Source organism: Pelophylax lessonae, assembly GCF_965119305.1.
Source record: "Pelophylax lessonae genome assembly, chromosome: 6".
NCBI lineage: Eukaryota > Metazoa > Chordata > Amphibia > Anura > Ranidae > Pelophylax > Pelophylax lessonae.
In genome coordinates this window covers 281145872-281217960 of record NC_138773.1, presented here as the reverse complement: position 1 = coordinate 281217960, position 72089 = coordinate 281145872, and the positions used below count along the sequence as shown (strand labels likewise).

Below are 72089 nucleotides of genomic sequence, written 5' to 3'. Positions count from 1 at the left end.
TCATAGGACGCGACTTGTCATGCGACTTTGAACTTTCGAGTTGCATGAAAAATCGCATCAGTGTGAATCGGGGCATAATGTGTTGGGCTGCCATTAAAAATGTAACACAAAGATATAAATGGGTCATTATTTCTTCACTGCACAGTGGTAACAATGTGTTAATCCATTGCATCTCATGTGTAGCCTATTCAGACTTAAAAGTATAACTAAAGGCAAAACTTTTTTTTTTAGTTTTTGGATAGAGTGGAGATGGACTATACCGCCTGTGTTTTTATTGTTGTCTGTGCCCCCATTAACCACTTAAGCCCCGGAAGATTTTACCCCCTTCCTGACCAGGGGGTATTTTGCGATTCGGCACTGCGTGACTTTAACGGACAATTGCGCGGTCGTGCGACGCTGTATCTAAACGAATTTGGCGTCCTTTTTTCCTCACAAACAGAGCTTTCTTTTGATGGTATTTGATCACCTGTGCGATTTTTTGATCACGCGCTATAAACAAAAAAAGAGCGTAAATTTTGCAAAAATAGCAATATTTTTCACATTTTTTTATATGAAATTCCCCCCCAAAAAAATGTAAAAATCAAAATTTTTTAACATTTTCGGCCAATTTGTTTTATGCTACATATGTTTGGTAGAAAAAAAAAATCGCAAAAAGCGTATTTTGATTGGTTTGCGCAAAAGTTATCACGTTTACTAACTAAGGGAAAGATTTGTCATTTTTGTTGTTTTTTTTTTAACGCGTAATGGCGGTGATCTGCGATTTTTTTTGCGGTACTGCGACATTGCGGCGGACAGATCGGACCCTTGACTGACATTTTTGACACTTTTGGGGTTACCAGTGACATTTCTACAGTAATCAGTGCTATACATATGCACTGTTACTGTAAAAATACACTGGCAGTGAAGGGGTTAACTTTTTTTGAAAGGGAGGGGCTATGTGTGTCCCTAGGGGCGTGCTTTCTACTGTGATTGGCTGTGGCTTCAGATGTATGAAGAGTGATCAATGTATGATCCGTAGAACCGTATGATCATCCTTCATACCCAGGGGAGAATGACAGGCAGCTTGTTTACACAAGCCGCTTGACTTTCTCCCTCTCCCCCACCGATCGCAGAGTGACCGGCGGACATCAGGTCCGCTGGTCACACGCGCGGGGGGGGGGGGTCCGTGACCACGCGGGAGCGCGCCTCCGGCGGCGCGCGCTCGCTCCCTAGACCCTCACAAGCTAGTGACGTAGCCCTACGTCACTTTGCCTATGAGGGACTGACCGCCGACGTAGATAGTCTTGCGGCGGTCGGCAAGTGGTTAAGGAGATACCCCCTCTCTATATGTTCTGTTTAACATTATCATTGAGCCTGGGTTCACACTATTGCGATGTGGGAGCCAGCACGATTCTAGTGCAGGTTCCCGAATCGCATTTCCCCCACAGACAGTTTACACTGCCCTCTGCGAACCGCTGCGGGTGTAAATACAAAGCTATTGACACCCCCAGACCAGTTCGCAGATCGCAGTGCAAACTGTGAATTCAGACAAGAATGTGATCAGATTCTAATGCAGTGAAAAAAAGTTCCCTGCAGCATTTTGGTGTGAATGCAATGCAAGTTCAGCCATACAAATTGTACGGCTGAATTTGCATCGCACAGACATCGCATGTGATCTGCACAGCAGTGCGGTGCAAATTACATACGATGTCTGTGTTCGCAATAGTGTGAACCCAGGCTATAAGTAAAAGGAAATCCCAAATTTTGGGTTGTCCTCATAAAAGTAAAATGGGAAATCTTCCAATGAGGACACTAGTTCTGGTGACCTGGCAGTCCCCAAGGAATTCCTTCAATTTGCAGGAATTTCCTCTCACTTCCTGTTTGGCTATAGGTCAGGAAGTGAAGGGAAATCGCCAAAAGGGGACACAAATGGCTAAAAGAAAACCGTTCCTAAAGCCTGGTACAAACTACGAGTTTATGTCAGTTTAACCCAGCGAGTTAAACGAAAAAAATACTGTCAGCTCCGGTCGGAGCCGCTGTACTAACAATCCGACATTAGTACAACAATCCCCCCCCCCCCCGCTGAGCTGCAGTGGTGTATTTTGGTTTTGTGCTGCCCTAGGCAAGACTAAAATTGGGCGCCCTCCCCCATGTAAATTTCCCCCACTTTTTTAGTGGATGTGTCTTCCTCCAAAATTGAAGGACTACAAGTCCCAGCATGAACCCCTGAGATCTCACAAGAGGGGGGTGAGAGGGGGTGGGTGAGGGAGAGAGAGAGGGGAGTGGGTGAGGGAGGGAGAGAGGGGGGATGAAAGAGGGAGAGAGAGGGGGGTTGGGTGAGGGAGGGAAAGAGAGAGGGGGGTGAGAGAGGGGGGGATGAGAGAGAGAGTGGGGGATGAGAGAGAGGGGGGGATGAGAGAGAGAGTGGGGGATGAGAGAGAGGGGGGGATCGAAGAGAGAGAGAGGGGGATGAGAGAGTGGGGGGGATGAGAGAGTGGGGATGAGCAAGAGAGAGAGGGGGGGTGAGAGAGCGAGAGAGAGTGGGGATGAGAGGGGGGGTGAGAGAGGGAGATGAGAGAGAGAGGGGGGGGGGTGAGAAAGAGAGGGAGGTGAGAGGGAGGGAGAGAGAGTGAGAAAGGGGGGTGAGTGTGTGAGAGAGAGGGGGTTGAGAGGTGGTTCTAGCAACCATTGGCCAATAGAGTCTCAGGTGGTGGGGGGTGGCTTTTTTGCTGCCCCCCTGCAAAGTGCTGCCCTAGGCCTGGGCCTTGTTGGCCTAGGCCAAAATACAGCACTGCTGAGCTGATGTGTAGCGCTATAGTGGTTTTCGAGCATGCTCATATGAAAGCTTAGCTCAGATTGGAGCGGTTGTACCTAACAATCCAGTGTTAGTGCAGCGATCCCCCCTGCTGTGCTATTGTGTTCCTACAGGAGGGACAGCCCCCCCCCCCCCCAGCGGAAATCTCTGGTCAGTGCTCTCAGCCATTGGCTGACCTTTTTTGGTCATTATCCTTCTGGCTGCCATACACACAGGCCAAATGTCAGCTGTTTGTTTTTTTTTGCCCGGTGTTCGGCCTGTGTGTACGGGCTTTACTATATCCAAGGTGAAAAAAAAAAAGTTTTGCCTAAAGTTTTACTTTAAGTTGGCCATAGAGGATTCATTTTTCTTTTTTTCCACAGACAGCTGGCTGCAGCTGCTGATCAACAGAAGTTTTCCAAAATTCCTGTTCAGCAACGTCGATCTAACAATCAAATTCTGCTGAACAGGCAACGGCCACACATGGATCAAAATTCAGCTGCTCCCTACTGAACCGCCCTAATTTTGTCCCATTCATGACCAGCTTTAAGCTGAAACATTCGTACAGAAATTCTCAGTAAAATGGAGGACTTGGCAAATGTTATTTGAAAGTACTTCTAAATGTTTGTTTGCATTTAACCACTTCCCGTCCAGCTTACGCATCAAAGCATTGTGATGGGAAGTGGTTATCATACAGGTGCAACGCATAAAATTAGAATATCCTCAAAAAGTTAATTCCTGTAATTCAATTAAAAAAAGTAAAAAAAATATTTTATATAGATGTATTATACACAGAGTGATAGGTTTCAAGCTTTTCTTTCTTTTAATTTTGATGATTATGGCTTACAGCTAGTGAAAACCCAAAATTCAGTATCTCAGAAAATGTGAATATTACATAAGACCAAAAAAAAGAAAAAAAAAAAGGTGATTTTTAGCGGCTTTCAGCTCACCTGCATTGTTGGGTCTGGTGTCTCGTCTTCCTCTTGACAATATCCCAGTATTGGCAGTGTGGGCAGGTGCCAACTCCTGCTGGAAAATGAAATCAGCATCTTCATACAGCTGGTAAGCAGAGGGAACCATGAAGTGCTCTAGAATTTCCTGGTAGAGGGCTGCACTGACTTTGGACTTGATGCAACACGGTAGACCAACAGTAACAGATGACATGGCTCCCCAAATCATCACGGACTGTGGAAAAGTTTGCTTTTCATTTGGTAATAAAGGTCCCAGAGTCAGGTGGAAGAGTGGAGAGGCACAGAATACAAGTTGCATGAGGTCCAGAGTGAAGTTTTCAGTCAGTGACCAGCTTTATGGAGATGCTGATTTCATTTTCCAGCAAGACATGGCACCTGCCTACACTCCCAACTATACCAATACCTGGTTTAATTTAATGATCATGGTATCACTGTGCTTGATTGGCCAGCAAACTCGCCTGACCTAAACCCCATAGAGAATCTGTGGGGTATTGTCAACAGGAAATTGAAAGACACCAGACCCAACAATGCAGATGAGCTCAAGGCCACTATCAAAGCAACCTGGGCTTCCATACCATCTCAGCAGTGCCACAGGCTGATCACCTCCATGCCATGCTGCATTTATGTAGTAATTTATGCAAAAGGAGCCCCAACCAAGTACTGAGTGCATACTGTAATGTACATACTTTTCAGTAAGCCAACATTTCTGTATTATACATTTTTTTTTGGTCTTATGTAATAATCTTATTTTCTGAGTTACTGAATTTTGGGTTTTCACTAGCTGTAAGCCATGATCATCAAAATTAAAAGAAAGAAATGCTTGTAATATATCACTCTGTGTGTAACACATCTATATAAAAACTGGATTCCTTCTTTCTTAAAGCGGAGTTCCGGGCAGAGAAACGTTTTTTTCCTGAACATACCCCCGGGACAGTCAGGGCTAGCACATTCCACAATGGCTAGCCTCTGATCTGTCCCGGTTCGCACTTACCTTTTAGAAGAAATACTTACTTAGAAATTTTCTTCCACAGCGTTTCCATCTCGGTTGTGGGCAGCTGAAGCCGGCGCGGTCCTCTTCTCTGTCTTCTTCCGCGTCTTCGTGTCCCAGAATGCACTGCACCGGCCCCTCTCGTCACTTCCGGTGCGGCGCCGCATTCCTAAACAGCTTCTGGGCATGCCCAGAAGCTGTTTAGCACATGCCCAGAAGCTGTTTAGCAGGGGAATGCGGCGTCGCCCGGAAATGACGAGCGGGGCCGGTGCGGCGCATTGATTCCTGGGAGCTATGACGTTTAGCTCCCAGGAATCATCGCGAGGCAGGAAGTGACGGGGTGAGCCTCGGCGCTGGAGGAGGAAGCAGTCATAGGTGAGTATTTACGATCTTCAATAAAAAGGTGAGTAAACAAAAAAAAAAAATAACTATCCAATTCCTTTTCAGGTGCGGCATACCTAGCGGAGGGGCACAAAAAAAAAAAAATTTTTTTTGTGCCCGGAACTCCGCTTTAAGTTCATTGACAGGCGCAGTTCCTAATGCATACCAGTAGGGTTATACTGTCCCCCTACAGGAGTAGGACACTAGACAGAAAACAAGTTCTGGCTACACCTATGGGTAGTCCCAGAGGGTACACCCTCTCTCTTCCTGCATAGGATGTTAGTTTTATATCCAAGCAATGTCAGAGAAGTAATACCAACCCAATTCAAAATAGAGGGGCGGGTACTGCATCCATCAATAAACTTAAGAGAAAAGGATTTTACGGTAAGTCAAAAATCCAGTTTTCTCTATCATTCATTGACGGACGCAGTTCCTGATGCATACCATAGTTACATAGTTTGTGAGGTTAAAAAAAAGCATCAGTCCATCCAGTTCAACCTATGATGTGTGTGTGTTTGATGTTAACCGTACATCATATACCCCTGTATGTTGTGGTCTTTAAGGTGCCCATCTAATAGTTTTTTGAAACTATCGATGCTCCCTGCTGATACTACTGCTTGTGGAAGAGAATTCCAAATCCTTACTGCTCTGACAGTAAAGAACCCCCTACGTATTTTAAGAATAAACTGTTTTTCCTCTAGTTTTAGTGAGTGGCCACGTGTCTTATTGTATTCCCTTTCTCTGAAAAGTTTGTTCCTTATGCTAGGGTCACCACCAGTACAGTATTTGTACATTGATATCATATCCCCTCAAAAGGCATCTCTTCTCCAGTAGGGAATTCCCAAAGCAGTGCCATAAAATGAGGGGTGGGAACAGTAGAAAAAAAAACAAGTCCCCAAGGCTTAACATAGCCAACCAGGCAACATAATACTCATCAGACCAACAAGATGAGGTCCACCTGAAACAAACAGTAAACATCCTCAAGAAAGGCCAAAACAGCAGCCTTCAAAACTTTGCAGCCAAAAGAGGCATCCGCACATGCACCTTATAAAATTTGGTAAGTCCCGGTTCACATTAGTGCGATGCGCGAACACTGCGAATCTACTGCGTGTTCCCGCATCACATCCGCAGCACAGGCAGTTCACACTGCCATATGTGATACACTGGGGGTGTCAATTCAAAGTTAATGACACCCTCAGTTCAGATCACATATCGCAGTGCGATCTGACAGTTCACACAGGAATCGGATCGCACTGGTGTGAACCACCATGCGATCCGATTCTGCTGCGGACCAAAAAAAAAAAGGGTCCTGTGCGTGTTCACTGCGATTGCGGTGCGAATTCAGCCATACAAAAGTGTATGGCTGAATTTGCACCGCACAGACATCGCATGTGATTTTAGGAGCAGTGCGCTCCGAATCATATGCGATGTCTGTGAACACATATGTGTGAACTGGCACTAAAGGTGTAAACAGACGACCAGGTTGCCACCTTGCAAACATGAAGCACAGGATGTCTGATGGCGAAAAGCCCAGGAAACACTAAGCGCCCGAGTAGAATGCGTCTTAACAGGGAAAGGTGGAACCTGACCCTTATTTGAATAAGCCTGCACAACTGTCTGCCTGATCCATCTGGGAAGTCGCAGCAGACGCAGGCAGCCCTTTCTTTGGACAATCTGTGAGAACAAAGAGCGAATCCGAATTTCAAAAAGACTCAGTCGCCAAGTACCCCCCAGATTGCCACATCCAGAGTAAGTAGTGCAAACTCCTTAGTTATGTTTTTTGGCTTAGGACACAGAGGAGAACGTGATGTCCTCAAATCATTTAGGTGAAAACTGGAAACTACCTTGGACGGATGAAGGATGGACGGATCCGGAAGAAGTACCACTTTATCCCTGTGAACCACCAGGTAGGAAGAACGACAGGACAATGCCGCCAGTTCGGACACCCTGCAGGCAGAAGTGATAGCCACCAAAAAGGCCACCTTCTGGGATAAGGTAAGCAGGTGAATCTCCTGAATACTTTCGAAGGGAGTTTTCTGGAGAACCGACACCACCAAATTAAGGTCCCAAGGTGACAACAGAAGTCGCACCGGAGGTACCAAGTGTCGCACCCCCAGGATGAAGTTACGCACCAGGGAATGGGTGGCCAATGGCCTTTGGAAGAAAAAACTGCAGAGGCCGAGACCTGATCCTTGATAGTACTCAAGGCCAGCTTTTGATCAACTCCCCGTGGAAGGAAAGCCAAGATCCGAGCCACCGAGTAAGAGCGAGGAGGAGCCCCAAGAGACTCACACCACGCAATATACGACTTCCACGTACGATGATAAATCTTCCTAGAAGTCGCTTTCCTCGCTTTAAGCAGAGTTGGAATCACTGAAGCAGCCAAATCCCTGTCCTTCAGCACCTGGCTTTCAACATCCAAGCTGTCAAAGCCAGCGACTGTAAAGCAGGATGGAAGATTGGCCCTGGAGACAGTAAATCCTCCCCTGAGAGGAAGTCTCCAAGGAGCGTCTGCGACTAGTCTGACCAGGTCAGCGTACCAAGCTCAGCGAGGCCAGTCCGGAGCCACAAGAATGACCAGAAGCAGTCTTGGCAGCAACTTGAGGAGGAGGAAAGGCATACATCAGCTGATACTGACCCCACGGGTCACCAGTGTGTCTGCGGCATCAGCCAGAGGGTCCCGGGAGTGGGCCACAAACCTCTGTACTTTCCTGTTGACCCGAGACGGCAACAGATCTACATCTGGAATGCTCCAACGAAGGCACAACTGCTGGAACACCTCCAGATGGAGGGACCATTCCCCCGCATCCAAGGCTTCTCGACTGAGGTAATCCGCCTGCCAATTTTCCACTCCTGGAATGTGAACAGCGGAGGGAGCTGAAACAATGCATTCCGCACAACGAAGGATGCCCGCCATTTCCAAGGCCGCAAGGACACTTTTGGCGCCCCCTTGGTGATTGACATAAGCCACGGCCATGGCATTGTCCGATTGAATGCGCACTGGCAACCCTGCAGGTACTCGGTCCAGTGGACTAGGCAAGGCCGGATCGCTCTCAGCTCCAGAACACTGATCGGTAACCTGGATTCTTCCAGGGACCAGACTCCTTGATCAGACAGCCCGCCGAGAACTCCCCCCCCCCCCCCCCATCCGGACAGACTTTCATCCGTGGTGATAATTGTCCAAAATTATAGGGAGGAAGATTTCCCTTGCTTGAGCATCGGGGACCGAAGCCACCAGATCAGGGACTCCTTGGCCGTCTGGCTCAGCTGGATCTGAACGTCCAGGGAATTTGGATCCTTGTTCCAATTGAGAAGGATTTCCTTCTGGAGGATCCTCGTGTGAAATTGAGTGAAGGGCACCGCCTGGAAGGACGACACCATCAGTCCCAGAACTCTCATACAAGTCCAAAGGCAACAGCTGAACCGCAGTCTGGAGTTCTTCCTGAGGAAGAAGCACCCTGGCTGAGGATGAGTCCAAAGTCAGGCCCAGGTAATCCAGTCTCATGGAAGGGACCAAAGGCGACTTCTGAAGGTCCAGAATCCACCCAAACTCCTCCAGAGTTCTCATGGTGATTGTCAAATTTGTTTCCAGCACCCTAAGAGACTCCGCACGGAGAAGCAGATCGTCCAGGTAACCCAGGACCGATATCCCCCAACATCGCCAGGATCGGGGCGAACACCTTGTGAAGACCCGAGGATTAGAGGCGAGACCAAAGGACAACGCCTGTAACAATCCTACAGGCTCACCTGAGTCAGAGGACTGCTGGCCGGAGGTAGGAGTGGAGCCCAGTGGCAAAGACCGCAGGCAGTTAGTAGGTGCTGGATACCGGATGGACACCGCGTAGTACTCTGATGAGGACACGGGTTCACCTGAGGTGCGGAAACTAAGTGCTAGCTGGTTTTCACTAGAGCCCCGGATGGTGGGGATAGACTGCGCTGCAAGCTAACACCAGGACGCGGTCCCCAGGATCACCCAGCCAGGCAGAGTGCAGGTTCGGTCCGAAGGGGGAGGAGCAGACAAGGGATAACCAGAGAGAAGTCAGACGAGCCAAAGGTCGGGGCGGGCAGCAGTAAGCGTGGTCAGACAATCCCGATCGGCAACAGAGGTAGCAGTTCAGTAGGTAGGGACAAAGCAGAAGAGTAGTCGGTAGTCAATTCCTGGTCAGCGTTGGATTTGTGGTAGTAGATAAGAGCAGCAGGTGAGGAGTAGCTTGATCAAGGCTCAGGAGCTCAATAATCAGCAAGCTGGAGTGCAAGGGGCTGGACTTGTATAGGGAAGTACCAGGTGTGGGGAATCAAGGGTGATGAGCAAGGCTTGGCAAGACTAAGGTTGAAATAATAGGCTTCAGGGAGGAATGTCCAGAGAGGACGGTAGCCTAGTAAGCAGGGCTACCGCCTGGGATGTGGCTGGTCACAGGTTCGAATCCCGACAACGCCACAAACTGATAGTGATCCTCTCCAGCGGCAAAACTGAGAAAGTGTTGTTGTCCTGCACAGATTGGGATGTGGGACAGTCGCACATTGGAAGGAAAAATCTTACCAGAGGGACTGATTGAAACTCGATCTTGTAACCGGACCATGACCTCTTGAACCCATGTGTCTGGTATCCGGGATCGCCACAGGGCCGGGAACCGGCAAAGACGTCCCCCTGCCCCAGATACGGGTGAGGGAGCAAAGATCGAGGAGGTCTTGTCCACAGGTCTGGAGAAACCGGACTTTTGTTAGCCAAACCAGGGTCGCTTGGACCCGCCCGAGAAAGTCTTGAAGGGCTTCGCCTTTATCGACTGACCCTGAGGAACGAAAAAACCAAAACTTTTTGTGTGCGGAGAAGGAGGGACCCCATCTCCGACGAGGGTCCTTACCCTTGTTAGCCTATGGAAGAAAGTTACTCTTCCCCCTGTGAGACCCTTAATGACGTCATCCAGGGTAGCTCCAAACAGGCAAACTCATTGAAAAGGTAGATCAGTCAAGGTCTTCTTTGAAGTCTGATCTGCAGATCAGCACTTCAGCCAAAGTATAGGCCGAAGGACCACTGCCGAAACCGCCAGTCGGGCCAATATGGGAGCAGTGTCCAGTGCGGCATCGCAAACAATTGCAGCCCCTGCACCAGCTGGTCCAACAGCTCCTGGAAGTCAAAGGGAACCTATTTCCCCTCCAGGTCATGGCGTAGTAACTTAGCCCATTCAGTCAACATGTGCGTGACAAGGGCAACTGTAAACACTGATCTCAGTGCAGACCCCGCCAGGGAGTACATATTGCAGGCCACAGCCTCCACCTTCCTATCCTCCGGCTCCTTAAAGGACAGGGAATCCTCCACTGGGATAACGGTGGCCTTATTCAGTCTTGAGACCGGAGGGTCCACCGTAGGTCGCACAGTCCACTTCTTTATAAGGGACTCCTCAAAAGGATAGCATCTAGAAATCTGCTTAGGCACCCCAGGGGAACGCTTTGGGCGGTCCCATCCTTTGAGCCTGTAGTCAAAAAAAGGAAAAACTTTTGCCACTCTTGATAGCTTGTGAGTGCCAAACGTAACCTGCGCCCTCCATTTTCAGGGTCTCACGCACCGAAAAAACGAGTGCGTCCACCAGCGCCTTATCTTGCGCGGCAGCGGAAGTAGAAAATGTCATCCTCACTGTCAGAGGAGACAGGGGGAGGGGTAGCGGACCTGGCAGGGAGACTCGCGTCTGCGGTGGCTGAGACAGACACAGAACCTGAGGCATCAGATGAGGCAGGGGTAGGCGGAGGGCATTTCTTAGCACCTCGCCCCTTAAAGACCACCTCCACCCGGGACACAAATGCTTCCAGGACCGCCGAAATTGCATCGGTAGACAGCTGGGATCCGGAGGGCCCTGCAGACTCCCCGAGGAGGTCAGGTAGGGGCACATGATCTGTAGGGTCCATGTTGCACCAGGTAAACCCGTCAGCAAAAAGCTAAAAAAGTGACAAAATATTTTTTTTTTTTTTAAAGTACCACTGTGCTGCAGCGCCCCCTCAAGGTCAGGCAATAGCGCTGGAGACCCCCAGCAGAAAGAGAGAGACCCACTGCACCAAGATGCAGCAGAAGGCCCCAGAACGTCTGCAAGTCAGTAGCAAGCTCGATTCGAAAAGGAAATGAGCCGAGATAAAAAACTGCCCAGGGTATAGGAAGGGGCTCCACCCACAGAACAATGCCTCCGGGGACTACCATACAGATTCCTAGCAGAAGAATCCACTGCAAAATGGCAGTGCCGGGTGTACCAAGATGGCCGCCAATCTCCTCAGCACATGTGGCTACAAGAAAATGGCAGCCCCACGCGGCCTGCAGAGCAAACGAGGACCCTCAGGGGGACCCCCCCCCCCAGACTCCACAGCGGGATAGATCAGCAGGTGGGCCCTGGAGGTACAGACCGAGACCCCCCCCGACCCCCCATTCGGCCTGGAAACACGGTCTCAGCCCCAGGGAGTAGGCCCAACAGCCCTCAGCGTGGGAGGGGGCAGGTAACAGAGGGGGTGCGTGACAGAACAGAGGGGAACTTGGGATTGGGAGGGTCTGACAGTCCCAGGGAGGGGCCCACATCCACCCTAAAATCCGCCATGGGGAAGAGGGGGGAACATTTACTCACCATACCAGGAACACAGGCGGGAGCCATCTCCTGACAGAACCCCTCTCAGCCGAGGTGGGGGGGGGGGGCTGTAGGGCAAATAGGACCGCTGCGACTTGGGCCTAGACCCGGCCGTATGCGATCTGGCAAGACATTTAACTTGCAGGGCCAGTCCCCGTCCAGTGGGACTATGTAGCAGCCCACCCAGCACGTAGTTAAGGCCTGCGCGCGCTCGATGGCCGGTTGGGGTGACTAATGGATCTATACATCCAGCCCGTCGCCCAGATCCGGCACAGTTGCTTGTAGATCTCACAGGAAAAAATCCGGAAGAAAAGCTAACTAAAAGAAAATTAACTAGAAAAAAATAAATAAATTTGCCAGGACCAGAGATCCCACCAGGGAACTAGGTCCTTACTCCTGACTAGACAGATTAACCACCTCCCACCCGGGCCATTGTACATATACGGCCGGGTGGGAGTCTCGTCCTTCTGAATGGACGTTCCGGAACGTCCTTCAGAAGGAGCGAGATCGCGCCGCCGCGGGCACGCGCAGCGGCGCGATCCCGATGTGCCTGTGTCCCTCGGACACAGCGCAACAAGATGCGTCAGGAGGGCCCTGTGATTGGCCCTCCTGATCACATGACGGCTGTGTCCAATCACAGCCGTCATGCAATGTAAATACAGCCGTTGTAACGGCTTCGATCTCTTCTCCTCCCTGACAGATCCTGTCAGGGAGGAGAAGAAGAGGATCGATACTGGAGCTGGGGGTGATCAGTGAGTATTTCTAAGTACTCACTGATCACAGGGGGGGTCTGTGCTGGTAATCAGATGATTGATTACCAGTGCAGCCCTGGGGGGAGGGGATGCCACTAGAGCCACCAGGGATGCCCACCCATGACCACCAGGGATGCCCACCATGGCCACCAGGGATGGCAAACAGCCTGCCAGTAGTGCCCTCCTATCAGTGCTGCCCACCAATGCCATATATCAGTGCTGCCCACCAGTGCCCGTTATTGCCATCCACCAGTGCTGCCCACCAGTGCCCATTATTGCCCACCAGTGCTGCCTATCAGTGCCCATCAGTGCCCCCCATCAGTGCCCCCCATCAGTGCCAATCAGTGCCGATCAGTGCCACCTATCAGTGCCCACCAGTGCCTATCAGTGCCGCCGATCAGTGCCCATCAGTGCTGCCTATCAGTGCCCATCAGCGCTGCCTATCAGTGCCCACCAATGCTACATATCAGTGCTATCTATCAGTGCCACATATCAGTGTCCATCAGTGCTGCATATCATTGCTACCTATCAGTGCCCATCAGTGCTGCATATCAGTGCCACCCCATCAGTGCCACCCAATCAGTGTCTCCTCATCAGTGCCTGTCAGTGCGGCATCATCAGTGCAGGAAAAAATGTATCTATTCACAAAATTTTATAACCTTAACAAAAAAACTTTTTTTTTTTTCAAACTTTTCTGTCTTTTTTTATTTGTGCACCAAAAAAGAAAAAAACTGACAGTGATCAAATACCACCAAAAGAAAGCTCTATTTGTGGGGAAAAAAATGACACAAATTTGGTTTAGGTACAATGTTGCATGACCGCGCAATTGTCATTCAAAATGCAACAGCGCTAAAAGATGAAAATTGGTCTGGGAAGGAAGGGGGTTTAAGTGCCCCGTATTGAGGTGGTTAAAACTTACATCCTATGCAGGAAGAGAGAGGATATACCCTCTGGGACTGCCCATAGGCATAGCCAGAACTTTTTTCTGTCTAGTGTTCTACTCCTGTAGGGGGCAGGATATAATCCTACTGATATGCAGAGGACTGCGTCTGTCAATGAACAATAGAAAAAAAATATGTTTCACTTTTTTAATTAAATTACTGAAATTAACTTTTTGAGGATATTCTAATTTTATGAGATGCGCCTGTATATAGCAAATATTAAGTGCACAGTATAGGATTTGTAAAACACATTATATACATTTAATATTTGGCACTGATAATTAGTTGTGTGTATTTACATAGGTCCTAGAGTAATTAATCTTTTTTTCTCAATAATTGGGAAATGGTTAATACCAGGATCACATCACTGTTGCAGTTTTTTTAAGGTCAGTGGTTGGCTGTCAGATGAAAGTGATTGGTAAAGTCAACCGATCACTTTTACAATGCTCAGAAGGACCAACCTGTCCCCAACCATGGTGGTTCCTGGGCTCTCCTGCTCCTCCAGGGTGCCTAGGACTGCGGCAAGTGGTCAGGGCTGCTATCCACAGAGGTGATCGAGAAACATCCATTCCCCCATCCCCTCTCTGAAAAAGGAAGCCAGAAGCGACAAGGTTTTTGTCACTTTGGCCGTTACAGCCACGGAAGCAGCTGATCAAACTGGGTTTGATCAGCTGCTTTGAAGGGCATGGAGACATCAGGGGTCTAAGTAGTCTCCATAAAGAGTACCTGCCACTAATGTCTCCATAAAGAGTACCCGTCACCTGCCCCTAATGTCTCCATAAAGAGTACCCGTCACCTGCCCCTAATGTCTCCATAAAGAGTACCCGTCACCTGCCCCTAATGTCTCCATAAAGAGTACCTGTCACCTGCCCCTAATGTCTCCATAAAGAGTACCCGTCACCTGCCACTAATGTCTCCATAAAGAGTACCCGTCACCTGCCACTAATGTCTCCATAAAGAGTACCTGTCACCTGCCACTAATGTCTCCATAAAGAGTACCCGTCACCTGCCCCTAATGTCTCCATAAAGAGTACCCGTCACCTGCCCCTAATGTCTCCATAAAGAGTACCAGTCACCTGCCACTAATGTCTCCATAAAGAGTACCCGTCACCTGCCCCAAATGTCTCCATAAAGAGTACCTGTCACCTGCCACTAATGTCTCCATAAAGAGTACCTGTCACCTGCCACTAATGTCTCCATAAAGAGTACCAGTCACCTGCCACTAATGTCTCCATAAAGAGTACCCGTCACCTGCCCCTAATGTCTCCATAAAGAGTACCAGTCACCTGCCACTAATGTCTCCATAAAGAGTACCTGTCACCTGCCACTAATGTCTCCATAAAGAGTACCTGTCACCTGCCACTAATGTCTCCATAAAGAGTACCCGTCACCTGCCCCTAATGTCTCCATAAAGAGTACCTGTCACCTGCCCCTAATGTCTCCATAAAGAGTACCAGTCACCTGCCACTAATGTCTCCATAAAGAGTACCCGTCACCTGCCCCTAATGTCTCCATAAAGAGTACCAGTCACCTGCCCAAAGCTATCACAACGAGGCTTGTTAGAAATTAGTTTAAAAAAAAAAAAAAATATTCCATCCGGCTTCTTTGAATTTTCTCATCACTGCAGTTGCAATTTAACATTGATTTGGCCCCACTAATCTTATCATAAAAAAAAAAAAAAACACATCAAACAAACATTCTTAGAATGATTTGAAGCAAAATTCTACTAGTGTATGGCCAAGCTTAAGAGAAGCAGTCCAGGGAAGGCAAAGAGGAAAAGAGGGAAAGAGATTTTTTTTTTGTCGTCGTTCCTTATTCAGACCTGTCCAAATATCAGATATTAGATACTGGGGGCTGTAGTTATTTACATTTTCCCCACATATGGCTGACCGATGAAGGGACATTGACTTCATAAACAGTACATCCTTTATGACACAAAGGGTTATTTTTCAGATGCAAAATATTGCTTAGTGCAGTGCTCACAGGATAGTCGGTCAAGGCCTTAGTATTGTAGGGTAGCCATGGTAACTAAAGACAGAACGCAGCCATCACATTTCTAGAGGTGTTCAGAGAGCAACAAAACTGGCTGGATTACCCTTTGTCCACAACACGGGATACCTCATATCTCCTTCAACAAACCTCACCCAACATGGAGTCCTGAGTGCACTACAGAAATACAGTACTGATCATGAAATTTTAGAACATATTAAAAAAGCATATAAAAACAAGTAATGATTTCAATGGTATAATTCACAGTGTGGTTGATTTACTAAAAGAAAACCTGGCCCTCCCCTCCCCCCCTCCCCTGATTGGCTAGCTGATTTTGATTAACAGCAGCAGGAGCCAATGGCGTCGCTGCTGTGTCTCAGCCAATGGTGCATTTACCATTTATTTCTTGGAGCCTGGAAAGCATTGCACCCGTAATAAGTGGATTGTGGGCGCCATGCAGGACTCCTACAGACTGTCTGTGTATGCTGTCTGCCCGTACATCATACATCGTACTGGCAGGCAGTTTTACAATCACAGGAAGAATCAATAAACTACCACAGTGCACAACAGAGCCATAGTAGTTCACTGAGGGCTACAAGCCACAAGGACTGCTGGTACTTGTAGTTTTCACATTCAGAGAACAATGAATAAATGATGCAGCTGAGCAGGTCAGCCACATTTTTATTTTATTTTTTTAGATTGTCAAACCCAGCGGGGGAGGAGATCCCCTGCTCGCTGTCACAACAGGGAATCAGGGAGGAGCAGGGGCTGGTGCTACAGTAACATGTTACACCCTGAATATGGGTGTAACATGTAACCAAAAGGTGAAAGGTGACCAAGCTGGTCCAAACAAAAAAAACTTTTTCCTTCACTAAGTGCTGCACTGGTTCTAAGCACTGCATGTACTGCATGTGGCATCAGCTCCATATAAAGTACACAGTGCTGGGTTTCAGCAGTATAACAGAGACTTCCCTTCTCAAACCAGGAACAATGCAGAGTGGGTCTGAGCAGCGCTCAGCCATTCATAGACAGCTTTGTATTTTGTTAATGAACACACAAAGCTTCTGCTGATTGGCTGAGGCAGACTGATGAGGTCATGCTCATTTGGACTCAGCCATTCAGGGAATGCTTTGTATTCATTCACAGAATACAAAGCTGCCTATGAATGACTGAATGCCCCTTAGACTGACGCTTGTTTTGTTCCGGGTGTAAAACAGGAGTCTGTCATACAGCCGAAACCCAGCACTGTGCGGAGCTGAAGCCAAATACAATTCATACAGTGCTTAGAGCCAGTGCAGCACCTAGTGAAAGAAATAATTCATTTGGACCAACTTGGTTCAAATTAGCCATTTAGAGCGATAAGAAATGTGGAGATCAGCTTTAAAGTCACAGACTTGGCAAGAATGCAACAGTTTGGACCGGGGTACTGTCAGAACCCCTGATCTACATACTTGGTTTGAGTCAATAACTCAGGACTAGAACCAATGAATAGAATTTGTAGAAAGGTTTTCCTGTAAATGACAGGTTCAACTTAAGTAAAGTTATATAAACCTGGGAAAATTGTTGTTGAAATGAAGGTTCTGGCAACAAAATATCTAATGTAAATCTTTCATTACCCAAAAGTTTCAGCTAAACACTGGCCACTGCTTGTGAATGAGGGTCAAAGCCGGCTTCTATAGAATGCAAAGGCTTCTTCAGGATTCTTTTTTTTTTTTTTTTAAATGCGACAACAAAATTATATAAAAATTACTGAGCATTTTGTAAAACATTTATTTGATCTGAATTCCATAAAACCTTTCACAATGGACATGGTGAAACATTTCAGTGTTTCACAAAGAGAACAGTCACCCGTTACATCATTTACACAGATTATGGTTTCATCTATGGTTCTTCTCATAAATAAAAGTTACATTTAAATATAATTGCACAGTTTTTGTCCAAAATTAAGGCTTTCATCAACACCAGCCAAAAAGATAACCAAATCAGTATAGAGGTAATGACTGGACTGAGAACTTCCACAATGGCTGCTAGTGTTCTCCCAACTTCCTCATGATGGCACTGTCCTGAGGAGCATTCGTGAAAATACTTCCTACTACAACGTGCGTTCCCCACACATTATGGCGAATGACTTTACAGCAGCCGAGGTCCTCCACCCGGAATCCGAGGTGCCGATAGCGTTCATCCGTTTCATATAGACTGTTATTTGTGTATGGACCAAAATACTGTAAAAAACAAAAAAAATAATAAATATTTTTTCATTACATATACACACACAATTAAGTGGCCTGCAGAGTCCTAACCTCAACTCTACTGGATACCAGCATTGCTAACCAACCAAATTGAAATTTACTGACACGACACCCAACATTTGACAAACTGGCAAAGCCAAGTTTTTACTGGCATTTCCAAAAGTTACAGTTTGCATGAAGGTAAAAAACCTTGAGACTTTAGAGCCACTTTAAAGGGAAATTAACAGTTTGGGTCAAAGTTTCTTTAAATTTTTAAACCATTGCCACTTCTATATCGGTTTAGTTTTTCACTTACGTGGCTATAGTGAGCTGCACTGTGCATGGCTGGTAACAACTCCCAGGCTAAGGCGATTCCACCACCATTCTGTCAGTATGCCTAAAGCTCAAATATCTGGTGAAATTCTGAAAAAGTCTCAGGAGGCCAGAAGGACGCAGCACAGCAAGGAACTGTGCAAAGGGCCAGAGAAATCCAATTAAAAGAAAATGACATGGCATGTATGTTACAGGTAAAACGTGTGAAAATGTAATTATGTGTGAATAAAAAAAGAAATCTGTTATTTAAAGCACAGTAAAATATATTTGAAACATCTCTCAAAACTTTTTGTATTTGACAAGTGGACTGCAATGTAATCTGGTTACCGTTATTTTGTCGGCATGTCACTTTCACTTAGGCGTCCTACATGATGGGAAAGAATTCCCATTCAGTGGTGTCTATAGCAGTGCAGACGGAGAATGTTTGGGAGATCCACCGCCAACAGTCCATTCACGAGGTCATGTTTGTATGCCTAAAAGTTATACAACTCAAACACAGCAGCCTCAAGCACCCTAAAGCTGCTTTTTATGAATGTGGATGTGAAGAGGAGTTAAAAGGGTAACTCCATTATATATATATATATATATATATATATATATATATATATATATATATATATATATATATACACACACACACACACACACACACACCCCTATATACATATATGTATGCGATGCATAATAGCACATTATGCATTTACTTTGCAGGGGGAAAAAAAAAAAAAAAGGAAGAGTTTACTTCCTCTTTAAAGTGGATCTAAAAGGCAGAAGGTTTTTTAATCTTAATACATTCTATGCATTAAGATAAAAAGCCTTCTGTGTGCAGAAGCCTCCCTCAGCCCCCCCCCCCCCAAAAAAAAATTGAGGTCTATCTAGACCCAGCAATGTGCACTAGTGTCTCAGCTGCCCGGAACTTCCCTCCTCATTGGCTGAGACAACAGTGCGGAGCCATTGGCTCACGCTGCTGGTAAAGTCAGTCAGCCAGCTAATCAGGAGAGAAAGGGGACAGGGCCAGGCTGCGTCTCCATGTCTGAATGGATACAGGGAGCTGTGGCTCGGCTCGGGTGCCCCCATAGCAAGCTGCCTACTGTGGGGGCACTAAAAAGGAGGGAGGGGCCAGGAGCACTGAAGAGGGACCCAAGAAGAGGAGGATCTGGGCTGCTCTGTGCAAAACCATTAAACAGAGCAGGCAAGAACAACATGTTTGTGTTTTTTTTTGTTAAAGCGGTTGTAAACCCTATTAAAAAAAAAAAAAAAACCTGCAAGACAAAGGCATAATGAGCTAGTATGCATCGCATACTAGCCCATTATGTTTAACTTACCTTAAAACGAAGCCCCGACACGGACCCCCGGACATCGATGCGGGCGCTGCCATGATCCCTCGTCGTCTCTTCCGGGTTCGGCGGCTCCGGCGCGCTGATTGGCCGGAGCCGCGATGACGTCACTCCCGCGCATGCGCGCGGGAGTGATTTTTCCGGCAAGCTCCCGGCAAGTTAATTGAAGGTCCCCCCGGACCTTCAGAGCGCTCGCGCGAGCGGCTGCATGCACTGTAAATATCTTCTAAACCGTGCCGGTTTAGGAGATATTATTTGTACCTACAGGTAAGCCTTATTATAGGCTTACCTGTAGGTAAAAGTGTCAAAAAGCGGGATACAACCGCTTTAAAAAATAATACACACACACACACGGCATATTACAGTCACTTTAGTTGAAGAAGCTGAAGCTGACTGGCTACCATGCAGAGCTGCACCAGATTTTGCACTCTCCAGTTTTAGTAATTCCACTGCACACTTCCTGCCAAAGCTAAAACCTGATAAATCAGTCTAGCACTTCATGAACACACCAGCTCATGCTTGCAATATTAATAAGCAATCTCTATATTCTGTATGGCCTGGCTGGACAAATCCCAAGAGCCAAGGCAGCAATGCACCTAGAAATGCGGTTCCTTCCATAATATAGCAGGCTATTATTAGCCCTATACATTCCTAGTGTAAACATGGTTTAACCTGTATTTTAAATGATGTACGAGTCACTTACTGCCAGTCCTGAAGATGGGTCTATGAAGTCGGCCCAGTAGCCTTCTGACCTGAGGGCATAGCATATTTCCTTGGCACCATTAATGAACTAAAAAAAAAGAGATACAAATAAAATCAGTTATATAACAGCCCCTTCTGGCTAAAGAATTACACACACTACTGCCATCCAAAGTATTTGAGTCAGGATTTTTACAAATTTAAAATGCACCAATTTATCTTTAAACTGTGTCTTAAAGCTGGATCCATGGGTGGGTTGATCAGTGGCTGCAGCGACTGATCGGTGTGTTCCGACAGTGGAGAGCCCTACTGTCAGAATACAGTGTGGGGGGAGATTTCTTCCTGTTTGCGTGGGTGGAAGAATTTGGCTGCTGGCCTAACAAAAGGAAAACAAAAAAAAACAAACAAAAAAAAAAAACACACACACCTATGGCCAATTTTAAGGATAGGTTCACATTTTGGAGCATATTACACATTATACCCATAGCTAAGGTGTAACATGCACCTCACTGCAGTGTACCTGACAATCCTGATCTCCAGTAGTGAGTGGAAACCAATTGCAGAGGTTCTCAATCATGTAATCACTTTGAAGCTTCTGGTGTACATGTGTCTGTCTACTCTGTCTTAGCTGACAATCACACAAAAAAAAAAAAAAAAAAAAAAAAAAAAACTTAAGCCCACAATTGGCACTGCAGCCTGAAGATGGCAGCATGTCATTTTATATATTGTAATTGTCAGATACAGTTACAGTATTAAAACAATTAAAATATTTATATTTACATTTTATGTGCATTTCTTAGCCTGAAAAAAAGCACTTTTATTAAACCATTGCACTAAATACAAGTTTTAAATGTTCTTAAATATATAAAAATGATTTAGGCTCCGTTCACATGTAGGCGTTTTGGGGCGTTTTTCTGCTCTAGGATCAGCTCTCAAAACGCCCAACAAGACAAATCCTATTCATTTCAATGGCCCCTGTTCACATCAGAGCGTTTTGACGCCGTGAGCAAAACACCCAACGCTCAAAAAAGTACATGAGCTTCTTTTTGGGCAGATTACAGGCGTTTTCCATTGGTCTCTATTCAATCTAAAAACTCCTGCACAAAAAACACCTGTAAATCGCGGTAAAAAACGCTACGCTCAGGTGTGAATGTAGCCTTAGGTATTCAAATTGATCAGGTAACCAATGAATGCAGGTGTTGCTAGATATGGGTGTGCATCAATGACCAATGATCAAGACAGAATCCACTAGGTGACCCTTACTGGATGTACACTTACTGTACATCAGTTTTGAATTAACTGGTGATATAAATGCAAAATTTTCACTAAATATTCCTGCAGTGCTCAAGTGACCAAGGATATTTATTCATGCCCAATTTTGCCTCGGAGTACACCGCATCAAGATAACATCCCCATATCTTTTCCTGCGCACAGTGGCAATGTATAGGAGTTGGGAGCTGAACGAACAAGAAATTCAGGAGTTCCCTAAAAGAACCACTGAAATGATAATCACCATTACGATCTGTATTTAAACTGTACTACTGGAAATGCTCCCAGATTGTGGTTTTACTGGCAGTGAACTGAAATAAGAAGCCAGAACAAATATTGTGTTTGATTTATTTCAAACCCGAGCTGCAGATTACTTCCATGAGCTCCTATCACATCAAATTGTGTGATTCAAAGGAGCAGAATCTGGCCACAAAATGCAGAATTCCGTAACAAGCGTGCAAGGTAAACATTTACATGGGTCAGACTATTGATTTTGCAGCAACATTTGGAGATAAAAGAATATTATGTAGAAGTTCTGGCCTGTAGGTGGAAAAGTATTTGACAACATCCAAAAAAACATAAGGTACTTCCACTACAACGGATTCTTCTCCCTGGATTAGCAACTTCTTCCCACCTCCTGGAAACTTTTTTAAACAATTAGTGCTGGAACTCACCCTATATAAAAAGTAACTGCCAATGCACATTAACTGATATTATGCAAGTTTAATGATTCTGATTCTTGATTGTGTTCTTAGACATTAGTTGACCTAGGCCTTTCTCACATGAGCTTCAGTAGGTATGTGAGCTGTGTGCACAGCATGCATTTGTTAAGCTATTGGTAAACTTCAAGCAGCATTAAAAAAAAAAGAAAAAAATAATTGAAGTATGGGGATGCTAAGCATAGATTTTAGTGGGAGGGCTGACTGTCACCTTATACAAGCTGCTAGCATGCTTTCAACAAGCTTCAAGTAGTATTGAGCCCTACTGAAGCTTGCTATCAGCTTGTTTTAAGTGACAATCATCACTCCCAATAAGACCAGTGCTTAACCTTCCAAACTTGGTGCTGAATGGTGCAATAAAGGCTTTAGTTAAGCTGCTCAGAGCTTGCCAAAAGCTTTATAAAAATCTGCTGTACTTACTGCTACCATACAAGGTGAAGCTGTGAGGTACCTCTTCTCTGCAACAGACCACTTCATTGCACTACAAGTTCCAGCTTTCAGAAAGTTTAGTCAGGTATTTCACCAAGATTTAAAGGGAGATCAATAGTCATGCAACAGGGATACTGCAGCTTCCAAATAGGGATCCAGAAAGCTCCAAAGAAGCTATATATATATATATATATATATATATAATATATATATATATATATATATATATAAAAATATATATATATATATATATATATATATATATATATAAAAATATATATATATATATATAAAAATATATATATATATATATATATATAAAAATATATATATATATATATATATATTATATATATATATATATATATATATATATATATATATATATATATATATATATATATATATATATATATATATATAGTAGCGTGGGATCCTCATTAGCATAGTAGGGAACATTTATTGAACAATTAAAATGGCACACTTGCATGTAGGATTCTTGACATTCTGCATAAGGATCAGGTGTGGACACCGCAAAGCTGGTAATGTGCATCGGTAGCTTTTGCTTCCCAAGTTGGCATAGAGAACCCAATTTAACAGTTGTCAAAAAGCCCGGTGTCCTACAGGGCTATCCACTGCCTCGTGGCAACCCCTACGTGATACTGAAAGAAGGGGCGGTAACGCATTTCAAAGGAACAATCCTTTGTCTAAAACCAAAAGGTGGCTTGTTCCTTTGAAACGCGTTACCACTTGCTCTTTTCAGTATCACGTAGGGGTTGCCATGAGGCAAGGAATAGCCCTGTAGGACACCGGGCTTTTTGACAACTGTTAAATTGGGTTCTCTATGCCAACTTGGGAAGCAAAAGCTACCGATGCACATTACCAGCTTTGCGGTGTCCACACCTGATCCTTATGCAGAATGTCAAGAATCCTACATGCAAGTGTGCCATTTTAATTGCTCAATAAATGTTTCTTACTAAGCTAATGAGGATCCCGCTACTATTCTTTTGTCGTTCTTCTCTGCCACAAGATGTCCTCAGCCTTCCAGGTTGAATGACGCCTAGCACTGTTCAACCTGGAAGACTGTGGGCATACTGTGAGTGCAGGGTGTAACTATAATCAGTAACAACTGATAGGAATGAAAAAAAAAAAAAAATACAGAGGGCGCACCAACCTAGCGCATTACCTTAAAAACTGTTTATTGTTAACATGTGTACATCATACTCACAAAAAATAGATGGAACATAGGCACAAATCGAGATAGTAAGTCCACCAAGAGGGTCCACTGGGCGTAGTATTCTAGTACAGACCAAGTTGAGATGTGGAATCTCTAAGTGCCGCTTACGTGTTCCCTTCCTCAGAGCTCAGGTACGCCCCGGAAAACGCGTAAGCGACACTTAGAGGTTCCACATCTCAACTTGGTCTGTACTAGCATACTACGCCCAGTGGACCCTCTTGGTGGACTTACTATCTCAATTTGTGCCTATGTTCCATCTATTATTGTGAGTATGATGTACACGTTTTTTAACAAACAGTTTTTAAAGGTAATGCGTTCCAGTTCTCTTTGTGGTTTCCCCAACCATCCATGAGTGGCAGCACAGCAGGACGACAATACCAGCTAAGGTCGTGTCCAGCGATCCAAGTCGCATGAACAGCCCCTCAAGCGCAGGAGCAATTCTTTTCACAACTGATAGGAATGTCTGGGAAGCAGGATGGGCATGCAAGATTCAACACTACTAAGCGGTGCCAAAATTGACCCTGATCAGAACAATCTGAGAATCGGGAAGAAAAAAATGGCTGCAAGTGTGTGCAAACACCTTTAGGTTCTTGTACTTTATACCCATCAGCAGTCACTGTATGATTTGGTCCTAAATGCATGCAATACCACCATTACACAGTGCTGGGTGTTAGATGTGCATCATCAGCCATGTATGCTTAGCAATAAGCCATCATTTACAGACAGCATAAACATCGACACTTCAGATTTATTTCAACTGGAATGAGTTTGAGATACTTTTCCATAATCCCTCATTACTCATTAAACCTCTTCCGAATGCACAAAGCATCCAACACTGAATGGTTTTCAGCTTGGCTCTGGGAATGCCCTCTCTGGAGGTTAACATCTAATAGGCAGACGCTCTCCGGTGCTAGATTGAAGCTGACAGGGAGGTGATGAGCTGAGAAATCCAACAATTAATGCATAATTAGACCACATTACAAGAGCAATATGCAACAGACCAGAACACGCTTTGGAGACAAGTCTCCTTGAAACAAAAGCAGGTTCATCCGAGAAGTTCAAGTGCAAAAATGTTGTAGCTAGTGCAAAACAGCAGCTCAAGTGCAACAGAAAGAAAATTATTCCACTGGTACTGACCATTATAAGGGGAGGCAACACTTTTATAGAAAAGATTGTTAAAATTGTAATGTAAGGACACAAAGACACAAAAAACATTAAATAGTACATCTCTCCAATACATGCAGAATTTCCTGTTTTACCCCTTTAAAAATGCAACTATAATATATCTATCTATCTGAAATCCAGAGTTCTAACGCTCCCAATGTTGTCAATCAAGTCTGCTGGAATATAGAACGCTGCCTATCTTTTATTCCACTCTGTCCCTCTCCACATGCAAACATTGGGGTTGATATACTAAAACCAGATCTGGTGCAGCTCTTCATAGAAATCATCTTTCAGGTTTTTATGACAAAGCTTAAGGCCCCTTTCACACAGTCTGTCCGTCGGACGGACTCCGTTTATCTCAGCCTGAGCGGGCAGATGACAGCTGTTCTCCGTGCTGTGTGCGGAGACACAGCTGTCAGTTCCCCATACATCTCTATGGGGGAATCGGATGGGAACGGACCGTCGGTCCATTCTCATCCGATGGACGAATGGAAAATAGGGTTTCCATCCATCCAGATTTGACGGATCGGATGGGATGTCAGTGGACATGTCTCCGCTGACATCCGATTCCCCATAGAGATGCATGGGGGGACCGTTCAGATCCACCAAAAAAACTGACAGGCGGATCTGAACGGACTGCCTGTGTGAAAGGGGCCTAATTGAACAAGCCGAAGATAGAAGCGGATTGGCTACCATGCACAACTGCACCAGATTTTGCACTCTCTGGTTTTAGTAAATCAACCCAATTGGATTTCTTTCCTAGCAACAATTCTGTTGCGACTCCCAAGACCCTTCCCACACACTGTGTGTAGGAAACTTAGGTTATGTAGTTCTGGGAGCATGCCTAGGTCAGTAGGATCTGGACTCACAGTGCCTGCCCCTCCAAGATTTTTATGAGCCCTTTCTTCTTTCCATGTGGTGGGAAGATCAGCACCACCGGATCCAAGAGACCCGCAGATATCAGAGGAGCAACTAAAAGGTATGCGTTTCAGCATATAGTCATAGAAGCCCGGCAGCATAGGTGCTGCTAATCTGAAAGGTTTACCCCCTACATAAGGGTCTTTCACTGGCAGGAAATGATAGGGGGTCTTTTTATATTTAACCTGTGTGTCCCGGAGCAAGGACCAACAAAACAAGAATGCCAAAGGGAGTGTTGCTAGCGTCCTTTTATTGGCCAGTTTAAGGGTGGTGGAAGCAGTGCTGACCGAGAAAAGTGTTTATTTACAGCGGGTAAAAGAAGTATTGAACACATCACCATTATGCTAAGTAAATATATTTCTAAAAGGTGCTATTGACATGAATCGTTCACCTCATGTCAGTAACAACCCATGTAATCCTTACATAAAAAGAAACCAAAACAAGAAATTAAGTAATGTGTAATAAAATGGAATGTTATTGAACACATGGAGAAAGGGAGGTGCAAAAAGGCATGGAAAGCCAAGACACCTGCTGAAATCTATTAGTAATTAGAAAGTGATCCTGCCCCATGTCCATGCAAATTAGGATCAGCTGGTTCAGGCTCAACTGATGGCCTATAAAAAAGGTGTCTCATTACCAAGGTGTCACACAAGAAACATCTCATGATGGGTAAAAGCAAAGAGCTCTATCAAGACCTTCACAATCTTATGTTCGCAAAACATACTGATAGCATTAGTTACAGAAGGAATTCTTAACTGAACATACCAGTGAGCACTGTTGGGGCCATAATCCAGAGGTGGAAAGAATATAATTTCACCATAAACCGGCCATGACCAGGTGTTCCTTGCAAGATTTCTGACAGAGAAGTGAAAAGAATTATCATAAGAGTTGTCCAAGAGCCAAAGGCCACTTGTGGAGAGCTTCAGAAAGACCTGGAATTAGCAGGTACAATTGTCTCAAAGAAATTAAGTAATGCACTCAACCCCCATAGCGTGCATGCACCCTCACCACGCAAGACTCCATTGCTGAAGAAAAAGCATGTTGAAGCTCCTTTAACCGCTTGCCGCCCGCCCGCCGTCATATGACGGCGGAGCGGAGCGACCATTATCCTGGGCCGCCGTCATATGACGGCGGCACTTTAAGCAGGGCAGGCGCGCGATCGCGTGCACGCCGCCCTGCACTGTCGGTGTCGGGGTGTCCCCGGGACACCCCCCGTCACCGGCAGGGGGGAAACAGCCAATGGGCGTGGCTGTTTCCCACGTGATCGGCTGTGTTCCAATGACACAGCCGATCACAATGAAGGCGCCCACCAGATGACCGCGCATGCGCGATCGGGAGCGCGCAGCGCGGTCGTGTCGGTGGCACTGTGTTCCGTAGGAACACAGCTGTCACCGGCGGTAGTAAACAGTCACTGACAGTGACTGTTTACTATGTGATCGGCTGTGAATCCATTCACAAAATGTAAACACAGAGCAGTAACTGACTGTTACTAGCTCTTCTCTCCTCATACAGTTTCCAGTATGAGGGGAAAAGAGCTAGAAATAGTGAGTTACTGCTCTGTACACCTGTAAAAAGTAAAAATCACACTAATAAAGGTCCCCCCACACAGTCCTCAGCCCCCCCCCCCCCCAATATCACCTGTCACCCAACAGTCACCTCATCAGTGCCCAGAAATTGACACCCATAACGTTCACATTTGAGCGCAGCGATCGCAGGCAGAATCACCGCGATTCTGCCCGCGATCCGGAAATCATTGCAAATCGCGGGACGCCTGTGCGTTGCCCGTGATTTGCAATAGCACCCCAAACGCTGTGCGATGTTGCCGCCATTTCCGCCTGCCGAATCGCGGTAACATCGCGCAAACATCGCATGACGCCCAAAAAAGGTACAAGAGTTTCTTTGGAGCGTCATGCGTTGTTTGCGTGATGTTACCGCGATTCGGCAGGCGGAAATCGCAGCAACATCGCACAGCGTTTGGGGTGCTATTGCAAATCACAGGCAACGCACAGGCGTCCCGCCATTTGCAATGATTTCTGGATCACGGGCGGAATCGCAGTGATTCTGCCCGTGATCGCTACGCTCACATGTGAACATAGCCTAAAGTTCACCGGTCACCAGAGACTGCCATCAGTACCGCCGTGCACCATCGCCCGTCACCTGTCACCCATCAGTGACCATCGCCCGTCACCTGTCACCCCATCAATCACCGTCACCTGTCACCCCATCAGTCATCGTCACCTGTCACCCCATCAGTGATCGTCACCTGTCACCCCATCAGTGATCGTCACTTGTCACCCCATCAATCATCGTCACATGTCACCCCGTCAGTGACTGTCATCTGTCACCCCATCAATCATCGTCATCTGTCACCCCATCAATCATCATCACCTGTCACCTCATCAATCATAGTCACCTGTCACCCCATCAATCATCGTCACCTGTCACCTCATCAATCATCATCACCTGTCACCCCATCAGTCATCGTCACCTGTCACCCCATCAGTCATCGTCACCTGTCACCCCGTCAGTCATCGTCACCGGTTTGCCATATACATGCAATCACTTACTGACCGCCTAACGACTATATGCGTCGGCCATTAAAAGCTAAATACTGGGGTTATGGCAGCAGATAGCCCCCATAACCCCGGTATTTTTTGAAACGGCGGGCGGTCAGCTTTCAGATAAGGGTGGTCCCAGTGGCGGATTCGCCGCGGAATTACCCTTACGGTGCAGGGGAAGAGGTGCCCCCCCCCCCTCCTGCCGCGTCCCAGACGTTTTCCCAGCTTACCGGACCCGCCGGCAGCGGGGAAAACTATCCGGTCCCGGATCCTCAGAGACAGGAAGTCGAGTGAGGGCAAGATGGCCCTCACTCAACTCTATGGTCTTGGAGGACCGGAGCTACGTCAAAAGACGTTGCCTAGCAACCGGTTTAAAGGGCCGCTTTTTTTTTTTTGCTTTTTTTTTTTCCTCTTTCAACAATTTTTTTTTTTTTTTTTCTTTTTTAGTGTAGTTGTGAGGTGTGAGGTCTTTTTGACCCCAGATCTCACAATAAAGAGGACCTGTCATGCCTATTTCTATTACAAGGGATGTTTACATTCCTTGTAATAGGAATAAAAATGATCAAAACATTTTTTTTTTTTTAACTGTGTAAAAATAAAAAAATAATAAATAAAATAAATAGGAAAAAAAAAAAAAAAAAAAAATTAAAGCGCCCTGTCCCCGTTAGCTCACGCGCAGAAGCAAACGCATACGCAAGTCCCGCCCACATATGTAAACGGTGTTCAAACCATACATGTGAGGTATCGCCGCGATCGTTAGAGCGAGTGCAATAATTTGAGCCCTAGACCTCCTCTGTAACTCTAAGCTAGTAACCTGCAGAAATTTTTAAAATGTTGCCTATGGGGATTTTTAAGTACCAATGTTTGGCGCCATTCTGTGAGCATGCACAATTTTGAAGCATGACATGTTGGGTATCTAATTACTCGGCGTAACATTATCTTTCACATTATGGAAAAAAATTGGGCTAAATTTACTGTTTTCTTATTTTTTAGTTCAAAAAAGTGAATTTTTTTCAAAAAAAATCGCATTTGGAAGACTGCTGCGCAAATATGGTGTGATAAAAAATATTGCAACGATCTCCATTTTATTCTCTAGGGTCTCTGCTAAAAAAAAATATATAATGTTTGGGGGTTCAAAGTAGTTTTCTAGCAAAAAAAAATGATTTTAGCTTGTAAACACCAAGTGTCAAAAATAGGCCCAGTCTTAAAGTGGATAAATGGACAACTTTGTGTAAAGCGCTACTTGGATGTGAGGCCTATGTATGTGGCCAGGCTGTGAAAAAGTGTTACACATGTGGTATCGCCATACTCAGGAGGAGTAGCAGAATGTATTTTGGGGTGCAAATTTTGCTATGTACATGCGATGTGTTAGAAATATTGCATAAATGGACAGCTTTGTGTAAAAAAAATGTGTTTTCATTTTCTTTCCACATTTTCCAAAAACTTGTGGAAAAAAATGACATATTCAAAAGACTCATTATGCCTCAAAAATTATACGTTGGGCTGTTTGCTTTCCAAAATGGGGTCATTTTATGGGGGTTTCCATTGTCCTGGTGCTCCAGGGCCTTCAAAAGTGCGATAGGTTGTCAGGAAATGATATGTGTAATTTGTGCTCCTAGAATGCCGGACGCTGCTACTCGGATGTTAGGCCTCTGTATGTGGCCAGGCTGTGAAAAAGTCTCACACATGTGGTATCGCCATACTCAGGAGGAGTAGTAGAATGTGTTTTGGGGTGTAGTTGAAAGTATACATGTGCTGTGTGAGAGAAATAACCTGTTAATACGGCAATTTGTAAAAAAAAAAAATAAAAAAAATAAATCTTCATTTTGCAAAGCATTGTGGGAAAAAATTACAACTTCAAAAAACTCATCATGCCCCTTATTAAATACCTTGGAATGTCTACTTTCCAAAAAGGGGTCATTTGGGGGGTATTTGTACTTTCCTGACCTTTTAGTGTCTCAAGAAATGAGATAGGCCTTCAGTACATCAGGTGTGAGCAAGTGTGATCAATTTTCAATGAATAGCACCATAACTTGTGGACTCTATAACTTTCACAAAGACCAAATAATATATACTTACTTGGGTTTTTTTTTACCAAAGATAAGTAGCAGTATACATTTTGGCCAAAATTTGTGAAGAAAAATGACTAATTTGCAAAATTTTATGACAGAAACAAAGAAAAATGCGTTTTTTCACGATATTTTCAGTCTTTTTTTATTTATAGCACAAAAAATAAAAAACCCAGTATTGATCAAATACCATCAAAAGAAAGCTCTATTTGTGTGAAAAAAAGGACACAATTTTTGTATGGGTACAGTGTTGCATGACTGAGTAATTCTCAGTCAAAGTGTGAGAGCGCTGAAAGCTGAAAATCGGTCTGGGCAGGAAGGGGGTGAAAGTGCACTGTAGGCAAGTGGTTAAAGCATGCTGCACAACATTCAGACAAGCCTGTGAAATACTGGGAGAATACAGTCTGGTCAGATGAGACCAAAATTGAACTCTGTGGATGCCATAATACACACCATGTTTGGAGGTCAAATGGAACTGCACATCACCCCAAAAACACCCCAAAACCAACAGTGAAGTTTGGAGGTGGGAACTTCATGGTGTGGGGCTGTTTTTCAGCATACAGTACTGGCAAAATTCATACCATCGAAGGAAGCATGAATGGAAAAATGTACCACATTCTACATAAAAATCTGCTGCCATCTACCAGGATGATAAAGATGAACTGAGGGTGGACATGTCAGCAAGACAATGATCCCAAACACGAAGCTTAGGAAACTCTCAATAGGTTTCAGAGAAATAAAATAAAGCTGCTAGAATGACCCAGCCAATCAATGGACTTAAATCTAATAGAAAATTCATGGAAAGAATTAAAAGATATGAATTCATAGAAGAGGCCAACTGAGCCCTCAAGATTTGAAAATCCCACCTGAGCAATGCATTGGACTAGTTTCTCCATACAAGAGGCATCTTAAAGCGGTCATTACCAACAAAGGATTTTGCATAAAGTATTAAATACATTTCAGTTAGCGTGTTCAACACTTTTCTCCAGTGTCAATCCATTTTTTTTTTACACAACTTCATTTCTGAACTTTTTTGTTTTGGCTTCATTGTATGTATAGATTACTGACATGTGGTGAAAATTTCATGTCAATGGCATCTTTAGAAATATATACAAATGGATATAAAAAGTCTACACACCCCTGTTAAAATGTCAGGTTTCTGCAATGTAAAAAAAAATAAGACAAAGTTAAATTATTTCACAACTCTTTCCACCTTTAATGTGAAAAAACAAAAACAAAAAACAAGAACACATTAAAATCTTTTGGGGGGGGGGGGGGGGGGGGGAGTAAAGAAAAAAAAAAAAAAAAAAACTACAATAATGTGGATACCCAACTGTGCACGTCCTCTTCTAACTGGGGATGTAGCTGTGTTCGGAATTAAGCAATCACATTAAAACTCATGTTAAATAGGAGTCAGTGCACATCTGCCATCATTTAAAGTGCCTCTGATTAACCCCAAATAAAGTTCAGCTGTTCTAGTAGGTCTTTCCTGACATTTTCTTAGTCGCATCCTACAGCAAAAGCCATGGTCCGCAGAGAGCTTCCAAAGCATCAGAGGGATCTCATTGTTAAAAAAGTATCAGTCAGGAGAAGGGTACAAATAATTTCCAAGACATCATATATACGATGGAACACAGTGAAGAAAGTCATCATCAAGTAGAGAAAATATGGCACAACAGTGACCTTACTAAGAACTGGACATCCCTCCAAAATTGATGAAAAGACGAGAAGAAAACTGGTCAGGGAGGCTGCAGCAACATTAAAGGAGCTGCAGGAATATCTGGCAAGTACTGGCTGTGTGGTACATGTGACAACAATCTCCGGTATTCTTCATATGTCTGGGCTATGGGGTAGAATGGCAAGAGGGAAGCTTTCTCTTAAGAAAAACATCCAAGCCCAGCTAAATTGTGCAAAAACTGAAGTCTCCCAAACGTATGTGGGAAAATGTGTTCTGGTCTGGTGAAACCAAAGTTGAACTTTTTGGCCATAATTCCAAAACATATGTTTGGTGCCAAAACAACACTGCACATCACCAAAAGAACACCATACCCACAGTGAAGCATGGTGGTGGCAGCATCATGCTTTAGGGCTGTTTTTCCTTCAGCTGGGACAGGGGCCTTAGTCACGGTAGAGGGAATTATCAACAGTTCCAAATACCAGTCAATATTGGCACAAAACCTTCAGGCTTCTGCTAGAAAGCAGAACAAGAAAAGGAACTTCATCTTTCAGCATGACAACGACCCAAAGCATACATCCAAATCAACAAAGGAATGGCTTCACAAGAAGAAGATTAAAAAGTTTTGGAATGACTCAGCCAGAGGCCAGACCTGAATCCGATTGAAAATCTGTGGGGTGATCTGAAGAGGGCTGTGCGCAGGAGATGCCCTCACTATCTGACAGATTTGGAGTGTTTTTTTGCAAAGAAGACTGGGAAAATATTGACAAGTCAAGATGTGCCATGCTGATAGACTCATACCCAAACCCAAAAAGACTGTGCTGGAAAAAAAAAAAAAAAGAAGAAAAAAAAAGAAGGCAAAAAGGCGCTTCAACAAAGTATTAGTTTAAGCGTGTGCACAAATATGCAACTACCGTATTTTTCGGACTATAAGACGCACTGAAAATCCTAAAATTTGATCAAAAACCAGCAGTGCGCCTTATAATCCAGTGCGCCTTATATATGAACCTTGAGTATTGAAGGGATCTGAAAACAATTTCTGTTTCACATTGATTGAATAACTCCGATACGGAGGATGAAGAGTTCGAAGGTTTCATGGAAGATGGATAGAGCAGACTGTAAAATAAAGCTGTTTAAAAAGTTTAATAAAAGTGAGTGGATTTTCTCTGTATTTTTTTTAGTGTTTTGATTATTTTAAGGCTGCGTTTAAAGGCTACGCCGATCCATGAAAAATGTTTGCAAATTGAGCACCTGCCAGTAAACCCCGTGCGGATCAACGTTGCACAAAAAAAGTGCGCCTTATAATCCGGTGTGCCTTATATATGGAAATAGTTTGAAAATGTACTGTTAACCGATGCTGCGCCTTATAATCCGGTGCGCCTTATGGTCCGAAAAATACGGTATATTATTTTAGTGTTTTTTTTTTAACTTCCCTCCACCTAAAGATTTCAGTTTGTTGTTCACCTTAGTTGTACAGTTCATCACATTAAGGTGGAAAAAGTTCTGAAATGATTTATCTTTGTCTAATTTTTTTACACCACAGAAACCTGACATTTTACCAGGGACTTTATATATAAAAAAATATATATATTGGATATAAATAAGAAATAAAACATCAGGACATGCTTTAAAGACAGAGGGAGGTTTAGGGGTAAATCTAGACATCGCCTGCACATTCCTCTCTAGTGTTATACAAGCAATTACATACAAACCCCATTATATTACATGAACAAATTACTGCTAATCAGACGTAGCCTTTATAAAGAAAACAGCGCCACCATGTGGACAAAATGAAGAATGCCACTCTACATTTTACTTAAAGGGACATTCTCGGCCAGGGTTCCCTGCAACCCTTGGCTACCTTTGACCTCCCATCTAATGGTGTCTGCATAATTTTGAGTTTAATGCCACTTGGTAGATCTTTCTGTGGTAGAGCTTTTTGGTGGGAGGTTTCCTGACCATCATATCCCTCTATAGTGTGTACTTGTCTCAGGAGCACCAAGTGTCATTTCTGTCATCTGCCTCGTTTCTAAGCTATAAGAGTCAATTCTCACAAGTCTTCCTGACACCAAGAGAAAAAAAGGTGACAGGGGAGGGAGCTACAGCTGATTGACGGCTTCAGATCTGTTCAGCACTGAAAGCTCCAATCAGCTTTCAGTGCTCTCCTCACTGAGCTCTGCAGTGCAAGTTCCCCTTTTTTGTGACAGCTCAGGAAAACATTATACCTTCTGGACTTTGAACGAATATAGAGAAAAGAAGACTGCAAATAAAGTGTAATCTGGAGTTGAGCTTTAGATCCATGCAAAATGAAGTGACTTGAAATCTTTAATACTGAGCCCCAAAAAGTAGTAAAACCCCAAGCCAATGGATGGCATCACTGGCAAGAAAGCATTGACTGACTTCAGCAGATCACCAAAATTAAATGCTGGGCAAGAAAGTCACCAACCTTCTCCAAAAGCATTTCTCTCTCGTTCTCCACATCTTCACTCCACCCGGTCATATCATTCACAGTTTTCTGTGTCACAGTTAATACTTGTACGCTGTTATCAGGGATCTCGGGAAACATGGATAAAACATCTGCAATATATATAAAAACAAAATGAATAGTTAAAATAGGAATAAGAAAAACAGCCGTAGCTATTATATCTCACTCACTCAGCGCTATGGTGCTAGTTGTGTTGCCACAAACTAAATAAAATAAACATATGATCTATACAGCAGCTGCTATTAGAAATTAATATATCAAAAAAAGGTGCATGTATAAATATCCTATTGACAGGTAAACCTAGCCAAAGAAATGCATACAAACACTAGCAGCGCTATCAGCGAGACTCAAAATGAAGTCCCAGTGCAGTAGTCCATAAACAAAGAATCCTCCGGAGTGTCAAACATGTAACAGGCTCGCTCATGGCTGTACAGTCAATCACTGCTCGTACTCTCCGAGGCTCGGTACCAGCCAGTGGACTTCCGGTTGCGGGGTGTGACGTCAGATGCTCCGGTTGCCGGGGTGACCGCGTGCTCACGTCTTACGCGTTTCGTCACAGAGGACTTCTACGGAGGGCGTACCGAGCCACGGAGAGTATGAGCGGTGATTGACTGTATAGCCGTGAGGGAGCCTGCTTCTGCTTATCAAGTAACGCTGTATATTATATTTTATATTGGGAGTGCAACCATTGGATTTTATAGTTGAATAAAGCTGTGTGTGCGGTTTACACTATGAGTCCCCATCTTTTGTTGCATGGCATGTGCTGACTGAGGGTCTTCAGGAGGATCCATCCGGAGCAAGGGGATCTCTGGTCTGCTGTGGCTAGTTGGATTGATGACCTTAATTACCTGGCGCAGTATTTATCTCCTATAGGTACGTGGTCATTACCAAGGGGGCCACAGTGGTGCGGTGATGGTGCATGCATATATAAGTGTCTACATACCAAGCATGAAGGATTGATTTACCCGGTTTATTTTGCTGGACTGTTTCACCCTAGGTTACCGGCCCAATCCCTCGTTTTGGAGTCCATCCAGGTGGAGGATTGTTGGATTGGATTTGATTTAACTCATGGCTTATTAGGGCCGTCTAGGGTATGTCTTCCCTCTCCTAGATGTTTATAACTATGGACCCTATGTGACACCATATTGCTTTCTCTTTTTGGTGACTGGTGGCATTTTTCTATCTATTTGATTTCTCTGTTTCCTTGTTTGCCAAACCCCCCCCCCTCTCTCTCCCCCCCCTCCCTTCCCCTTTTCTTCTTTGGTTTCCTTTTTCTCCCCTCCCTCCTTCTCTTTCTTTAGCTACATGGTTTTTGGGGATAGGTCGTTTGACCACACAGGAAATGCAGGTAGACTGGCAGTAACCTATCACTCCTCTGCACAATTTTTTTATGTGCAGTGGTGACCGCTGTGCCAGAAAATGTAATGCTGCGATCTGCGGCATTCTGGCAATTTGTTGAAGTTTCTGCGCCAAATAAACACAACTGTGTGCCAAATTCAAACACACATTACTGTGCACAAATGACACCGATCTCAACCTGGCAGAGACCCTTGTGACTGTGGTATCACACCGGAATTAGCGGGATTGTAATTAATGTGTATAAACTGGTTATCTGTTAAATTACTTAAAGAATCTTCTAATAGTGGCTCTCCTTTTCCTTTATATTTTCCAGATCTAACTTGAGGCAATTCACTTACCTTTTTTGACGGTTCAGCTATATTTTTACTCCTTCCTCCAACTAGGCTACAAGTTGTGAGGTAAATGCTGCAGGAACGGTCACACTTGCACCATTTTGTACTTCTTGTTAATTATAGCAATTTGCAACAATTTCATAAGCTTGGAGCAATTTTTGGCACCAAAATTTTTTTTTTTTTATAATTTTATAAATTATTCATGTAAATACAATAACTACTTATAACAAAGTAACTTTATTTAAAAATATACAATTCTGGGCAGTGTCTGTAAAAAGAGGAAATCAGTGACAGCTTGTATTAACCAGTGATTTTCTTCATTCTGAATGGATGTCATATCATTTGATGTCCTTGCCAGGGCGGCACTGTGGGGCGATCTGCCACCGTCTGCTTCTGCCAAACACAGGCGAAGACTGATCACTGTACCGGCCTGCTGCCGGTACCTTGTGATCCGATCACATGACAATTGTAAACAATGGGTGGCTTTCTTTCATGCCAACCATTGCGTACAATTGTGTTGCTAGCTGTGAATGGTCACCTTGATCATATGGTACAGACGGGGCCCCAAGCACAGCCCATCTGTACCATGTAACTAGCTGTGGCCAATCACTGCTAATCATAACAAAACACACTGAATGAATCAGTTTCATTCAGTAAAAATGGTTGCTTATACCAATGAAATCCACTGGTATAGATTTGTTACAAAACAAAGCGCATCGCATCTCCAGGCAGGGCTCTGATAATTATATACTGGTACAATAATGCTTGCGGCTAATGGATCTTTACTTCTAGGTTATTGTTGAATGTTATAAATTTGTGGAGAGGAACTTCTTCTGTACTTGTTCATAATTTTGCACAGACTTTTGGATACGAAACCGTCTACTTTTTCTTGTCATTTCTATAAAAATATTATAAAATTCAAGTGAATGAAATCCACTGGTATAAGCAATCAATGTGTAAAAAAAAATAAAATAAAAAATCCTGATTAATTCCCCAGAGTAGTATTGTCACACGGTAAATCTCTGGTCACAGTGTGAAAAAAAAAAAAAAAATTGCATTTTTTACACATACTGTCACCAGTCAGTGTCCCTGGTCACCACCGCACCAGTTATATGATAACACTGTACTGCACTGGTGACAGTATGCAAAAGAAAAAAAAAAAAGTTTTCAGATTCCAAAAAATTGTGACAAAAAAAATTACAACTTGTAAAACTCGTCATGCCTCTTACTAATTACCTTGGACTGTCTACTTTCCAAAATGGGTCAATTGGGGGGGGGGGGGGGGCGGGGGATATATTTTTACTGTTTTGGTGTTTCCGGTCCACACGAAATGAGATAGCTCAATCCTGATATACTGACGATGGCCTATCTATCATATATATATATATATATATATATATATATATATATATATATATACATACACACACACACACACACACACATATACATACACACCATATACATACACACCATAGCTTATGGACTTACTTTCATATAGACTAAATAATATACACTGATTTGGGTTATTTCCATCGAAGAAATGTAGCAGAATACATTTTGGCAACATTTTATAGCAAAATGTAGAAAATGTTTTTTTTTTTCCCTTCAAAATTTAGCAAAAACTAAAAAACCCAGCAGTGATTAAATACCACCAAAAGAAAGTTATAATTGAAGAGACAAGGACTCACTGCTCAAGGTGGTGTAATTGCCTGATGACTCACACCGGTGCATGCCCCGGCTCGCCTCCGTGAAAACTTGATAAAGGAAAAGGAATTGGCAGCACTCCAGGTTGAGTCAAAATCCATATTTATTGACTGGACATCCAAATATGACAATCGTGACAAGGTAGACGCGTTTCACACACTGACTGTGTGCTTAATCATTACGATTAGGTAATGATTAAGCACACACACAGTCAGTGTGTGAAACGCGTCTACCTTGTCACGATTGTCATAATGTGGATGTCCAGTCAATAAATCTGGATTTTGACTCAAATTTGAGTGCTGCCAATTCCTTTTCCCTTAAAAAGAAAGTTATAGTTGTGTGAACAGAATGATACAATTTCATATGGGTACAGTGTTGCATGACTGCACAATTGTCATTCAAAGAGTGACAGTGCTGAAAGCTGAAAATTGGCCTGGGCAGGAAGGGGGTGAAACTGCCTGGTACTGAAGGGATCAAAGAGACCCTGTCAGCAAACCATTAATTTCAACAAAAAAATTTGTATAAGATTATACGTGCATTTAACATTTTATGTGCCACGCCTTGCTGCATGGGAGAGTCCTTTTTGTTTGGACATTTGTACAATCAGAATACATTCAGTGATTGGGTGAATGCGGCAGCCGCTCAGCCTGCTGGTACCTTTTCTTAGCAGTTCTGGACATCTCTGCATGGCACATTCTACTTTTGCACTCTCAAAGTACGATCCCGCGCTGCATACTTCTTGCTGCTGCTGCGGAGAAACTTCATTTCCCTGAAGGAAAATGGAAAAACAGATTACAAGGCAAGTCCTTGCAGCCTTACTTTCAAAAGATTGTCAGGTGTATGTCTACAGAATTGTTCAATTGCTTTAAAATTTCTCCAAAGACATGCTGGTAGGTAATTGGCTCCAATCTAAATTGGCCCTAGTATGTGTATGTATGAATGGGAGTTAGGGACATTAGATTGTAAGCTCCTTGAGGTCAGGGACTGATGTGAACGTATAATATTTATATGTAAAGTGCTGCATAAACTGTGGGCGCCAAATACATTAAAATACAGCTCAGGGACATTAAAAAATACTCTACAAATATACAGGCTCACTGAAAACTGTAAATAAATGTGCCCAAAGCAATCAGGTCCTACCTATCAGTCTTGTAGTACTGGTTAGCCAGTGATGGCGAACCTTGGCACCCCAGATGTTTTGAAACTACATTTCCCATGATGCTCAACTACACTCCAGAGTGCATAAGCATAATGGGAAGTGCAGTTCCAAGACATCTTGGGTGCCAAGGTTTGCCATCACTGTGTTAGACAATAAAAGGAAAAGTCTGGTTGCTCTAGCAGCATTTTTACACTTCTGTACGAATAAGCTTTATATTTTTCATGCCATCTGTGGTAAAGTGTTTAGGGACTTGGTAGAAGTCTCCCTCCTTGAGCTCCAGGCAAATAGCTGAATTCACTGATCAAGCATTCCCATAGAGCAGTGTTTCTCAACTCCGGTCCTCAGGAGCCATTAACAGGCCAGGTTTGCAAGAAAACTGAAATACATCACAGGTGATATAATTTGCTGCTCAGTGATTGCAGTATTCTAGTCTGCATCTCCCCAAGGTAATATTTAAAATCTGGCCATCTAGTGCTGAGATTTCCACTGCTCTGCCACACAGCACAGCCTTATCTGGCAGTTAAAGTGAATGTAAATGATCACCATGTAAAAACAACTGATCAGCTCAGAACACATCTTGTTTATTCAGAACATGGTTTTGCTGACTGGAGGGGGGGGGGTGCCTTTCCTCCAATCAGCTCTCACACAATGTAACTGCAGTCCCTCCGCACCCCCCCCCCCCTCCTGCTTCCGACAGAGGAGGAAAGATTGTAACACTTTTCTGCCTTTTTGAAGGTGTGTCCAGAAGAGAAGACTGCAGATAAACAAGTACAACATATGTAGGAGGATTGGTTTCAGCTCTGTGTATCATCGGAGGCTGAACACTTCACTGGGTATATGAGAGGGTATACATCCACTTAATAGCAGCTCTGCGATTCTTAATATATCATTAGAATGTTTTTTCAATGCAAGCATTGTACCTGAATGTGACCTGGTATCATCTGCTTGCAGCTCTTTTACAGCAAGGCTGGAGTGTGGAAGAAAGAAGCACAAGTCAAACAGTTCATATGCTGAAAAGAAGCAGGCTGATAGGAGGAGAAAGCAGGGTGACAGATGAGCTCACTGTGCTGCTTCACTTTTCACTGTCCATTCACAGACTGGGGATAGTTCCAGGACAACCTGGGCTCAAAGGAAGTAGATTGAATGATGCTGACCATCAGACTGCGGACATCTAGTGGCAGGAATAAATCTCTGCATTGAAATGAATATTGCATTAAAAGAAGTATTTTAGCTTTAATGTGCCATTCTTTTAATTTTTTTTTTTTTTGGCTCGAGTAACACTCAGGTCTTATCACCCCTCCAGCCTGTGAATGGACAGTGAAAAGAAAAGCAGACTAAATTCACCTATTATTCTGCCCTTTGATCCTCCCAGCATATCCAATGTTAGCTCATGGGCACAGCTGATTGCTTCCCAGTGCTGCTTCTGTCATTCAGCTCTGCTGTACAGGTGCTGCAGGAGGCTGACAAGTCAAATTCAGGTACTTACACTGCTTGCATTCATTTGGGTCTTTTACATCTGCTTTAAAAAGGAAACTTTTCCAATCTCCAAGTATGTGAAGACAGTAAATGAACTTCCTAATCTGCTCCATTGTTTAAACAGATTCTGCAAATTCTGCAGTTTGACCAACAAACCGGTGTGCTCTACTGTATAGACCCATTCTGACTTTAAGTGACAAACTAGCCATCATATCCAACTCTCCATCTCTTACCACCCCCCGGGCTGATGATGCTTGTAGAAAACAGTGATATGGGAAAGGAGGGGCTATTGTGTCTTTATCCTACGAGCTGCGACTGACTGCTTGGCAGGTTGTTAAAGCGGAATTCCGGCCTCAAAATCAAAAAAAAAACAAAAAAAACAAAACGATTTTGGGCCATCCGCTTGCTGATTGCAACCTGAAAAAGAAATGGATACTGCCAATCTCTTTTTTTTTGGTCACTTACCTTATTATAGAAGAAAATATACTCACCTTCCCTCCACTTCCTCCCTCTGCAGCCGCGGCCCGCGCCGTCTCTTCCGGTTTGCGATGACTCCTGGGAGCTGAACGTCATCGCTCCAAGGAGTCAATGCGCCTGCATCGGCCCCGCTCATCACTTCCGGTGAAAGCACGGCATTCCCAGCTATACAGCTTCTGGGCATGCCCAGAATCTGTGCAGGGATTCCACGCCTGCACCGGAAGTGACGAGCGGGGCCGGTGCAGTGCATTGTGGGACTCTGACGTCAAGGAAGAGGACACGAAGAGGGACGCTGCGGCTTCAGCTGCCCACACCTGAGATGGCAGCGCTGGAGAAGAAATTTTCAAGGCAAGTATTTCTTCTTACAGGTAAGTGCGACCTGGGACAGTTCAAAGGCTATCCAATGTGGAATGTACTAGCCCTGACTGTCCCGGGGGTATTTTTAGCTAAAATTGACCCCCGAGGCCGGAACTCCGCTTTAATGAGCAGAATATTTATATTTAAGGAAGTTTTTTTTTTTTTAAACAAAGCAAAAGGGGTTACTTTGCAGCATATCAGATGTGCTGTCTACATCAGTCTTTTTTATCAGGTGTTTGCTTCCTTTATTTTCCTGAAAATATCACACTTCCTGTCCTAGGGTGACCCCGCTCGCTCCACTGTATCTGTGGAGCCATGGTTGTAACTTTTGGCTGCTCTCCTGATTTTAACCACTAACCCTTCATCCGCTCCACCAGTTCTGGCAAGATCGACAGGTATTTTTCTGTACTTGCAAAAAATGCATTTACCTTGACAAAAAAACAAACAAATGTAGTCACCACATTTAAAAACTAGTAAGCTGCAATAGACAAAGCCAATTACTAGCAACTCTCTACTGAAAATAAATAAATCAGCTGAAATAATACAGTGTGTGTTCACTGGAAGAGGGAAAATGATTGTGGATAAAAACTGCAGTCACACAAACCTGACATATTGCAGCTTATAAGACTTTAGATGTGGTGGCTGCATTTGATTTCTTTGCAGGCCATTTCTCTATTTTCACATGGTGATCCTGCCAGTAACAGACTTCATGTCCAAAGGTGACGTGCTTCACCTAGTAGATGGATCGAAATCCAGCCAGTTCATCAGCGGGCGGGCTGAATTTTCCTCCATGTGTGATGGTTCCCTCCCAAAAAAAGCCGATCTAGTCTAACATTCTGTGGGAAAACATTTCTCGATCAGTGGCTGCAGTCAATGGGTTGCAGCTGCAATCAATGTATTCTGACAGCAGTGAGTCCCCGATGTCAGAATACAATAGCACAGCAGAGAGGATCCCTTTGGCTGATGGGGGGGGGGGGGGGGACACACCACGATAAATCTATGAGCAGCCTTTCACACGGGCGGTCCGATCAGGTCCACCTGTCAGTTTTTCAGATAGACCTGATCGGACCCTCCATTCACCCCTATTAAGCGGCGGATGTCAGTGGGGATATGTCCGCTGACACCTGACGCTATCCAATCTGCCAACTCCAGACGGATAGTGACCCTATTTTCCAATCGGTCTGGAGGGTCGGAAAAGATCGGGTGAAAACGGACAAGCGGTCTCTTTTCACCCGATTTCTCCATAGGGTAGAGCCGGACTCTGTGTGTCTCCACTCTGCACAGTGAGCAGAGACAGACCGGTCAGCCACTTGCTCAGCGGGGATCAGCGGATCAGTCCCCCTCTGAGCAGACCACTCATGTGAAAGGACCCTTAAGCCTAGTACACACTAAGGCTCCTTTCACACGGTCTGCCTCCGTAGGAGGAGCCGTGCTGCTCAGCGGGGGATCGATACACAGATCCCCGCTGAGCAGGAAGGTGACATCTCCCTCTCTGCTCTGTGTGCAGAGAGGGAGATGTCAGAGCCCCATACATCTCTATGGGGGAATCGGCCTGTCCGCTCTCATCCGATCCCCTGGACGGATGGAAAATAGGGTTTCCATCCGTCCGGATTTCACGGACAGGATCGGATGCGGATGGCAGTGGGTGTCAGCGGACATGTCTCCGCTGACATCCGCTGCCCCATAGGGATGCATGGAGGATCCGATCAGATCCGCCTAAAAAAACTGACAGGCAGATCTGATCGGATCGCTCGTGTGAAAGGACCATAATAGTTTTTTCTGTTTAATCCAGCAGGTTGAACGAAAGAAAAATGGCAGCTCCGGTCGGAGCCGCTGTACTAACAATCCAACGTTAGTACCGCAATCTTCCCCACTGAGCTGTTGTGCTCTGACAGGGGGACTGCTCCCCCGAGGACTGCGGTAGTGGGAGGTGTTTGCAGTAAAGCATGGTCAATAATGCGGGCAACACGCAGGATATATGCAGCACTTGCATTTTGGACACGGGCAAATTGAAGTATATTGGACCAAAAACGCTGTGGGGAAAGAAGTCCCAGTCCCTTTCTAACACCACGCCTGCAGGAAATGCATAGGATGTAAACATTACCCATAGGAAATTATGGTGAAGGTTTTGCACTGTGTTTCTGCAAAACGCAAGCTGCACTAGAAAACACGATAGTGTGAACCCAGCCTAAATTGATGGCGCTTTATAAGTATCTGCAATAAATAAACAGAACCACAACTTTTTGGTGCCGAAACTGAAACTGCAGGATGCACTGTGCCCGAAAACACAACTTTTTTTTTTTTAATTTTTATATATAAAATTGTATTATATTCGGTCTTAAAGCGGTTGTAAACCTAAAAACAAAAAAAAAACCCCTGCAAGACAAAGGCATAATGAGCTAGTATGCATCGCATACTAGCTCATTATGAATTACTTACCTTAGAACGAAGCCACGACACGGACCCCCGGACACCGCTGTGGGAGCTGACATGATCCCTCGGCGTCTCTTTTGGGTTCGGCGCCTCCGGCGCTGTGAGTGGCCGGAGCCGCGATGACGTCACTCCCGCGCATGCGCGTGGGAGTCATTTTCCGGCAAGCTCCCGGCAAGGAAAGCTGAAGGTCCGCCGGACCTTCAGAGCGCATGCGCCGCTTGCGTGAGCGACTGCATGCAGTGCAAATATCTCCTAAACCGTGCAGGTTTAGGAGATAATAATTGTACCTACAGGTAAGCCTTATTATAGGCTTACCTGTAGTTAAAAGTGGAAAAAAGCAGTATACTACCGCTTTAAGTATCATAAATTTAGATGAATTTATTGTCCCCCCATACTGGCACCTTTAGCGCAAGAAAAGCTCAAGAAAAATGTATGCCTTTAAGTCTATGTATGCCAATGGTCTGTTGCGCTTCTGTTGTGGTGGTAAAAATCCTGCTTGCTGCATTTTTGGTCAGTTAAAAAAAAAAAAACAAAAAACAAAAAAAAAAACCCACACCAAAAACACATCTCCCCATTGAAATTAATTGAAAAGCATCAATAGTGCACCTGTGTTTTATGTTTCACCTGTGTTTTACGTTTTTGATGTGTTTTTTAAAATCACATGACTTATAAAAAACAAACCATAAGCACAGTAAAAATCGCATCAAAAATAGAATACAAGTGTAGCGCTCCCTCAGTGCAATAAGACTTTCACTATGGGATAAGGGAGCGCTACACTTATATTCGATTTTCTATACAACATTTCGCTAAGGATGGGTGCTTGAGTGTTGGCAGCAACCCTTACTGAAATTATTTCACTATTTTACATGCATTTTTTTGATATACCCATTGTCAGCGCAGAGTTTTAACCCCCTTTTTTCTCTCAAAAACAAAAAAATATTGCATTAAAATCACGTGCGTTTTTGGTGTCACTAGCGGCACCTATTTTGTCGGCAAAAATGCCGATAACGCCATTTTTGCCCGATATGTTTTGGCGGCTGAAATTTTGGTGAATCTCTAACCACAACACAGTTTTCATGATTTGACAAGACAAAATAAGAAACATACACTACCCATCATATACGTCACTATACATTGTTTTCATATATGTCACTATACATTGTTTTCATATACGTCACTATACATTGTTTTCATATACGTCACTATACATTGTTTTCATATACGTCACTATACATTGTTTTCATATACGTCACTATACATTGTTTTCATATACGTCACTATACATTGTTTTCATATACGTCACTATACATTGTTTTCATATACGTCACTATACATTGTTTTCCGGGTATCACGCCTCACCTGGAATTCATTGACAAACTGCGCCATAACAAACTCGTGTCTCTCACTAGCAGCCGGCTCAGATAGGAGGTCAGGTAAGTTTTTTGGAACTTGGACTTTCCTCTGTGTGTTCATTCCATTTACATGATCATCAAATCCAACATTACCAGGGAGTTGAAAGCGCTGATCTTGGGGGCCAAAAGGTCCCATAACCTCATCTGGCCATACTGTCCTAGGAACTGGGGAGAGAACACAAGAAAAGACATCTGCAATAACAGGATCAACTCCATACAGACAAGCATGAAACACATAGGAGAGAGCTGTTTTACCCGCCTAAGGATTTGTACTTCCATCCATTCAGTACTGGGATTACTCAGCACAGAGAGGAAGTGGACACCACCCAGGCACACATCCCCCACTCCCATCCCCCACTCCTAACCCTCCACCTGTTGACTTGTTAGCACATCTGACACTGAATACACTCCTGCCAGTCTGCGTAGAGGGGATTGCAACTGCAATTCAGATACATACAAAAATGAAAGCAGTCATGTATTCGTTAATTGTACTTTTAAAAAGGAACTGGTGCATTTAATAACTGCCTGGGGTCCAGCTTTAAAGTACAACTAAAGGCATTTGCACAACCGCCTAAACAAGTCCCAGATTTAGTTACTATGCGATGCACAAGCCTCAAAAGTTCCTCCCGGACACGCAGCTCTCAGAGGGAGACAATAGAAGCAGTGCTGTCCATCCAAAAAGCAGTGGGCTGGACTAGGTGTGGCCAGCTACAGGGTTGGGAATCAGCAGTGACCATGATGGTATGCACCCCCCCTGCAACCTCTTCTCATTATGCTGTAATGCAAGCTACATGGGAGGCCATAGTTCTACTTTAACCACTACAGCCTCGGAAGGTTTTACCCCCTTAATGACCAGGCCATTTTTTGCGATACGCCACTGCGTTATTTTAACTGACAATTGCGCAGTCAACTGACAAATAGAATATATGTCTTTTTTTTTACTACAAATAGAGCTTTCTTTTGGTGGTATTTGATCACCTCTGCGGTTTTTATTTTTTGCGCTAGAAACAAAAAAGAAAAAAAAAAAAATGTTTGTACTTTCTGCCATAAAACATATCCAATTAACAAAATTTGTAAAAAAATCAAATTTCTTCATCAATTTAGGCCAATATGTTTTCCGCTACATATTTTTGGTAAAAAACAAAAATTCCCAATAAGCGTATATTGATTGGTTTGCGCAAAAGTTATAGCGTCTACAAACAATGGATATTTTTATGGCATTTTTATTTATTTATTTTAATAGTAATGGCGCGATCAGGGATTTTTAATGGGACAGCGACATTGCGGCAAACAAATCGGACACCTGACACTTTTTTGGGAACCAGTGACATTATTACAGTAATCAGTGCTAAATACATGCACTGTGACACTGGCAGGGAAGGGGTTAACAGCAGAGGCGCTCAAAGGGTTAAGTGTGTGATGATTTCTGTGTGTGTGTGGACTCATTGGATGAACACAGAGATCCCTGTTCCTGCTTAGCAGGAATACAAGATCACTGTGTTCATCCGTGACAGAACAGCGGTCTGCCTTGTTCGCTCTGGCGAGCGATCACAGGTGGCCGGCGAACATCACGTCCGCCGGACCCGCTGATTGGCTCCCCCTGTGGCCAATCAGTGTGTACGCATACCCCTGCTGCCTATTGCATGAGACGACGTAAAGGAACGTCATTTAGCACAATAGAGCTGACCTGCTGCAGTATACTGTGGCTGGTCGGCAAATGGTTAACCACTGGGCACTTTCACCACCTTCCTGCCCAGGCAACTTTTTTTAGTGCTTTTGCACTTTGAAAAACAATTGCGCGGTTATGTAACACTGTGCCCAAACTACATTATTGAGGCAGAAAGGGCTTTCTTTTGGTGGTTTTTAATCACCACTGGGTTTTTTTTTTTTTGCTAAACAAACGAAAAAATAGATATATTTTTTTTTATAAAAAGTTTTTTTTTTAGTTTTGGTTATAAAATCTTCCAAGTAATTTTTCTTCTTCACTGATGTGCACTGATGAGACTGCACTTATTGGCACTGACAGGCATTACTGGTGGGCACAGAATGGCATCACTAGTGGGCACTGTTGGGGCTGCACTTATTAGGACACGGATGATCAGTGCCCTGATTGTCAGTGCAGATGTCCCATGTGGATTTTAGGATTTTTGGCTCTCATCACACCCTGTCAGCGTGAGGGCAGGATTGCTGAAACCGGCAAATCCTGTTTACATCAGTGATCAGCTTTGATTGGACACAGCTGATCACGTGATAGAGCCGCCATGATTGGCTCTTTACCCTGATCACTGCCTATGCATGCCTCAGGGGGCACGCAGGCAGCGCGAGCACGGGATGACGTCATATGACAGCCTCCCGGAAAAGTGCGGCCATGCTGTAGCTTTCATTTTTCCTATAGTGTGGTCGTGAAAGGGTTAAGCAATAGCTATACAGTTAAAGCGGAACTTAACTGAGCACCACAACTTGAAAATGCTATTTAATTCATTTTTAAGAGGATAGGTTCACCTTTAGGAGCATGTTACACCCATATTTAGGGTGCAACATGCTCCTATCCACCACCTCCCACTGTCAGCACTCCCCTCTCTGTGACAGCGGGTGGGGGATCCTCTTGCACCCACTGTCACAATTCGAAAACAAGTTGACCGCGCAAACTTTGTGCCATTCATTGAATAGACTACAAGTACCATTGCGGCTGATGACTTGTAGTTCTCAATGAACTGCGAGGGTGTTGGTGAGCGTTATTGTAGTCCACTGATTCATGTCGGAGGTATAGGCAAGACTGTACTGAGGGTCTGCAGGATCCAGGCATTGCACCCGCGATCTGCTGATCACAGGTGCAATGCTTTACAAGATGTAAGGGAAAAAAACAAAACAATAAATGCACCTTTTTATTTACCTGCAAAAATATGTGCATTTATTATTATTATTTTTTTTTACAGGTGAACTCAGCCTTTAATATTTAACACAAACTCACCCAACCATTAGTATGTCCATTGCTTTATTTTGTTGTTTGTTTGCTGAGAAAGTACATTTAACCCCCCCCCCCCCCTTAGCATTTCTAGCTGTGGCCATCTTGAGCAAGGGCAGATGATTCCTTTAGCATTTACTTCCTGCAATCCTCCTGCCCTTAGCTCAGCTCAGGCAGGCAGGAGGGTGGGCTTAGCTGAGAAAACCCCTCTTCCAGATGGAAAGAATAAAATGCCCATGAAGACTCCTAGGATGTAGGACATCATTTTATCCTAGGCCAGGAATCAGGAAGCAATTGAAGAAATGGAAAAATAAATAATTTAACGTGCACAATTGTGACTAACGTCAAATTGTAATTGAAGGTTAATAAAAAATACCTTTTCTTTTCAATATGCAGCCGCACAGATGGATGTACAGAACCCTGTACACAGATGGTGTACAGAACGCCCCCCTGAAAATGCCATTTCCTGCTTAGGCGATTGACTTATTTTCCAAGAAGTCTGCGCTAATATAAAAGATCAGATTTTCAGCATCCCCTGCAACAATAATGCTTTTTTGGGAGATATTCCCAAAGGGAAATCACGTCTAAAAAGGGATGCAGGTCCTGCCACTTTCCTCATTAGGGCCCTGCAGGTGCAGCAGCTGATTGACAATTATAAAAATAACTCCCATACAGCTATTTCTTCAGAATAACAAAAAGGTAGAAATGTGAAACAAAGTTTGTTTAAATCCCTGCAATGTACATAGATCACCCAGAGGGGAATGCTTTTTTCTCAACAAAAGTGGAGTTACTTTTTAAAACAAGTAAATACAATATACCTTCCTATCTATTAAAAATAGTTAATTATGATTGAGAGAGCTTAGTTCCACTTTAAATAACCTAAGCCCAACAGCCCACCTCACTCACCCCAAACTTCTGTACATACCCAAGATCAGTGGGCAACCCCGTGCAGGAGCTGTGCAGTCAATGTTTACTGTGCATGAGCAGCCTATTCCTCTAAGTCTTAGGCCCCTTTCAAACTGGCGGACCGTTCAGATCCGCCTGTCAGTTTTTTTGGCGGATCTGAACGGTCCCCCCATGCATCCCTATGGGGCATCAGATGTCAGCGGAGACATGTCCGCTGACATCCGACCCGATCCGTCAAATCTGGACGGATGGAAACCCTATTTTCCAGCCGTCCGGCGGATCGGATGAGAACGGACAGACGGTCTGTTCCCATCCGATTCCCCCATAGAGATGCATGGGGAACTGACAGCTGTGTCTCCGCTCACAGCACGGAGAACAGCTGTCATCCTCCTGCGTTCAGATCCGAATGGACAGACGGTCCGTTCCCATCCGATTCCCCCATAGAGAATAGCGGGGACCTGACAGCTCTTTCTCTGCACACAGCGTGGAGACAGAGCTGCCATACGCCTGCTCAGTGGGGGATCGGCGGATCGATCCCCCGCTGAGAAAAACTGAGTCTGTCTGAAGGACTCCATGTGTGAAAGAGCCCTTAATGGAAAAGATGTCATTGTGCAGGTTGTATTAGCTGGCTTTTTCATTAGGACTACCTTTATAGTCCGCCTTCACCCATGGCAATGAGAACCTGTGTAAGTTCCAAGTTGTGCCTTGTAGTCAAACACACTACTGAGGTTTCTTTCCTCATCTTAAAGGACTGGGTGCCAGCCAATTACCCCCACATTTCTAATAGCACCTATTATGCCACATCAGTTCTGTAGGCCAAAAGAGCAGCTGGGGAGTAAATGGAAGGCAAAGATAAAGTGAAATGCGGCTTTTTCAAACATCTTCACTTTAAAATACTGCAAGCTTTAAGCCCATACACGCGATCAGATTATCGAAAGATCTGTCGTCTGTTTTTTACGAATTTTCCCGTACCACAGAATTCTACTTCAGAAGTGATGTCATGTGTTGGATTGCTTTGTATGTGTTCTTTCTCTCTGAGCATGCCTAGTCTTGCTCTTAAGATTTTTTTTGTTGAAATCTGTACTAATGAGACGAAAATCGGACGTTGTGTTACGGACAACAAAAAATTTATAGCCTGCACATCAGGATTTTGTCAGCTGAAAAGTCTGAGTCGGCTGTCGAAATCACCATACTAACAATCCGAAAATCGGCAGATCGGTCGTCGGACGAAACTTCCCTTCAGATTTTCTTATTGTGTGTACGGGCCTTTAGGCTTGTAATGACTACATGTTTCAATGAGGTTCCTAGTGAAGAGTACAAGAAATGGAGCTGATTGAATTGATGAAAAAAAAAAAATAACTGAAATAACACTTTATGGGAAATGAAGGCTGGATTCACACGGTGTGCGGACGCGGCTCACAGCAGGGGTCCGGTGTGTCCCTGTTCTCGGTTTAGGGACGAATCAGGCACACATTTTTGTCTGAATTCGGACATGAAACTGAGCCAAAGACTCACAGAACCCTTGTGCAATGCGCCCTGCGGCCACCCCAGAGTGTTTTTGAACTGGCTCCATTGAGAGCTGGTCACAGTCTCCTGTCATGCGAATTGGATGGGGGGAAATCCGCATCCAATTCGCATCAGTGTGAACCCAATCTCAATGTATAAAAGGTTCTTTCCCTGTCTCTATTTGTACACTGAACATTTGAATAATTTTTTTATAAAAGATATTATAATTAAAATAATTCACCTATTTCTGTGAACTGAGCCAAACTGGTAGTAAAAGCTCTTATGTCTTTGTCGATTACCTTTTTATTTCCAACCCCTTCAATCTACTTGCTGCTACTGAACCTGTCTTAAGGAATCTGACTCTGCTCCTTCAGCTGCCCCCACTGGATTTACTTACCCAGGCCTAGTGGACAAAAAGGAGGTTGGACTTCTTTCTTCAAAAAGCACCTTCATGTTCTTACTACACCTCCCTCTCCTTTTTTGAAGGTCACTGTATTTGTCTTTTTTACTCCAGTTTCCCTGAGATTTATAGTGATTAATTGGCCTCCTGGACCAATTTTATACACTTCCTCAATGACTTCTCTGCCTGGCTACCCTACTTTCTCTCCTCTGAAAAACCCAATATTATCCTCTATGAATAACATTCTGGTTATTCAACTGTTCTTCTTTTAACCCAATGCAATGGAAACACACATTATTACTTACGCTGAGGACATGAACCTCAAATTCTCCCACCTCTGCACTCTTGCATACATCACATTCCCCTAATGAGAGTTAAAAGCAGACTCCTCGCATTCCCCAACCACTTGTTATAAGAGTTTAAAAGTGGTTGTAAAGGCTCAATGTTTTATACCTTCATGCATTAAGGTACTTACTTACCTAGGCCCCATTGCGATCCAGCAATGTGCACAAGAGCCTCAACGCTCTGGGTACTCTCCCTCCTCATTGGTTGAGACAGCAGCGGGAGCCACTGCTGCCAATCACAGCCAGTGAGCCAATGAGGAGATAGGGGGCGAGCCCAAGCCATGGCGCTATGTGTGAATAGACATGCAGAACTGCGGCTTGGGAATGAGCCTGCTTGGGTGCCGCCATTGTTAGCTGCTTCCTGTGGACCAGAGGAGGATCGGAGCTGCTCTGTGCAAAACCATTACACAGAGCAGGCAAATAAAAGAGGTTTGATTTAAAAAAAAAAAAAAAAAAAACTTAGCCTTTAATATCACTTTAATGCAACCCCTTACGTAAGTCAGGTGGTGTAGCAGCTAGATAAGGTTCATCAGAGCCTGAGGATCCTGCAGTAGAAAAAGTACGGGTTCCTCTCACCCTTCTCATGAGGGAACAGAACCCGGGGAGGTAGGTGACCAGCCTGGCTCTGCTGCAGAGTGCCTGCAAAACAACAAGGCATTATTTTCAGATTTCATATATATAAAAAGGTATTGTATATTTAATACATCAAATAAACCTAGTGTTATAAAGTGTGGGTGAAACTGGAAATCCATTTTCAAAAGATGTATATTTGGAAGTAATCATCTTAAAGTTACCCTGTCAAAATTGTACAAATCTTGTCTAAGAGAAGGCTCCACATGGTGCCTATTACCACTGGTGGAACTACTGCCCTAGTAGCCCAAACGGCTGCTATAGGGTCCAGGTAAGGAATCCAGGGATGAGCAGCTGAAGGAGGAAGAGATCTGCCAGTCACACTAGATCACCTGACCCCATCAGACCTCTATCAGCGTGGGGCCTGCACAGGATTGGACAGCTTACCTGATCGTCGCTGTCATTTGTAAACACAGAAGCCAGCAGAGGAAGTCTTCCATTACTGACTTCCTCTGCCAGAGCCGTCCCTTCTACTTGCCTGCACCCTGTCCGTCCAGTAACAGTGCCTTTATTGGCTTTTGAAGTTGAACTACTGGACAAGGTAATGAGAGTAAGGGCTCTTTCACACGGTCCGCCTCCGTAGGCGGATCCGTGCTGCTCAGCGGGGATCAATCCGCCAATCCCCGCTGAGCCGGCGGATGACAGCTCCGTCTCCGCTTGCAGTGCAGAGAGGGAGGCGTCACAGCCCCCACTGCTCTCTATGGGGAATCGGATGAGAGCGGACCGCCTGTCCGCTCTCATCCGATCCCATCCGATCCGATCCCCAGGACGGATGGAAAATAGGTTTCCATCCGTCCGGATTTCACAGGATCGGATGCGGATGGCAGCGGACATGTCACCGCTGACATCCGCTGCTCCATAGGGCTGAATGGGGCATCCGATCAGATCCGCCTAAAAAATTGACAGGTGGATCTGATCGGATCGCCCGTGTGAAAGAGCCCTTAGGTAGGGCTTCATTCAGAAGTTAGGACAGTCAAGCTAATAGCAATGTGAAACTACACTGCTCAAAAAATTAAAGGAACACTTTGAAAACACATCAGATGATCTCAATGGGGAAAAATATCATGCTGGACATCTTTACTGATATGGACTGGGTAATGTGTTGGGCTGAAAGGATACTATGTAGTTTGATGGAAATTAAAATTATTAACCTACAGAGGGCTGAATTTGAAGACATCCCAAAAATCAAAGTGAAAAAATGATGCAGCAGGCTAGTCCATTTTGTTGCAATGTCATTGCAGCAACTCAAAAGGGTACTCAGTAGTTTGTATGGGACCCACGTGCTTGTATGCATGCCCCCAATGGAGATGACAAGTGCACAGCTAAAGTCTGCAGCCACCAGGGAGAAGCAATGCACGTCTAAAGGGATGCTGGGGATGTGTGCTTTTGTAGAACGCTCTTAACCACTTGCCGACCGCCGCAAGTACATATACTGCAGCGGTCAGCCCCGGCCAGGCAAAGTGACGTACCGGTACGTCACTAGCCTGTCACTGGCTTGTGAGCCAATAGCGGAGGAGCGGGCAAGCGCGCGCCCGCCCCGGCTTGTTCCCTAACAATTCAGTGCGTGTGACCGGCGGACCCGATGTCCGCCGGTCACTCGCGATCATTCGCAGGGAAGGGAGAAAGGCAGGCGGCTAATGTGAAAAAGCCGCCTGTCATTCTCCCCTGTGTAAAAATGGAGATCAGATGGTTCTACTATGTAGGACCGTTGATCTCTGTTTTTACAGTAGTAGCCATGTCCAATCACACTTAGAAGCACGCCCCTAGGACACACTTAACCCCTCCCTCTCCAATACAGTTAACCCCTTCCCTGCCAGTGTCATTTTTACAGTAACAGTGCATATGTATAGCACTGATTACTGCAGTAATGTCACTGGTAACCCCAAAAGTGTCAAAAATGTCAGTCAAGGGTCCGATCTGTCCACCGCAATGTCGCAGTCCCGCAAAAAAAAAAAAAAACACCAAAAATGACATAAATCTTTCCCTTTGTTTGTAAACGCGATAACTTTTGCGCAAACCAATCAAAATACGCTTTTTGCAATTTTTTTTTTTACCAAACATATGTAGCATAAAACAAATTGGCCGAAAATGTTAAAATAAATTTTGATTTTTACATTTTTTTGGGGGAATTTCATATAAAAAAAATGTGAAAAATATTGTTATTTTTGCAAAATTTACGCTCTTCTTTTGTTTATAGCGCGTGATCAAAAAATCGCACAGGTGATCAAATACCACCAAAAGAAAGCTCTGTTTCTGGGAAAAAAGGACGTCAAATTAGTTTAGGTACAGCGTCGCACGACCGCGCAATTGTCCGTTAAAGTCACGCAGTAAAAAAAATAAATAATCGCAAAAAAACCCCTGGTCAGGAAGGGGGTAAAATCTTCTGGGGCTTAAGTGGTTAAATGATTTATGACAGCGTGCTGAGATGCCTACAGAGGCAAACCAAACCTGCAAGTTGATCAGAGGGGAGAACAAACATACATTGCACTTTGAGGTTTTAGGCTTCACCAAAGCTTGCCAAAAGCTCTACAAAAACTTTGCAAAGCCTTGCTGTATACACTGAGCTCTTATACAAGCTTGAGCCTAAACCTTCAAATGTGCTGCCAACACACAGCAATGAAACTATATATATATATATATATATATATATATATATATATATATATATATATATATTGTAGCCAACATTGTGGCATTTTCTTATAAGGGAAGTTCAATTTATACCAAATTTTCCCAAATCTCAACAAAACCCACAACAAACGAGAGTGCCAATATTAAATCAGCAATATCAGACAATTAAAATTACTCACAGAAGCCATTTTATTGTGATTTCTCCTGAATAATTTCTTTTACCTTAAAAAATAAAAATACAGAAAATTAAAAATAATTACACCTTGATCCCGCAATAATTAAATATGACACCTTATTCACGTATGTATTTGATATGGTAAGCATAAACAAACGTTAAAGTGTTACTAAGCCCACAAGAGTAAAATCAGTCTGTACATACAGTAAAGCATGCTTTTTATACTCATTGTGGGTTAATCCTCTGCATGGTGTAAAAAAAGGCTGTTTGATCCTGTCTTCTCTGATCCTCCCCTTTTACTGTCCCCAATCCATCTCCTAATAGAGCAGAGCCCTAGGAGGCACTCTGCACATGCTCAGTTTGGTGTGTATTGCTAGAGAGTTTTTTTTCTTTTCTTGGGAGGATGCATGTAATCAGCACAGAGCCAATCAGCACTGTCCAGAGAGAGGGTCAGGGGTCATGCAGCCTCATAGGACAATCAGGGGAGAATGAAAACTTCTTACAAGCTTTACCTAGACACTGACAGAAGTCATGAGACTGCTATATACTGCTGATGAGAAAAATTATTTAGCAATTTATATTTACATTTCCATATTCTGTGTACTGTGGGAAACCAAATATAGTGAATGCAAGGCTCCTGGGTTTAGTAATACTTTAACCACTTACTGACCACCCTATAGTACTTTTACTGCTGCAGGGTGGCAGCTGTGGGCAGAATCGCATATATATAATATAATATATGTAATTCTGCAATTCCGCCTGCAGGGGACGAGGGCTGTTAGGGACAATCCTGTGTCTTTGCAAAGCAGACACTAGAATCTGTCTGTTCCCCTAGTTAAAGCACCACACTGTGCACACAAACACTGGCTAGGCACACAGTTAACCCTCTGATCCCCCTAGATGTTTAACCCCTTCCCAGCCAGTGTCATTAGCACGGTGACTGTATATTTTTTAACACTGATCGTTGCATTAGTGTCACTGGTTCCTGCAAAGTATCAATAAGTGTCAGTTAGTGTCCGATAGTCTGCCGTGATATCGCAGTCCCGCTCTAAGTCGCTGATCGCCGCCATTACTTGTAAAAAAAAAAAAAACACATTACCCATAAATATATAACAGTTTGTAGACGCTATAACGTTCACATAAACCAATCAATATACACTCATTGGGATTTTTTTTTTTTTTTTTTTTAACAAAAAAACGTAGCAGAATACATTTTCGGCTAAATTTATGAAGAAATTAAATTTTTTTTAGGCTACATTTTATAGCAGAAAGAAATATAGTTTTTTTTTCCCCCAAAATTGTCGATCCTTTTTTACTTAGAGCGAAAAATAGAAAAAACAGAGGTGGTCGAATACCAATAAAAGAAAGCTCTATTTGTGGGGGGGGAAAAAAAAATGACAAATTTTATTTGGGTACAGCGTTGCAAGACTGCGCAACTGTCAGTAAGAGTAACACAGTGCCGTATCGGAAAAATAGCCTTGTCATGAAGGGGAGTAAATCTTCCGGAGGTCAAGTGGTTGAAGAACACTAAACAGGCGCTCCAGTATAAAAACAACATGCCTTAGTGTACTGTTCCTTGGTGTCCCTTCATGGCGGGATGACGTCTGCACCGGCAGGTATAACCACTTCAACCCATGGACATCCTATGATATTGAAGTGGTTATAAAAGGTCCTGCACTACTTTAATGCGACTTGCGTGCCATACACTACAATGAAAACTCTCAAAAGTCACATCCTAATGTTATTAATGTGACAGTTGTGCAACAGCCAAAGTTGAATCCAAGTCGCACCCATCCAAAGTCACTTTAAAGTTGCGATGTAATGCCCCATACACACGTGCAGGTTATCTGCAGACTTTTGTCTGCAGACTTACCTTTTCTATGTAGTGCAAGGGCCTCCCGGATTGCATACAAATTGAAAGTGTTTAGGTTTGACCTCATATTATATGGTTTTGGTAAGTCTGCAGATAATCTGCACGTGTGTATGGGGCATAAGGCTGCATGACTTTGGAGATGCACAAGTGTTAATGGAGCCCAAGATGGCAGCTTCCTTGGCTTGTTATAATAGAAGGGATTAGTTCCGTTTTAACACAAAAAGTCCCTTCTAAGGCTTCAAGCCCCTTATTTTTTTACTATGATCCGACTTCCTGTTAGAGGGTGACTACCTTCATTCTCCATGGTCCTCCTGTATATAGGAACGTAGTCACCTCTCTTGCTCACTCCTGAGATGGACTATGGGATGTGTAATGTGTATAGAGCAGCGCATGGCTGCCACTAATGTGCACTGCTCATACCAAACAAACAGAAGGGAGGGGGGGGGGAAAAGGAGAGGTTTGGGGGCTGACAAAGGGTGTTACAAGGAGGCAGAAAAACATAGTAAGTAACAACTGAATGAAAAACAGAGGATATGGCCATGAAGTAGTGGATGTGTATTAGGGGTGCACGATATTGGGAAAAAAAGAACATTGCGATATTTGGTTTTCAACTATATATATCGCAATATTTCTCTGGGTGGAATGCAGAAGACGGATTAGGCAGAGTCGGGACTCACAGTTGTGGTAGGAGGTAGAAGAACACAGCCCAACATGACAGCTGTCCTACACGTTCCCTCTGCCGCCCTGGAGCTAGTTCTCTTGACCGAGCGGTGAGCGCGGCACAGCGAACCAATCACGTGAGTAGCGGCACAGCGAACCAATCAGGTGTGCAGGCACGCGTGATTGGTTAGCTGTGCAGCTGCTCACCGCTGAATGTGTGGGACGGCTGCCAGCACTGCGAGTCCTCCTCCCCCCCCCCAGTCCCGACTTCTCCCTGCCTAATGGTAAATATTGTGTCTTCGGCGATATGAAGATCGCCCACGCCCGCAGAACGATAGTCGATATCACATCGACTATCGTTCAGCCCTAATGTGTATGGATATTTAGAGAATGAGGATAGCATTTAATGCGGGGCTCGACAAACCCCAGGTGCCAGGTCGCCGTGGTAACAAGAAGTTTCGTCCTCATGCCTGCGCTGCCGCCCGAATGCTCCCCACACCCCGCTATGTATCCCGAGCTCCGCCTGACCATCTGCGGACCCAGCATAATGGGTACCGCTGGATAGAGGGAGGGACAGGAGAGATTGGACCTTCTGGTTGTTGACCCCCCCACGACAGTTTCCCTGGCCATCAAGGCTGGGAAAGAATGTAATGTAGTGCGAGGTGCATTAAAGAGGTTGTAAACCCATACAACTTTCTTTTTTTTTTTTTGCAACCTGTAAGAGAAACACATAATGAGCTAGTATGCATCGCATACTAGCTCATTATGAAATACTTACCTTAGAACGAGCCCCCGCCGTGCCGCCCGCTTACCTATATGACGGGTGACATGTCCAGTCGCCCGTCTTCCGGGATCATGCCGACAGTCACGGCACGGGGCTCTGAAGAAACAGCACCAGCGTCCGTTCCTTCAGAGTGCATGCGCCAGTGATGTCACTGGCTGCATGTAAGGTAAATATCTCCTAAACGGTACAAGTTTAGGAGATATTTACAGTACCTATAGGTAAGCCTTATCATAGGCTTACCTATAGGTAAAAGTGTCGGCGGAGGGTTTACTTCCTCTTTAAATCAGGGGAGCACAGGGGAGACATGCTGGAGACCCTGGATGTCTCATTATTGAAAACCTGTCACCCCCCCACATATACATACGTACAAACATAAATGCACACGACAGGACGCCTATGCCTGAAAACGTTAATTGTGATACACGTTGCATATTGCTGTGCACCCCGGAATAGGAGCAAGAATTCTAGCACCAGACCTCCTTTGTAACGCTAAACTGATGACCTAAGGGTGGCTTTAAAGTGTCGCTTTTGGAAAATATCGGGAACTGACATATTTAAGGTTTGACATGTTGGATATTTTTTTACTCGGTGCAACCTCGGCTTTTATATTTTACCAAAAAAAAAAAATGGGTAACTTATTGCTTTTTTGTGCCCCCTAAAATTAACTTTTAAAGTGATTGTAAAGTTTTTTTTTTTTTTTAAATAAACATACCGGTAATTCAATTTTAGAACCTTGTGGACTTTGCTGGTACCAGGGAGGACAGTGAGACAACATAACATAAAAATAATATTTTGCCTTCTGGAGGGGCGGCCCCCTCCCGCAAATGTAAGGCCCCTTTCACACAGGGGAGTCCATCAGCAGACTACGTTTATCTCCGCCGATCCCCCGCTGAGCAGGCGGATGGCAGCTCTGTCTCTGCGCTGTGTGCGGAGACAGAGCTGTCAGGTTCCCGCTATTCTCTATGTGGGGAATCGGATGGGAAAGGACCGTCTGTCCGTTCTCATCCAATCCGCTGCACGGATGGAAAATAGGGTTTCCATCCGTCCAGATTTGAAGGATCGGATGTCAGCGGACATGTCTCCGTTGACATCCGATGCCCCATAGAGATGCATGGGGCATCCATTCAGATCCGCCTGAAAAACGGACAGGCGGATCTGAACGGACCGCCTGTGTGAAAGGGGCCTAAGAGGTTCTGGTCAGACGTGCCCCCAGCCTGTGGGGGATTGCAGACTGTCTATGAGGTCGGAAACATAACACATAATCATTTCGTTTTATTGTATAATGAGCTTGTGATGTGCCTTATACATATGACATCAAAAGTCATACTTTTTGGGGATAGCCCACAAAACTAGTATGAATAATACAGATTGAGAAGACTTTTATTTTTTAAAGAAAATAAGGAAAAAATAAGAAAACTTTTTTTTTTATACTTTTGTGGGTCTTTAGCCCTTTAATATGTGTTAGACATTTGTGGAAGATACGTATACCTGGTTATATCTTTATATTCCATTTGTTATTGTGAAATACTTCAATAAAAACAATGAAACAGAATATTTTATTACAAAAAGCTAAAAAATATATCATAGAACCATGCAAATCCGTGCTAATATGGATAGTGTAGGTCATAAATGTAAGTTATCTTCAATATTTGTTTGCTAATGTGATAAGACGTCAACGCATTTCGCATTTATTGCTTCCTCAGGACCTCCACTTTTTAGGATTTGCAAAGAGTGAATTAGTCTATCCAAAAAAGAAAAAGCACATCAATTACAGGTAGGTAACATACATTGTAAAATATAGCAAATATACTGCATTAATCCTGGATCACTTACAGGATAATAATATAGAGACTTCTATAAGCTGGAGGCAGACATCACTAATAATATTGATGAGATCTTTCAACGTAACTTTGATGGAATTTCCCATGTTTCCACCACCTCAATCTCACCTCCTTGGTGGAGCAGGGAGTAAATCCATAATCCTACCCCTAGATGTAAGTCATACAAGGGAACACATCAAATAATGATATAACTGCATCACACAACATCGCCACCCAGCACCGTCATCAACACATCCTATTGGTATTTGATACGGAGTGCGGCCCGTTTGCCAAAATAATTATTTATTCACCTATGCTCCCTGTTGTAGGTTATTACACTCATGTTTGCTGGCGCATCAGTTTCGCTGTTCTGCATCACACGACACATGATATCCCAGGGTCACGACATATTTCCAGCTACATTGTTATTTAGACTGGCGCATGTAAGTGATCCAGGATCGATGCTATAGATCACAACGTATGTTACCTACCTGTAATTGATTGATATGCTTTTTCTTTTTTGGATAGACTAATGCTCTCTTTGCAAATCATAAAAATTGGAGGTCCTGAGGAAGCAATAATTGCAAAACGTGTCAACCACTTGTAACATTAGCAAAGGAATATTGACGATATCTCAAATTTAGGACCTACACTATCTATATAAGCACCGATTTGCATGATAGATTTTTTAGCTTCTTGTAATAAAATATTCTTTTTATATTATGTTGTCTTACTGTCCTCCTCTGGTACCAGCAAAAAATTTTATTCTGTGGGTGTAAATTATGGATGAGGTACCAGACATATATATATATATATATATATATCCTATATGAAATTTATCTAAATAACAAACATGGTATGCTTACCTCCTCTGTGCAGTGGATTTGCACAGAGCAGCCCGGATCCTCCTCGATATTATCCACTCCCTCATCGCTCTCCTGGCCCCTTCCTCCTGATGAGTACCCCCACAGCAAGCAGCTTGCTATGGGGGCACCTGAGCCGAGACACAGCTCCCTGTGTCCATTTAGACACAGAGCCGTGACCTGGCCCGCCCCTTCTCTCACCTGATTGGCTGACGGGTTTTGATTGACAGCAGTGGGAGCCAATTGCCGCTGCCGTCTCAGCCAATGAGGAGGGGAGTCCAGAGCACCTGAAACACTCCTGCAACATCACTGAATAAAGATGGGCTCAGGTATTAGGGGGGCTGTCGCACACAGAAGGCTTTTTATCTTAATGTACAGAATGGATTAAGATGAAAAAAACCTTCTGCCTTTACAATCACTTTAATGTGTTTTTTTTTTTACTGAAATTTTGTGGTAATATCGTGTGACTTAAACTGGAACTACCACTATTTTATATATAATATCATATATAATATTTTATTCTCTATAGCAGGGATGGTGAACCTTGGCACCCCAGATGTTTTGGAACTACATTTCCCATGATGCTCAACTACACTGCAGAGTACACTAACTTCATAGGAAATGTAGTTCCTAAACATCTGTGGTGCCAAGGCTTGCCATCACTGCTCTAGTGTTTTTCTTTCAGAAAATAGATAACGTTTTGGGTTTTTATGTAATCTCCAGGCCTAAATTTATTTTTTAAATGTGTGCAAAAAACCCTGCAAAAATGTCTCTGGCTGTGAAAGGGATAAAGGAGAAGTTCACCTTCGGGAACAGGTTACATGTTCCACCCATAAGCTTTGTTAGTTTAAAAAAATTGGCTCCTTTTTTAGTTAGTTCCTAGATTCAAAGCAAATATATCCAGCCGACTTCCACCAGAATGCACCTGTAAAACGCGTTGCAATAGGCAGAAAAGTACTGACGCCTACGTCCATTTTTTAGGACTTGGTTCATTTTTATGGTTTGAAGACTTAAATATAGATTTTTAATTCCAAGATGTCCTGGTGCCGGAGATTTATGGCAGGTGCGATTTTTTAAATCCCTCTGCACCAATCTGAATGATACTTGCGGCACCATGGCTTTGGTGGCTGTGAACACTTCCTGCACCGCAATTGGTGTGGATGGGACCCGAATCCATGGCTTGATTCCACTTTAAAGCCTCGTACACGATCAGATTAAATCGGAAGAACTTTCGTCCATTTTTTGTTGCATGCTAGTCTCATATGGAAAGAGAAGATGATACTCAACATACGAAAATTCTCATATAACAGAATTCAACTTCAGAAGTGATGTCATGTGTTGAATTGTTTTTGTGTGTATTCTTTCGTTTCGGAGCATGCGTAGTAGCGATTGACCAATATTGTTTTTTTATTGCCGATACCGATATCTTGGTCATCGCGTATCGGTCGATATGGGCCGATATTTTCGTACATTTAAAAAAAATGTTTTTTTTTTTACTTGACAGGTACTCTTGTGGAGGGATCTGGGGGTCTAAAAGACCCCAAACCCCTCCTCTGCACTTAAAAGCATTCAAAACGCCGTTTAGCTGTTTTGAATGCTGCCATTTTTTTTTAATTTGAGTACCTGGAAGTGATTTCATGACATCACCTACGTGTTTTTGCATGGAGACCCGATCAGAGCCGAATGCAGCTTTGATCGGGTCTTCGGCGGCCGTGCAGGTAGGTTGCCCGGGTCTCCTGGTGGGACGGGAGATCCGGGCGAGCCGCGGAAGGTGGCGGGAGGGGGGGGGGGGGACATCCCCTCCCGCTCCTTGTAATGACAGCCGAGTGGCTTCTCAGCTGCATCGGTTGTCATTACAAGACAGCCAACTGTCGGCTTTGGACGCCGGTCCTGGGATGATGCCTCTAGCTGCATATCTCTGTTGCTTTGAAGGAGCGCGGCTGCCTGCCCGACAGCAGCACGCACGCTCGGAAATACATCGCATCCCTGTGACGTCATCCACATGTTCCTGTTGACCAAGCCTCGCTTTCAATCTAAGGACGCTTCCGCTCCAGCTTCGCCGTTACTCCCGGCTGCGGTGAAGAGGAGACCGGTCCCCTAGAGTTGGCAGCACGGACTGGATGACCTCTCTCCAATCGATCAATTTTGGAATCTCGGAGGGTTCTTGATAAATGTCCTTTATATTTTTATCCAATAAATGTGTTATTTATAGACTGCACTTAGAGGCGCCTCTCTCTTTCTTTTTTTGCATTCAGTTTGGAGAACCCTTGGCTCATTGGTTGTGGACGGCTGCCCTATTTGATGGACTTTCCATGTCTCCCCCCCTGTCCCATTTTATTCCATTTTATCTATTGGACATTATATGGACTTGTGTTTTATTGTGTGGCCAAGCGCCTGTCATATGTTTTTTAATCACTCCGGTACAAGCAGTTTCCCGAAATATCGGCCACCTTGGTGGCCATTTCCGATATATCGGGGAAAGTGCATATCGGCCCTTGATATATCAGCTTTGCCGATAATCGGTCGATCTCTAATGCGTAGTCTTGCTCTTATGATTGTTTTCGGATGAAAACGGTACTAATTAAATGAAAATCGGACGTTGTGTTCACGGACAAAAACATTTTTATAGCCTGCACATCCAGTTTTTTTTCATACAAAAATTCGGAATCGGCCATCGAGAGCCCCGTACGAACAATCCAAAAATTGGCAGATTATTCGTCAGAACAACATTTTCTTGCGATTATTTTCTGGTGTGTATGGCCTTTAGACTAGAGAGGAGATGAAGGGACAGGATTACACACCACCTCCAGCCTCCAGGTTTGGGGGGTGGGGGGGGGGGGTCGGTCATACAGACGCTGCGAGGAATAAGGCGAGGATTTCTTCTAATCCCGATACACCGAGACCCAATCACCATTACTCCTCACAGTGCCGGGCGAGGGGGAGGGGGGCATTACAAGGGTTCAGCTTTATCTGCTTTCACTAAAAGTGACCTTGTCATTACAGGTTCTCTTACACCATGTGACCCTCCAGCTGTAGCAGACATCACGTGACTTGTAGTGTCCAGCAGGTGGCTGGAGAGATATGTAAACATTTCCTGTCTTATAGGGACAACGAGGTTCCCCGGATGTGACCTCCCCAAGACTGCACAGCCTACGTGATAAGAGACACTAGAGCGCCCCCCTCCGAGCTCTCCATAGACACACACATACCTCTCCTCCCGCTTCTCTCCGGACCCCAAACACACAGCACTACAGTCCTCTGCCGTGCCCGGCACCGCCTCTCACACGCCTCCTGTCATTGGCCAGGCATCTCCTCGCCTTTCCCCTTTCACCTCTTAGCTGATTGGCCGACAACGCGGAAGTTACATCAGCGGAATATGCGATTGGCCAGATGGGATGACAGACAGGACGGTGAGCCAATACAAGAAGGCAAACTCGCTGACCTACGCTGTTATCAAGAGATGTGACAGCCGTGCTCAGGGCTGATGGCTGCTGGAGTGTGATCTTTTGTGATTGGTCAGGAAGATGGAGGAGGGAGAGGGGTTGTCATAGCAGCCGTGTCCTGGTAACTTGTAGTGTCTAGCAGAATAGGCGGTGCTCTGAAAGGGGAGGAGTGCTAACATCATATTCAGGACCAATCACTGAGAGGGAGACTCACTATCATCACACTGCCAGTCATTGACTCCTAATATTGACACTCAATGACCCCTCCATACTAAGGCTGGCCATACATTATACTATTCTCTTATTCAATTTCCTTTAGATTTACCTTCAACTATGTAGAGCAAATGCCTGATTAAATGCAAAATAAAAGTGTTTAGGTTTGACCTCATATTGTATGGTTTTGGTAGATCTAAAGGAAAATTGAACAAGAAAATTGTATAATGTATGGCCAGTCTAACATAATAACACCTCCATACTGTCCCCATTATAACACCTCCATACAGTCACCTCCATACAGTCCCCTCCAGACTGTCACCTCCAGACTGTCACCTCCATACTGTCACCTCCAGACTGTCACCTCCAGACTGTCACCTCCATACTGTCACCTCCAGACTGTCACCTCCAGACTGTCACCTCCATACAGTCACCTCCATACTGTCACCTCCAGACTGTCACCTCCATACAGTCCCCTCCATACAGTCCCCTCCAGACTGTCACCTCCAGACTGTCACCTCCATACTGTCACCTCCAGACTGACCCCACAAGGACACCTCCATACTGTCACCTCCATATTGTCACCTCCATACTGTCACCTCCAGACTGACCCCACAATGACAACTCCATACTGACACCTCAATGGTACCTATATACTGTCACCTCCAAACTGACCCCATACTGTCCCCTCCAGACCGACACCTCCATACTGTCCCCTCCAGACTGACCCCATACTGACACCTCCATACTGTCCCCTCCATAAAGTCGAGTGGAAAATCGGCAGGGAATTTTCGTCCGACGACCGATCTGCCGATTTTCGGCTTGTTAGTATGATGCTTCCGACAACCGACTCCGACTTTTCAGCCGAAAAAATCATGGTGTGCAGGCTATAAAATTTTTGTCGACCGTCAAAACACGGCCGATTTTCGTCTCATTAGAACAGATTTAGATGGGAAAAAATCTTATGAGCAAGTCTGGGCATGCTCAGAGATGAAAGAACACAAAGAAAGCAATCCAACACATGACATCACTTCTGAAGTAGAATTCTGTCGTACGGAAAAATTCGTGTGCAGTCTAGGCACATTCCAACCAACCGACACCACTCTGGACAAAAGACGGACGGCCGGTCGGCAGAAATTCGTTGCGTGTGTACCAGGCTTAACACCTCTATACCAATCCCTCCAGACCGACACCTCCATACCATCCCCTCCAGACCGACACCTCCCATAATGTCCCCTCCAGACCGACACCTCCATACCATCCCTTCCAGACTGACACCTCCCATAATGTCCCCTCCAGACCGACACCTCCATACCATCCCTTCCAGACTGACACCTCCCATAATGTCCCCTCCAGACTGACACCTCCCATAATGTCCCTTCCAGACCGACACCTCCCATAATGTCCCCTCCAGACCGACACCTCCCATAATGTCCCCTCCAGACCGACACCGCCATACCTTCCCCTCCAGACCGACACCGCCATACCTTCCCCTCCAGACCGACACCTCCATACCGTCCCATCCAGACCGTCCCCTCCATACTGACACCATAATTGTACCTGTATACTGACCCCTCTATACTGACACCAAAGTAGAAAAAATGATTGGTGTCTGAAAGATCCAAAACAAAAGTGACACCTCTAAGTGTATTAGCCTCTCAACTTACAGCTGTAATACTAAAGTGTAAATCAGTAACTTTCCCTTTAAATCTTCCCCAGGATAATCCTTTGTACACCCAGCTGATGTAATACTGTGATTGGGGGGGGGGGGGGGTGTCCTGTCTGAAGTGATTTGGCGAGCTCTCCAAATTTATCCTCTGTAAGGTAATGGGTATGAAAAGGAAAGACGGCTCCCCATAGTGTAAAACTTATAATCAGATAGCAGGATCAGGCTAATCACCTCCTCTAGTCATCCTGAAGATGCAGGTGTAACCAATCACAGTATTACATCAGCTGGGTGTACAAAGGGATTATCCTGGGAAGCAGCGAGAAGATTTAAAGGGAAAGTTACTGATTTACGCTGTAAACCTACAGCTGTAAGGTGAGAGGCTAGTACACTTAGAGGTGTCACTTTTGTTTTGGATCTTTCAGACACCAATCATTTTTTCAACTTTGGGTGAAGGGATCCCAGCACCTTCTGGATGAACATTGGACGTTGCTTTCACTTCTTTCACGCTTTTACAGAGACTCACTCTGAGGATTGTTATCAATTTAGTCACTGTGTCATCTGTATTCATATTATCAATTAACACGTTTCCATTTTCAGCACATGCATCTTTATTATCTGTGTAATCACAGACATATTTTTTATTTCCAACACATGCACTTTAGCAATTGTTATCTGCACATGTTTATATATTGATATGTATCAATTTTAGCACATGCATTTTAAATTGACATTTGCACGTTTTTATACTTGAGGGCATATGATAGCGCAGCACCACTATCTTTTATTACTTTACCTATGACTACGGATTGGCTAATCGGTGCTTGCAGCTATCAGTGATTATTTTCTTCATGTAGTAATAGCATGGGAATATTGTTTCATCTTTATCTTTTTTGATACCTCCATACTGACTCCTCCATACAGAGATCTCCATACAGAGACCTCCATACTGGCCTCCTCTATACTGACACCTCCATACTGGCCTCCTCTATACTGGCCACCTCCATACTGACACTCACACCTCCGTACTGGCCTCATCCATACTGGCCACCTCCATACTGACACTCACACCTCCGTACTGGCCTCATCCATACTGACCACCTCCATACTGCCCCCTCCATACTGGCCACCTCCATACTGACACTGACACCTCCATACTGGCAACCTCCGTACTGACCACCTCCGTACTGGCCACCTCCTTTCTGCCCCCTCCATATTGACTACCTCCATACTGACACCTCTATACTGCCCCCTCCATACTGACACCTCTATACTGCCCCCTCCATACTGACACCTCTATACTGTCCCCTCCATACTGACACCTGTATACTGACCCCTCCATATTGACACCTCCCTTTATAATGGCACCTCCATGCTAGAGTTGCCACCTCATCCTTTTAACCCGAACACATAATAACTACATAGGTTCTGAGGCTGATTTAATGTAGATAATCCACCAAGTGAATTGAATTACCAGCTTAATCAGCCACAGAACCTGTGTAATAAATATGTGCTTGGTTTTAAGGGGATGAGGTGGCAACCCTACTCCATGCTGACAGCTCCATACTGATACCTGTATGCTGACACATCTATAATGACAGCTCCATACTGATACCTGTATAATGCCACTTCTATAATAACATCTGTATAAAACCTATAAACAGACAACTGTATACTGACATATCTATAATGACACCTGTATACGGACACTTCCTCACCACCACAGGTGTCACTTCATGCAATAATGATCACCTGCTGACGTTTCAATCAGTCAGGAAGTTGAATAGAACACAGTCCACCTTCCGATGATCGCAGTACAGAGGAGGTATTTCCAGTCTATTGAGGTGTAAGAAGACATTTATAGACACTCTACAGAATCCTGTTGTTCCTCCACACAACACACATTAGTACTGGTGACAGATTGAGTTGGCTGTGATTAAGGCCCACACAGGGCTGAATTGCTTTAGTGTTGGGATCTACCTTGTAACTTTTTAACCTGTGACCAATAGAGTGAAACAACGAGCTTCTATGTAGGTGACGTTTAATGCTTTGACTGATTGAATTCATCTGTCAGGAACAAATGTTATTATTATTATTCAGGATTTATATAGCGCCAACAGGTTATGCAGCACTTTACTATATAAAAGGGAGACAGTTCAGTTACAATACAATAAAATCCAAGAGGGTTAAGAGGGCCTTACTCATAGGAGCTTACAATTTAATAGGGTGGGGCAAGTGGTACAGAAGGTTGTAATTGTGGGGGATGAGCTGATGGAAGTGATAAAAGATTATCACTTCCAAAAGACCCGAATCTCCCCCCGCTGAAGCGTCCATACTGCGTACACTATATCCTCAGTGTATGATCAGCACTCTGCTAGTTAAGAGAATGTCAGCTCTGCAACCGACAGCATTATGGCAACAGATGACTCCTCTCCTACCACATTTAGCTCCCCACTGGGAGATTCTCCTGGCTAAAGCTGGCTTTACATGGTTTTTTTTTTTTTTCCTGTAAGCCAGCAGGCTCCTGGCTGATGGAAGAATCCATTCCTCCCCCTTTCCTACACCGGACTAGTGATGGGCTCAGGCGGGTTCGGATCAAGTCCGCCAGGAGCCGGAACTGCACACCGCCAATTAGTGAGGCATTTCCCGACTGGCAGCTGCACATACACACGCTGCCTATGATTGGTGGTATGCAGTGCCAGCTTACATAGTCATACATAGTTTGTGAGGTTGGATAAAGACATCAGTCCATCCAGTTCAACCTATGATGTGTGTGTGTGTTTGCTGTTAACCATACATTGTATACCCCTGTATGTTGTGGTCTTTAAGGTGCCCATCTAATAGTTTTTTGAAACTATAGATGCTCCCTGCTGATACCACTGCTTGTGGAAGAGAATTCCACATCCTTACTGCTCTGACAGTGAAGAAGTTTTAGTGAGTGGCCCCGTGTCTTATTGTATTCCCTTTCTCTAAAAAGTTTGTTCCTTATGCTAGGGTCGCCAGTACAGTATTTGTACATGGATATCATATCCCCCCTCAATTGTCTCTTCTCCAGAGAGAATAAGTTCAGTGCTTGTAGTCTTTCCTCATAGCCGATGCCCTCCATTCCCCTAATTATTTTTGTTGCCCTTCTCTGGACTCTTTCCAGTTCCAGCACATCCTCCTGAGGACCGGTGCCCAGAACTGGACAGCATACTCCAGATGTGGCCGGACCAGAGTCTTGTAGAGTGGGAGAATAATCTCTTTATTTCTGGAGTGAATCCCCTTTTTTTTACATCCCAGTATTCTGTTGGCTTTGCTTGCAGCGGCTTGGCATTGCATGCCACTGCCAAGCCTGTTGTCCACCAGAACCCCCTGGTCCTTTTCCATCTTAGATTCACCCAGAGGTTTCCCCCATAGTGAGTAGCTTGCTTTCGTGTTTCTGACGCCCAAGTGCATTACTTTACATTTCTCAACATTAAACCTCATCTGCCATGTAGTTGCCCACCCCATTATTTTGTTCAGGTCCGCTTGTAAGGTTTCCACATCCTGTATAGAAGATATCGGCATGCTTAGTTTAGTATCATCCGCAAATACTGAGATTGTACTAGATATCCCCTCCTCTAGATAATTTATGAATAAATTAAACAGGATTGGTCCCTGGACAGAACCTTGGGGGGACCCCACATTCCACACCCGCCCAATCCGAGTACTCCCCAGTAATCACCACCCTCTGGACTCTCCCCTGGAGCCAGTTCTCTATCCAGGTACTCATCCTATGGTCCATACCTACCTTCCTTAGTTTGTACAGTAAGCGTATGTGGGGAACGGTGTCAAAGGCCTTTGCAAAGTCCAGATACACCACATCCACAGGCTTACCTTTATCTAGGTGGCAGCTCACTTCATCATAGAAGGTTAATAGATTGGCTTCCTGGCAGGCTCAATTCAAACACGCCTGAGTAGGGTACCCACCTATTACACAGGTTCTGTGCTTGATTAAGGTGGTAATTTAACTCACTTAGTGCCTTATGTGCATTATATTCGCCTCAGAACCTGTGTAATTATTATGTGTCCTGGATGAGGTGGCAACTCTACGCCTGAACCTATCGCTACTCGGGACAGGCAGCACCTGCAGTTGTCAGAATACACAGATCATCGGCTGCAGCTACTGATTGAAAACATTTTTCCAGCATGGGAAGTCGATCACACCATTGACTTCTGGTGTGCCGGGACTGCCACACATTGATCAATATTCTAAATTGGCTGAATTATAATGAGTGTATGGCCAGCTTCAAGCAGAATTGGACCCTCCTACCCTTCACAGACAAGGAAGCTGCCATAATAAGCTGGCCTTACAGTCAGGGCCATAATACCGAATAGGCACGCTGGGCAGTTGCCCCACCTGCCCAGTGACTCAGCCAAGCATTAGCCCTGATTCCCGTGTGCATCCCACCATCGAACTTAGCAGGCGCTGCTGTCAGGCCACTTGGGCCATGGAGGGGGGAGCCCACAACTGCAGGAATGCCTTTCCACCTCCACGGGAACAGGAACACACAGGACAGGTAGAGGTGCCAATGCGGCCTCAGGGGGTCGTCCTGAGGGCCTTGAGAGTAGCAGTGAAGAACGGAACCCAGAGGTCCAGAGATGTTGACACTGGAGACGCTGGAGGATCTGTCTCTGCAGTACAGTGAGTACAGATCTGTGTCAAGGGGCCTGACCTGAGGGGGGCCACCCCTGCTCCTAGGATAGTCAGTGGACGGGTGTCAGTTGAAAGGGGATGCTAGTGAGAGTGTCCTGAAGATAAGTTATCATCTAAGTCCACTGTTAGGAAGTGAAGAGCAAAAGACTTCACCCCCTCCACATCTGTGGCAGTATGGATCAAGCAGCCCAGCTGCTTCCAATTAATCTATGAGGCCTAAAGACAGATGTCCTTAGCAGTTGTACATAGTTCAAGCTGGAGTATCCCACTATTCCCTTCTCCTATCCAAGTTCCAAATAAACATAAAAAAAAAAAACGAACTCTTTATTGTGTGACGAGCCATCGGGAGCAAGGAGGGATCTGTGAACTATATCTTAAGGTACCCATGTGCTGAAAACTAAGGGAGCCCGTCAAGTCATCATTCAGCATAGCCCTTTGGGGACAGTGCTACAATTGTGATATTAATCGTGTTCATGCCTGTAGATCAGGGGTGTCCAACCTGCGGCCCAACATGAAATCATAAACTAACTTAACCAATTGCCGACCGTATATTTACTGTGGCAGTCAGCCCCTCACAGGCAAAGCGACATAGGGCTACGGTGCTAGCCTTTGAGGCTCTAGGGGGCGAGCGCGCGCCGTCCGAGAGGCGCGCTCCGGCCCCCGCTCGTTTACGGACCCCCCCCCGCGTGTGTGACCGGCGGATCCGATGTCCGCCGGCCACTCGCGATCGTCCACTGGAGAGGGAGAAAGGCAGGCGGCTAATGTAAACAAAGCCGCCTGTCATTCTCCCCTGTGTAAGAACAGAGATCATACGGTCCTGCTATGTAGGATCGTATATCTCTGTTGTTACACAACAAGCCACATCCCTTCACAGTTAGAAGCACGCCCCTAGGGACACACTTAACCCCTCCTTCTCCAATAAAGTTAACCCCTTCCCTGCCAGTGTCATTTTTACAGTAACAGTGCATATGTATAGCACTGATTACTGTAGTAATGTCACTGGTAACCCCAAAAGTGTAAAAAATGTCAGTCAAGGGTCCGATCTGTCCGCCGCAATGTCGCAGTCACGCTGAAAAAATCGCAGATCGCCACCATTACATGGTAAAAAAAAAACAACAAAAATGACAAAAATCTTTCCCTTAGTAAACGCAATAGCTTTTGCGTAAACCAATCAAAATACGTTTTTTGCGATATTTTTTTTTTTTTTTTTTTTTTTTTTTACCAAACATATGTAACAGAAAACAAATTGGCCTAAAATGTTAAAAAATTTTGATTTTTACATTTTTTATTTTGGGAATTTCAT

General features: G+C 44.5%; 1 protein-coding gene across 1 annotated transcript; it reads right to left on the bottom strand.

Moving 5' to 3' along the window:
• Nucleotides 1-17327: 17327 nt before the first annotated feature.
• Nucleotides 17328-64092, bottom strand: MMADHC (metabolism of cobalamin associated D). The gene is made up of 8 exons (XM_082262436.1): nucleotides 63996-64092; nucleotides 54791-54833; nucleotides 51845-51989; nucleotides 45170-45394; nucleotides 38573-38674; nucleotides 34479-34609; nucleotides 19999-20085; nucleotides 17328-17619 (listed from the first exon to the last, which is right to left on the bottom strand). The coding sequence occupies exons 2-8, from the start codon at nucleotides 54797-54799 to the stop codon at nucleotides 17425-17427; spliced, it is 894 nt and encodes a 297-aa protein (XP_082118562.1). The 5' UTR covers nucleotides 54800-54833; nucleotides 63996-64092; the 3' UTR covers nucleotides 17328-17424.
• Between the last annotated feature and the right edge of the window lie 7997 nt (nucleotides 64093-72089).

Excerpts from the sequence above, each read along its gene's own strand:
- MMADHC (XM_082262436.1), bottom strand. Across the intron at positions 34,610-38,572 it reads TCCAGAACTGCTAAGAAAAG|ATGTTTTATCCATGTTTCCC; the intron begins GTACCAGCAGGC and ends TATATATTGCAG. Across the intron at positions 20,086-34,478 it reads GAGAAATGCTTTTGGAGAAG|TTCATTAATGGTGCCAAGGA; the intron begins GTTGGTGACTTT and ends CTTTTTTTTTAG.